Here is a 72,089-nt window from a genome sequence, read left to right on the forward strand (position 1 = left end):
CTGCCTGGATCGTGGCCCTCCCTGGAAGGTGCCAGAATTACCTGACAAGAATTGTGGCCAGAATGGAAATATACTGACCAAAGTCAATCATCTCGCGACCCTATAAATAGCGATCCTAAGTGAGACCCTTTGAGCTCTCCGGGATCACAGCAGGCTGTGACCCAGTATCTCCCCCTGAGTTGGGATGCCTCTCAAGGTAGATTTCACGAGGATTTTGAAGAGTAGATTTCGTGAGGATATCAAAGATCATCTGCTGACAAATGCTGACGAAGGAGAATAGTGAGTAATTCACTACAATTAGATTTCACAAAGTTTCAGAGATCATTTAGTACCAATAATTTACTACAATTGGCAAGGAGAGAAAAATCTTGATCATAGGTTAACCTCTATATCTGTGTGTGTGTGTTTGTGTGTGTGTGATTCGATTTAGGAAACTTTGTAGTGTTGATTATAGCAAATTTTATTAAATCACTCTGATAATTGGCTGATGATTAAGTATTGTTAAAAATCATATGACCTAGTCTTGTGATTTACCGTAATAGTGCTAATAGATCTTAAATTGTTGCTACCTCAAAGTTGTGTAGGATCCATAATCACTCATTCCCCGACAAATTGGCATAGTAACTCAACGGGAGGTTTTCCTTACCCTTTATATTAATTCCATTAGACATAAACCATTGACCAAGTCTGAGACTAAGTCTGGATCCAGCTGCACCTAGACTCCTCTCTGAGAAGGAGTTTAGAAAGCAAGGGGGTCCACTCTGAAGCTTGTGACTCAATGGGAGGGTCTCCCTTACCCTTTTGTGTCTCCGGTCTCTGTGCGAATCATTCTAACTCCATTCTAACTCGATTTTCCTTTGTATATTTCTTCCATGTAGTAAGTAATGGAGTGAACCTTGCCATCGAACCTTGTTAAGTCGCACTTTTACAAATTCACATTAAAATCACCTTTTGCTAATACCTTTGACGGTGATTCTTTAAGTGATCTAAATCACTCCTTCCGCGACACAGCACAGTAAAGGCATCAATGCCAGGGCAAAGCACATAGCCATTGTTTGTACCAGCATGTTCCCAAGCTCAGCAAAATAGATAAGTAGTGCAGCCAGCAAACTCCGTGACCTGCACAGAAGCTTGCCACTTAATAACGACTATAGCTATAGCACGCTCAATTCAAAACTGCCGTTGTCTTGAGCTCCATGTTGGGCACCAAAAAGGACTGTGGTGGGTTGACCTTGGCTGGCCGCCAGGTGCCCACCAAGCCGCTCTATCACTCCCCCTCCTCAGCAGGACGGGGGGAGAAAATAAGATGAAAAAAACTCATGAGTTGAGATAAAGGTAGTTTAATAAAGAAAAGCAAAGGCCACGCATGGAAGCAAAGGAAACAAAAAAAAAGATTTATTCTCTACTTCCCATCAGCAAGCGATGTCCAGCCACTTCCTGGGAAGTAGGGCCTTGGTACGTGTAGCGGTTGCTTCGGGAGACAAATGCCTTAATAACGAATGCCCCCCCTCCTCCTTTCTCTTAGCTTTTATTGCTGAGCATGACGTCATATGGTATGGAATATCCCTTTGGTCACTTTGGGTCAGCTGTCCTGGCTCTGTCCCCTCCCAACCTCTTGCCCACCCCCAGCCTACTGGCCTTTGGGGCAGGGGGGGTTGGAGAGACAGCCTTGATGCTGTGGGAGCACTGCTCAGCAGAAGTCAAAACATTGGTGTGTTATCAACACCTTTCTAGCTACAAATACAAAGCACAGCACTATGAGGGCTGCTATGGGGAAAGTTAACTCCATCCCAGCCAGACCCAATACATAGTGCTAAGCTTAAACTATGACAGCACACCCCTTTCACATTATATTAAAAAGGAACGCTTTATGGGTATGCATAACAAACACTGTCAACAAAAGCCAATAATGACTTCTTATTCTAAGAGCAGGAAAAAATAGCCTATAACTAACTGGACATTGCTATTATAGTATTTGCAAACAGCAACTTTTTAATGGTGTCCAATGTACAGCCTAAATTTAACCTGAGACAAAATTAACATCATTTTGTCAGAGACCTAATTCACTGAGAGCTGGAGCCCACATTGTAACAATGTTGCATTTTCCATTTATTCTACTCAAATTCTTTATGCTTCACAAAATATCTCCCAGAAATACATCACACACTAGCTTCAAACTAGTGTAACGTTACACCCACTGACACAACCCTTGACACTTTTCAGTTTGGTCACAGTTGAACTTGCACAGATTACAAGTGATGTATTCCTCTGGCTTGAGTATCAAAAACTGCAATACAGAAGCATCTGAGCCAAACCACTTATTCTGCAAAGTTATTCGGTTTCACACCACATGCAACCTAAGCAAAAAGAAGGTGCTGGCAAGAGAGTGCTGCAGGAATACAAATACTGAATGGATCTTACTAGTCAATTTAAGCAAAGGAAGAGCCAAACTTTACATTTGCTGCCAAACACTTCACAAACTGGATTTGCACAGTTCAGGTTTCACCTTTTCAGATTTGCTGCTATAGTCTAACAGTTCAAGTTAACCTAATTTTGACCTACTACCTGTGCCCTTTTCATTCTTCACTGCTATAGTCTGATTTCCTTGTGCATTGCTGTCCTTCTGCACCCCATGAGCAAAGGGGAGGCAGAGCTACATGATAAGCTGTCAAGGAAAACAAATGAGGTTTTCTTATGAAGCATAAACACCTGCAACAGAGGGGACAAAATACCTGATGCTCACCTCTAGTTTCAGCCACAGCCACTGCCAAAAAGGCAACCATTTCCAAAAAGCAAACTATGCGTGCATAGCCAGGTCTTGGCTACTGAGCAGTCTACCATGAATCTGTCTATATTTCATGTAACATCTCAATGAGCAACAGTTTGTTGATAGTTTTTTGCTCTTTCAATCATACATTTTCCTGAGAAAATATTTTTAGCAATGAGAAACAAAAATCCTGGAGTCCTTCATGATACATTTTTTTAACTGTTCCATAATCACAGTAAGTTATCCAATCACAGTATTTCAGAGGCTAACTTCTAGTTAGTGTAGCTCTTAGTGTATCTAACTTCTTCTAAGCCCAGTGGGACAGGAATGTCCTTTATTCCATTGCATATGATGTCAAGCACATGGACCAGCAAGCAAATTAAGGATAAACATGGCAAAACTGACTCAAGCATTTTGTCAGGCAGTTTGAAATTTGTGGGCTCTTACCAGCTTTGTGATTGTTTTACTCTTAGACAGTTCTTTTCAGAAAAATACTGTACCATCAGATCTGTTATTTAAAGAGAGAGACAGTAGGTACCTCACTTCAAGTACTGCATGTTAACTGTAGGACAAATATTCCCTTCCGTAGGTAGGTACAAGCAGTTAGAGATTGTGTGACTCAAAACAGGCAAAGGATTTCAAAATGCAAAGGGATACTTTGTAGTTCCTTCCCTTTTGGAATACAGCCAAGACTGATAGTTATAAATATAACCCACTACTGGCTTTGCTACTGCTGATGAGCATCAGTGCATGATGCAAGCCCACGTAGTTCCTGTCACTTTGCCTTGTTGCAGTGGCCTACTCAGATCTTGTATTCAGGCTCTGAACTGACATTTACAAGCATCCAGTTCTCTGAGGGACTCACAGTATAGGAGGCTTATATATGTCATGTTACCCACTGTGCAGGAGAACAGAGAAGACAGAAGAGGGGGGAAAACACTACAGCTATGTGCAATTATGTACCTGATGCGTTCCAGTCTGCTTTTTTTTTTATTATTTTATTCCTCCAAAGAATCATGACTTTCAAAACAAAACAACATTATCTTACATAAGATGAACTTGCTTCTTTACAATTTAACCTGGACAATGGAAACTCTGAGAAAAGGGGTGATCACTGCAGGATAGTAACTTCAATGGAAGACAAAGGAACTCCTTTGCAGAGAAAGCTGAGTTTACTGCTCCTGCTGCAAAGGCTCCTCTGTCATGCTCTCACAGTAGCTGCTATACCTTGTCCACCCCCTCAGTTAGAAGCACCAGCAGCCAGTCTGGTTCTCCAGAGCTTTGGCACAGGCAATATAGGCAAGGGGGGTTTTGTCCATTTTACTCCCAGCTGTCTGCTGCCAGAGGCCATCTATTTTGCTTGTGGCTGAATTTAGCCCTGCTCTGTTCACTCCCTAATGGAACTAAGTAGAAAGTGGCTGATTAGACTGAAGAAAGGAGTATTTTTTCCCCGTTGTTAAATGAAAACAGCAGCAAAAGAGGAGAGATCAGAATTAAATAAATGACAATTTAAAGAGGATGATCACAAAGTTGACTTTAGACATTAAAGCCAGTTTTATATCCACATCAATTCTTGGAAAAAAGATATTACATAAAGATGCAAACCTGCTTGCAAAGCTAGTTGCCAAAATCCGTGTGCTTTCAGCTTGACAAGCTCTACAGTGAAGGGAGGGGGGAAATAATCAAAATCCCTGTTAATTTTTCAGCAAGAGAAACAACAAGGAATGTGTTTATTGTGTCTAAATTTACAGCTGAGAAAACAGGAGTTTCTACCAGCTGCTCTCTTGTATACCCCTTTCCAATTTTAACAACAAACCCAAAAAAACATTCATTGTTGTCTGTTCAAATGCTCCCTGAACTAGATTCTGGGCCCAATCCTCACCTGGTTCAAAGAGACAATGCATGGTTCCCCCAGCTACCAGGGACCTGCCTCAGTCCGCTGAGAACCTTGCACACCACACATGCACACGGATCATTAGACTAAAGCTGGGAGGCAAGGGCTACAATTCCGGCACATTTCAAAGATGTGCAGCCCAGTGTCCCACAAAATATGTCAGGGTGGTGAAGATGGAAACCAACTGCTGAGAAGACAGATGCTGCAGCATTATTCCTGAAACGACCAACCCCACATTTAACAGAGCCCCTCAGGCTTTCGAACTGGCATAGCAAAGGGGAGACAGTGAGGCAGCTGAAAAGCCTGGGGGCATTCTCCTTCAGGGACAGGGGACACACCAGGATTTTAGCAAATAGGTAAGGGGTATGATGATGAGGAGATATTATCAGCTGATAGGAGGGGCTCGGGTTTCTATCTAAGCTCCCCCTGTCCCATCCTGTCCTGTCCTGTCCATCCCGTCATCCCTCCCTCCTCCCCCTCCACCCTCCAAAGGAGTAAGGGATTATTCTGCCTGGGAATCAAAGATTTACCAAGTAAAGGACAGAAGGACAGAAATAGAAAAAGAGGTAACTGGGACTCTGCCAGAAGGCACAGTCACAGGTAGCTGAGCAGAGTGACTGGAGTGCTTGGTACAGAGAAGCATTGAAAAATGCAACTGGCCTCATTCCAGCAGACAGTATAGGTATTTTATCTGGAGCACGCAGCTTTAAAAATAGCTCACTATTAAAGTAGCACTAAAACATCAAAAAAAAGTAGACACCCTGAATTCACTGTTTTTTCACTTTGCTACTGGGCATCTTACATTCACAAGTTTGCACCTTAGTTTCCCATTTCTGGAAAAGAGAGAGAGAGTAATAACCTCAGAAATCACCTCCGGAAAATGTTAAGCTATGACCTTTGCTTATCAGTACCTCTATTCAATTACAGCAAAGCATTGTTTTGTAGGTCTGTTTGCAACACAAGCTTCTTCTCCCCTTAGGGAGTAGATCACTTTTTCACAGGCAGGAATGTATATGCTACAGAAATAAGTAGCCATACAAGTTGGATAAATGTACCTGCTTATTTTCATTTTTGTTCTGCACTTTAATGCTTTTGGACATTTCTGAATAAAATGAAAGTATTCAGAAAAAATGAACCATCGGAATGAAGCAACATAAGTTGGCTTTTCAAATTTCTTTATTACTGGGACCAAAAAGAAATCTATGGCCTGATGGATATAATCGGATAATTTTCTAAATATCTTAATAATTGATTGTTGACCAAACATTTTCAGTCCTACAAAAGCATGAACATTCATTTCTGTAAATAAAAACAGCCAGCTATTTGAAAATGAACATTCCCAATAATTTGTATGCTAAAGACAGACGTAGGCTAAAGTGGGTCTCTCTCCTCCCTGTCAGAGTAATTTTGATTTTGTTATAACCATTTTGTCTATAATAGTGTATAATAGAACAAAAGAAGATCAGATCTATACCTGTGGTGCATTATTTCATCCCTTATCAAGGTCATCTTAATGTTCTTTCCATTTCCAAAAGCTTTCACCTTCTGGAACCTGCATCACATCTGCTATCTGTTACTACATACTATGCAGCAACATACATCAAAACCACAGAAATTCTCAGAGCACAACACAACAGATACTCTATTGGATCACATTACTAAACCAAATGTCTTCACCATTACCAACAAAGCTTAAAATTTAAAATTAAGGTCATATGGGTTTTTCCTTGTATACAGAAAAAGAAGGGAAGTTCTCACTGAAAAGTGCACGTGAGTCTTATATTTCATATGTTGACTGAGGTAACACAGGAAAAAAGATTCTAGTGCCTTTGTCCTTCTCTCCATCAGTCTACACTATAAAACCAGCACATGGCTTGCCATCATTCAACCATACTGACAATCTTCTTACGAAAGGTGGTGCAGAACAGGAATTCTCATGCAGTGGAACATCAGAGTTCCACTTTGGTTCCAGCTCAGCTTCTGTGCATCCCGCAAGAGCTGATACTGTTTCCACAGTAGGAAACCAACAGTGTCACGAAACTGCTTGTATAGGTATTATTAGCACTCACATTAGTCTCCTGGAGAAATTTTTTTTCAAACATTGTAAAGACAAAAAAAACCCCCAAAACCCAAAAAATCCCACCAAAATCAATAGAAAGACAGATAGACAGAAAGAAATCCCTTTCCATGCTAACCTACACTGTAATATGGCCTGGAATGCTTCAAAACATTTCACATTCTTAATGGATCTCCAGTCCCACCTTCTTATAAGCATTACTTTCATTTACAAATAAGAGGAAAACAATTAAAACAAAATCCTGAGTAAACCCAGGGAAGTGGATCAGCTTTACAAAATGTACACTCAACCCAACATGTATTTTCAACTTAACAGCTGCGGCAGGCTACACAACTCCTATACCCAACATCGGGACACTAGAGAGCCAATGCTACTTTCTGCATATCTCCAGCTCCTAACTTAAATTTTTCCAGAATAAAATTGACAAAGTGAAAAACCATGTCCAAGCTCTAAATATTCATCCTGTTCTTAAAAATCCATTTTCAATAAAATACTTGTTTCTCATCTTATGAGAAGCTCATCCACAGTTGCTTGTATATTCCACCTAAGCCATGAACACCCTGATTCACCCCATAGAAAACCATCGCTAATGGCAATGAATCAACACCATAACTTATCTCATAAATTGCCTTCACTCTCTCTTTTATTACTGAATACAGTAAGATATTCACAACCACTGACATTCCCAGCAAATTTTCTGCCTGATCTGGAAACCTTTTGACTTTGTACTTATTTCTGTGTTTTGAACTTGTGACATTTAAACTGTTCAGCATTTTGAGTACTCACTGGTTGCAATGGCACATAAATATTTTTTTTTAAAGTAAAGGATAAATCCTCTCTCATTTTTAATCTATTTTGTTATTTTATACATGATGTGTGAAAATAAAGTTAAAATGGCCTAACCTTTTCATTTGAATGGCTACCCCCACTTTTGCTCACATCACAATCCTGTGCTACTGAGTAGTGTGACTCAGTAAGTTAAAGCTAATAAAAAAATAACAGAATTTCTATTTGAAATAAATTGCTCACCAAAAAAATTGAATTCAACAACTTGTATTAAATATCTTATTTCCTCAAGAAACATGTATTTTACAGCTAATTTTACCAGCAGGATACCATAGACTAAAGAAAGTTACTAGCTAAGCAACTGAAACCAGAATTTTTAATGACTGTTGCCCCTTCTACAGCTGCAATGATAATATATTCCTTATTCTCCTATGTTATGTTTAGTTCAGCTCAATAATGAGTAACTCGTGACTGAAAACAGCAGGAATGCATGCTTACCTCTTCTAAATAAAAGAGGAATAAAAAATGGCACCTACAAATACTAAAATCCTGAAACCGAGAATCTGTTAATTTCACCAAATACAAACAAGTTTTCCTGTAGTTGATAAGTTTTAAATGCAAAACATGTTCTGATAAATGCTTTCTATATTGTATCTAATATAATTAACATTTACATAATCATTAAAATGTGTACATTTGCAGAAAAGTAATACTTTCATTCAAGTGTCTTTCTCAAGAGAGTTGTCTACAATGAAAAATAGTACTCTGGTAAACATTTCTCTCTTTTTTTAAAAGATAATCAAATATATAAATTAAACCTGTAAATAAATACCTGTTAACCTTATAAGTACATACACGATGGTTTTCTTGGTCAGCAAAAAAATGATTCCAAATTCAGTATAATCATTCCAAAGAAAATCAAAATGGCTTAAAGGGTTACCAGAAAACAACAATAAGGCTTTCTTTAGAAAGATAAATAAAATTATAAACATGAAACATGATTAGAATCTTTTATTTGAATTAAGGTTTCTTGCTTGCTGATTTAAACTGAGATCAAATTCAATGATTCAAATAATTCTAATTATAATCAACCTATCTGTAGTAAAACAGCTATGGTCTACAGCATGTCAAGATTATTCCTTAAAGATGTAGTTCATAATTATTTTTTCTGCTGTATTTATTTTGATTCAAAAAGGAATAAATACTTGCACCATAAAGGAATGATTCAGATTGATGGATACAATAACCACAGTTAGCAGTTCCCAAAGAAGGGATCATGGTAGCTCTGGGTATGGTTGTAAGCCTAATAAAAAAAATCAGTTTTTTTTCCTAGTAGTTGCAATCTTCAACATTACTTAATGGGAAAAGATTGCTGTACTGGTTAACACTACTTAGGAAAGCTATAACAGAGAGAACTCAACAGAAATGATAACTTTATATGCTTTTTTCTTCTGTTTACATGGGTTTGGAGCTGCTGCCTGGCTCTGGCTGCTATTACTGCTCAGGGGCCGTAATGGAACCTGAAGTTCCTGAAGCTGAATGGGGTTAATTCACAATATCTGCATGTGTTTGTGTTTTAAATTCTAAAACTTATAAAAGGCTTTACTCTGTCCTGCTCATTTGTATTCATATGAACTGCTCACTCTTTACATTTTTGGCTGCAACTTAACCTCTGTCTAGACTTTCAATATTTCTAAAATATAATGCACGATCTGTCTCCAGCCGGGCTTTTTGCTGGTGCAGGAACTTATGAAACAACCTTCAGAATGCCACTGGATATAGCGAAATTTAGCTTTAAGGTGAGTATGAGTCAAATCCTGAGACAAAACTGCCTTTTCTCCTTCAACATATAACAAGTACAACATTCTGTCGAGATCTGGTCCTAAATACTTACTGCTCACATTGTACTTCAGTCTATTTCCAATACTATCTACTATATAGAATGCTTTGAGCTGTTGGCAAGAAAGATGCTGGTTGAAAGATATGAAAATTCTGCTAATATTCTTTTGTTGCAAGAATGGTAATGAAAGCCTTTCTCCCAATACTAAATGAAAAATGCATCTACACGGGGTGTGGACTGAGTCAGTTCTTTCCATTTCTGAATCTGTGTGGCTTTATCTTTCTATCTACTCCAGAAATATTGTGGGTTTTTTCCCCCCTAAGGCTGATATATGTGTTCTGTTTGTAGAAGAATCTTTCTTTTTCCCTTGTTTTAAACATGAAAGGTTTTAAAAATCCAAATGCTTATCCCTTTAGTGTTGCCAACATGAAAAAAAGATTAGTGTTGAAGGAAAGTCTTCCAACTTTTTCTGCTTTTATATGCAGTGCCTAGAAAATTCTTTTCCAGTGTCTGCCAAGCTTAAAGGAAAGCTTATAGAAAAGGACAGATGAACTATGAAAAGCAGATGACTGAAAAGATCTGTGTTACAGGAAGAGATCCTTCTGAATGCTTTTCAGTGTTATATTTTTATTGATGGTTCTCCCCCACTTTACAGAGCAGTTCCACTGACTGAGTACACCTACTTGAATGAGAGATAGTTACAGGATTAGACTTGCTGAAATTTGGCTCTGGGTTCTGAAGTGTAGTTGCTAGTTATTTTCTCCAAAGATTCCTATAGCTCAGACTCTGACAAACCATGGACAGACAATGACAGTGGACAAACCATGAAAGATGATGGGGAGAGTAAGCATGTGTGCCCCTCTGTGCAGAAATGAGTGAATGCTGGAGCCAGAAGGGCAGTGGAGTCTGTAAGACCAGAACCCTTACATCTGACAGCACTGGCTTGGATAGTGACCAACAGTTCTTCCCATGAAGCAGCATCACACACTGGCCACCATAATGCAATGGCATTAAAAACAGGTATTTGTGTCATTCACTTGCAAATCACTTGAACATTCTAATGAGGTAAACCTCTCTGATGCTTCCCTTCCTTGTGTCTCCCAACCTGCCAAAGAGCAGCTCAGATCTTTTACAAATGAAGTTATTTTGGATTGCTCAGCTGAGGCTGGTATCCAGACTGGTAAAACATATCATTCTGGCTACAAAGTGTATTTTTCCCTCAGATGCTTCCACCACTTCTCAATATCATTTCAAAACATAAAACTGCTGCATAACTTGAATAATAGGCAGATATTTCTGACTTATTTATTTTTATATATCTATTTTTTTACCCACCTATTTCTGTGGAGGGAGCAAAAGCCAAGACCTGATGAACTAATGAAGTCTATGTCAGCTACAGCCTTAGGACAATGAAAACACCTCAAAGGAAGAATTAAATATCTTGTAGGATTGTGTCTATGTCTCTTCTCCTTTTTCTATTTGTGCTGGAACAGGTTAATGGCATTCATTACATCCTGTAGATGTATATATAGAAACAAGGTATCATATTAGTGGGAATGAATGACATGCATAGTATATTTCAGGAGTCAAATTTTTTTTTGGTCCATTGTGATAATTTATTATAAGCAATACTTTAGAGTAACTGAACGTTTTCAGACAATGTTAAACTGCTTGATTGGCATGAAAATATCAAAACCTGAAACTTCTGCACCTGAAAAACAGACATACAGATATACAGTGCAGGTGAAACTTATTTTGTATGTGATGGACTAACTACTGATACACTGGCATTGCAAGGAATAAGCATTATTTCATATATATGGAGACCGCTATAGTCCCAAAATGATTTAATGGCTGAAATCAGGCTTCAAAAATGTAACTTACTACCATGAAAGATATAACAGTATATCTAAGAACTTCTAATAGTTTGATATTGTACCATTTTGTGATTACAATCAAGTACTGACCCCAGGCAATAAATACTGAAATCTGCAGAAATAACTCCATTTCCAACAATTATCAATGAAGGAAAGGCAATGAAAAATTCCAGGTAGATTGTGCAAGAATTTGGAGAGCACATCCACAGACAAACATTTACATTTTACAGACAGTGTGTATACTTTTTTCTACACTGTGGTCATGGGTTTAATGCAATTAAAAAAATTTCCCGAGGAATCTCAACATAAAACTTCCACAATAGCATTCAAACACATTGAAAATCTTTATTGGCATAAAATCTACACACAGAATCAGCAGTTACCTCACCACAAAACCTCTCTCCATTATGCTAATGTTTCTATCATCCAAAAACCACCCTGATGTGAGAAATAGCGACATCTGAGTGAGACAGGACAAAGTAAGGCAAACTACAGGTCTTTGATCTGGTTGAAAGTGCTCTGCATTCTGATTAGAATTTCTGCTGGGATCCTAGGAGATGAAAGGATTTCTAAGTCTGACAGTTAATGGGGGTGGAGGGGAGGTATTCAGAAGAGAACAAAAAGAGGAGCACTGAAAGCAGATGACATCATGCCTCAAAATGGCCTTTACCATCTTACTGACATGTTCTACAATGTAGCGTAGCAGTTTCCACACAGCTGTTCTTGAGAGCTCAAGATCCTCTGTGGAGACAGTATGGCTGGAGATCCACTGCTTTAAAAGCATGGAAAGTTGAAACAGGTCTAAATATAATATGTATATTGTATTTTGGGGCCCTAAATACATTATGGTAATGCTCCAGAATACTGCTTTTCAAAACTATGTTCTGCCTGACACAATACAAGGAAAGTCTTCAGTCTACAAAGCTTACAATTACAAGTTCTGGCACTCCCATCTTCAGGAAAAACCCACACAGCGAGCATGGAAATACCATTTATTTCCCTCCAATTCTTCCCACAGGCACAGTTCGCCCTTTTCTATCAGGAACATCTTCCAACCTTGTAGGGGCCTTGGAACTGACTACCCTTCACCTCAGATTGCCAGAGGCACCCAACATTGGGGAGAGACATCAAAATCTCCCCCTTATATTCTACAGGCAGTTAAGGAGAAAAACACAGGACTTCGGGAGCGTTCTGCTTATTTATGTTCAGGCAAATGCATATACAGCCAACTTACCAGGCAATGCACATGCCATTTGCTCACAATGGATACCTTAGAAGATATAAAAAAGCTTTTCACTGATACTGCCTTTCTCTTTTTTAAAAGCTTACTCTCCTTACATAAAGTAAAAAAATTGTGCTTTGAACAGTTTCTCATTAAGCCAGAAAAAGAGATTTCTTGTCAAAACTTCTCTATTTCTTAACTCTCCCTCTTTACCACCTCCTTTACATCTCACAGTGCGGCCACTTTTGCAGGACTCTTTGTGTCAAACACCCTCCCAGCTGCAAAGAGATATCTTTATAAACATGTCCTTCATTTGAACTCCAGCCTAAGTGCAAAATGTAAAGAACAATAAAAGGGGCCTTACAGATACCAATCGCATCTCCTATTTCCTGAAGCTAGCACAATTATTTTAATTTGAAAGGGAAGCTGATACAATTGGGATTTTTACATTTTCACATGAATTACAGAACTCTCTACACTGTTTCACTACCTGCGTATTAATGCATTTTGAGAATAGTTTCACGGATCATGCTGGAATGAAGTCTCCTGGAAAACTGATGCTAACATCACCAAAAGACTAAGCATTTTGCAACACCAAAACCAAGCAGCATTACAGGGACACATACAAGACAAATTCCAACCAAAGCATGTCTGACAAGCCACGTGATGCATCAGTACCTCTCTGTTCTCTCCACACAGGCTACTAAAATCTGTATCAATTACAGCTGATCATATTTGATGTGCACATAACTATACTCTCACCAGCCGCAGAAGAATTATTTCTTAGAGAAGTGGTAAATAACTGTAATTATTTTTGAAATGCAAAGCTCTCCTTTAGAACGTGTTTTTAAGGATAAAACCCCTGTATTTTAAACTGATTCACTAACCAGGCACAGATGAAGAGTGGGGAGGATATTTACATGTTCGAGATTCCCATTCTATTCTCTCCCTCTTACTATGGAAGCTTTTCTATGCTTCTAATTTTTTGTCACTCTTTCTGAACCTCTTGTTTTCAAGAAGGAAGAAAGCCTGTAAGATACATTACATACGAACAGCTCACTCTGACTATCTGGATTTTGTCTGTACTGTTTTGAGACTCAGCAATTAAACTTCCACACTTTCCTCTTGGTGTCAGGGCATTCAAAGTTCTCTTAGCATCCCTTACCCTACAGGGCCCAACTAGATCAGCGAGAACTGGAGTCTATGTATGTGGCACAATGTACATTACAATCTTCAAGAATGTTAACAAAAGGTACTAACAGCACACCTGTAAAACAAAAACAAGGGTTTGCCTTAAACAGGCTTTACTTTCTCCTGTTTTCGTCTTACCAGAACCTCTTGCAGAATGGAAAACTGATTTCTGACCACAGATTCTGACAGGACTAAAGAAATCTTGATCAGAAGGAACGAAAGCTCCACTAATCTGCACTCTGTGAGATAGTCTTCCTCCTTTTCTTTTTTCATTATAGGATATTGCTAGTATTAGCAAACTGGGTTTCTTTTGTTTCCATCTTGAAGCTCTGAGGTTCAGATACTGCCCCAGTAGTACCAGAAGATCACAGAGATCTGAAGTCTAATGCAGTCATGCACTTACAACTATGCATATACTTAAAGCAGCCATCCAGTAAACTTCTTCATTAAAATAACAATCATTATTATTTACAAATAACAACCTGACATTATTTGCAAACAAGATGCTTTCTCATGCACTTTGACAGAATGAGTTACTTTCTCCATCAGGAAACCTAGCTCTCAAAATGTGTGTGTAACCATCCATAAAAGTACTAATTTATTTTAGTGACCAGCAAGATTTATTGCCCTCTCAAAGTCAATATTGAGATGTATTGACCTGAAGCAAGCAAGCATTCAACCTGACACTAGCAGAAAAGCTACCCAATATACTTCACTCAACAGAAAAATAGTTGCAGAAAACCCTAACAACCCATGCATAAAGTGAACTACACAGCTTATCCGGGACACAAACTACAAAGGGGATAAAAAAGCCCCTATACTTCATTTAGCCTTACTGACTTGATCATTACCACAGCAACCCTGTTCTCATTTATGTTCATTCTGAGGAAACAAGCTTCCCTGAGTCCTACACTTACACATGCAAATACGCATATAGCCAATTTAGTTAAATTATGTCTTAGAGGACAAAAAAGCATCAGAAGGAAAAACTGTAAACATAATTCCTTATAATTTCAGCATCCCTAATTTAAATCATAGCTGAAGGTTGTATTAGTGGCTCAGACTAACATGCTTGACAGGAGTCAATGCCAGAGGTCTGGAAGGAGGGTAGCCATAACAAAGTAGAAGTTATCAAAAAGGCCCTTAGCTGTGAGTTGTAAGACAAGTAGATGCACATATTTTGTAACAGAGAAATCAAAGCCAATAAGCTGGAAAGGGTCAGTCTTAAAAGGGCAAGACTTCATGGTATTTACTTTGAGACATACAAGTTCATGTTCGGGAGGAAAAGATGCTTACTTGTAAAGGTAATATTCAGCTTGAAACACTTCCTCTCGTGAAAGAAATGTTGTCAAAAAATTGATTAAAAAATAAGAAATAAAAGCTTCAGAGGGAGCACTCACAAAGCATATTAGAAGAAAATGCCATTTGAATAAACAAAAGACATTTGTTTGGCATATTTAGGTGTCTGACAATAATGGAGGTCTTCAAGTCTTTGCTTGCTCCTAGTCAGGTTTCTTCTAGACTGCTAAAATTAAAATATTTTTAAACTGAGACAACTCCCCCCTCACCTCTAAGAAATGCTATGCACCTTGAAAACATGGAGACCATCTGAGAATTATGTCCATATAGCTCAGTACCCAGTATTTTTGTTGCTCCTCTCTGAATTTTTTCCCCTTTAATCATGTCCTTTAATTTGATAATACATTCGGTTCCTAACTCTTTTTTCTGATTTTGAGTGAATCTCAACATGCCTTAGTTCCCTTTCTAAAAAGCATTCTTTTCCCTAACACTTGCCTGTTGCGTCTATTCATACTATAAATTCTGAAGGACAGGGGCAACAGCATTTTGTATTTCACCATACAAACAAACAACAGTAAGAAAAAATCACCCCCCCAAGCTGTAAAGCATAACTTTCCTCTCATTTAAAACCTTATCTATTCCAGGCAATCTTACAAAATTCCCAGTGCTATCAACTATTTAAATAAAAGCAAAGTTTTCAACCAGACTTTGTCTTATGGTAATAGTGAATCCTGTTTTCCTCTAGGTTTAACTAACATGAGCATAAAGATGCTGGAACACTCCAGAGTCTTCCCTATATACTTTTAACTCAGAATATATAAACAACATGTTCTCAAGGTCAGTACTTCTCTTTACCCTAAGAGTAAGCTAAAAATAATAGTTTCAGCTGACTGGTACTTGCTCTCCAGTTTCTTAACTCTCCTTGCACGCTGTATACATGTATATCTCATCGTTGAGTGTGGCAAATAGCATGCCTGTGCACTTTATTTACATTTTAGAAAATTAGAATCTGATGTGAGCTCCAGGTATTGGAAAATGGGGCTGTTTGATAACCTGGAAATGCCACTTCTCCAGGGAAGAGGTCAGCCCAAAGCAGGAACATGAGGAGGGAAAGGAATAAAGCTGATTAAGTAATAAAAGGGAGAGGGAACACCCATTTCTCCCATGGACACTGTCTCAGAAGCAATCATAGAATCATAGAATCATTTAGGTTGGATCAAGAATGTTCAGTAACTGTACAAAATGTTCTGTGACTCTTCAGTTAGTGGTGCCAACGATCCTAATTAGTGTTAGTGGTGTTACTGAGGTACCAGGGTGGTGACTCAGCTTTTTTGGATAATTTTGAAGATTGAAATTTGATTTTAAAAATCAAGTGATATATTTATTCTCCTTCTTCAGTACAAATGCTCAGTTACACAGAGAACTTAAAAGCACATCTCACATCTCTGCCTTTACTTCCCCTCCCCAGAGTAACCCATCCAGAGGATGGAACTGGTTACTAATTCTAGTAAAAATAATGGCTTTACTTACCCCACATCAGCATTTGTCCTGCCTCAGTCTGCTGAGGTGAGGAAAGAAAACTATAGAGGCAAAATGTAGCCACCTCTGCCTCACTCTGAAAGGAGCCTGGAAGTGGAGGAAAATGCACGCAGACAGGCAGTGTGCTAACTCATTGCATTCCCTTAGCAGCCTGGGTTCTTATAAAGTGCCCAAGGGGGTGTTAAAGCTCTCACTAACAAAGACAGAAACCACAGGAAGGCAGGGAACATATATTATGGAAATACATAGCCCAGTAACAGAGTGAGGCCCGATTTTGCTGAGGAAAAAACTATTTCTGTTTTGAAGACCCTACAGTCCAGATACTAACTAATGAGCACAAAGTAACAATAAAAGTTTTACACAGCAATTTAACAGTATAACAAGACATTTACGATCCCACAACTCCCAACAGGTGATATCATTTATTCCCTCTGAACTCACTTGATTGCATAAGCATTCCACTGTCATTTCCATCCATTTACAATTGGAATTTATTTCCTTACTCAGGCTATTGTCAAAGAGTTGACAGGCAGCTTTCTTTCATAGGTGCTGTCCATTAAGTTGGCTAAGTCAGCTGGAGAAAACAGAAAAAGAGTATGTTTAATCAACTGATATTACAGGAAAATCTACAGAGCCATCATATAACTTAGAATAGAACCTCCATCCATGAAATCAAATTCTGGTTCCTTATTAATGTCTCACTTTGAGGTTGCATGAAAACAATACTTTCAATTATTGTTAAATATTTCAACAGAAAATAATACATGGAAAGGTTCTCAACACGATGATTTCAACTTATTAGTATACCTAATATAACTTATCTAAAAAACCTGAGCAAATGTCCTGAAAATTCACACTTGCTTTCAAGCTTAGCATATGCTGGACAGTGCTTTTAGTGTGGGTTTGTCCTTTATTTTACAGTAAAACAATGAGACATAGAAACAAGCAGTACCATACTGATAAACCCTATAGTCACAAGCAGCAATCCAAAGAAATCCTGTTAATCAAACTGGGCACTGTGCCAGTATCTTATTAACTTTATAGTATTCTGCTCCAGCAGTCATATAACAATATTAATTTGACTATACAGGAACTTTAAGCTTCTGACTGTTGAACAGGTAGCCAAACATTGAATTTAATTAATTTAATTGGAAGTTAAATGAATTTAATTTGGAGTTTTAGTTTTGTACTGTTCCTGGAAAATAATGATGACTCAGGAAGAGTAAGCTGTTTATTGTATGTTTAGTGTCAGCTCTTTGATTCTTGCCTGAGACATGAACTGATGATATCCAATCTATAATATTTAGAGAATTCAATCATACTCTTTCTTTCTATTCTCCCACATCTTCCAGGAGCAGGAATACAACATATTCTCTCTGCATCACTAGCACCTCCCTTCATCCTTTGCACCCCAAGACTCCAACTGTTACTAAACCAGCCTCTCCTTTGACATCTCTGGATCAGTCCCATTGGCCATGCTACAAGAGCTGATAGGTTGGCTCGTTTTACAATTAATTTTCAAAAATGGTCATCTGACCTCCACACCTGTCAATGAAATGTGAGGTGAGCACAACTTGCAGCACCACATCAGAATCGACTAAGCCTTCTACTCTGGCAAAGTTGGCAAGGACATGAAGCAGCATTGTACTAGTAACATGCAACGTCTCCAAGGGATGCAGTCCATGTATGTTCTGTCCACAAAACAAGTGATATCACTATTCATCATTTTAAAAACATGCCTGTACCGCCAGTGAATACTGAGGGGTATACAGTTCTAGCAGTACAAATGGCATTCAATGCTACTCTGACCTTAAAGGTACTCTCTCAAATTAAAACACATGTGCAAATATTTTTGCTGCAATAAAATGATAGAGCCTTGATTTGGAATAAAATGGTTGACTCAGTTTGGATAATGCTGCTGTCCATGGCATATCAGTATTTTGTATTTATAGAACGTCTTCCTTCCTGAGGCCCTTTAAGGTGTTCTTCAAAACACAAATAGAGCATCTTTGACATGCAGTTATCTCTGGCTGAGGGAATGCAAGCATTTCATGACCATGAAATCAAAGGGAAATCTGGGGCAAGGATGCTGAGGCAAGTACCAGCTTTTATGAAATACAATACAGGATGCTGAGATGATGTGGGCCACCAAGGCCATGCTATACCACATAACCACTAGAACAGCAGAACAACTTTTTTAATGATAAAGAAATTTCTGTGGAAATATCCTTACAAGAAGTGTCTACATTTCACTCTATATTACCCGTCTCTCCAGCACTCATAAAGGTCATGATGTAGCACATAGGTAAAGACTTTGAGGGCATTCCCAATAGCGCTAGAAGTTAGAGAGAACAGATTGTGCATCCAAGTCAACTTGTCAGGAATCAAGAAATGGCTAGATCCTTGCCTAAACATGCTAAGCCAACTGTCAGCCAACATTCTTCATCTGCATTTTGAGATAGCTGAAAAAAAGTATTCACTCAAAAATCTGCTATGTTTGATGACACAGTAACGTGGACCTGAGACAGACAACTGCACAGGTTGGGAGTTCATTTATCTACTCCAGAACTATTTTTGTTATACATCTCCCTCTGAAAACTGGAAGGTGATACCTAAGACCATTTTGGGCCATACTCAACCCCTGAGCTTGGCACTTCTTTTGTCTAGGTGCTCATGAAGATGAAGAGCCCATTTCAGGAAACAGAGTACTTAAGTAGAATATAAACCAAATAAATACAATGCCATGAGTGCAAGATCTCAAGACTGTTAGCAATTTATACACAGGCCACCTCTGGGAGAGTTCACATGCAGAATTTTAATGATTGACCTTTTATGCTGTCTACAAAGCTGGAATTCTCCATCAAAACTTTAGCATGGAAAGCAACATGAAGCACTTCTCTATCAGCTCCAGTATGAGAGTCACAATAAAATGAAAGCTGATTAAACCTTAAAGAATAGGAGACAAATCAAGTTTATTGGAAATTTAGCTATGTTTCCAGACAAATTGCGGTCTCTGCTGTAGTTTCTAGATATGAATAATTTGCAATGAGTAATTTTTTCCTGGTTTGCTTTTTCTGAAGAGCACTTAAAAGCAGATTTTTTTTCTCAGATTCATGGTTTGAAATAATTCAGCTACCTTTTGTGAACCAAGTTTACTCTGTAAGTTGCTATTCAATAATCAAGATTAAAGCTTGTTCCTAGTTAAAAACATCCTGACAGAAGTACTAGAATGCAAGAGCATGAATGCCCAAGTCTCCTAGCACCGTTGGTAGTAAAACTTGAGTGCTAACATGGGTGTAGAAACCAAACAAATGTTTTAATGGCCAAAGCAAAATTCTATGTACATTCTAACAGATATATGTTGCAAATGCTTTTACACTATTTATCTGCTAGTCATTATCAAAGAGGACACTAGTATATATAATCCCTCATACACATTGCTTAAAAATAAATTTCTACAAGATAAACTTTTATAAACTGTCGTGGTTTAACCCCAGCCGGCAGCTAAGCACCACGCAGCCGCTCGCTCACTGCCCCCCCACCCCTGGGATGGGGGAGAGAATCAGGAAAAAAAAACCTCGTGAGCTGAGATAAAGACAGTTTAATAGGACAGAAAGGAATGAAAAACAATGATAATGATAATAATAATATGACAATAGTAATACTAAAAGAATTAAACTATACAAAGCAAGTGGTGCACAATGCAATTGCTCACCACTCGTTGACCGATGCCCAGTTAGTTCCCAAGCACCGATCCCCCCTCCCAGCCAGCTCCCCCCAGTTTATATACTGGGCATGATGTCATATGGTATGGAATATCCCTTTGGCCAGTTTGGGTCAGCTGTCCTGGCTGTGTCCCCTCCCAGCTTCTTGTGTCCCTCCAGCCTTCTTGCTGGCTGGGCACGAGAAGCTGAAAAATCCTTGACTTAGTATAAACACTACTTAGCAACAACTGAAAACATCAGTGTGTTATCAACATTCTTTTCCTACTAAATCCAAAACACAGCACTATACCAGCTACTAGGAAGAAAATTAACTCTGTCCTAGCTGAAACCAGGACATAAACTTTAATTTATCTACAAACATATTTTCGCATATTGCAGAACCTCATGGATTTAAACAAACTAACTAAACAAACCATAAGTCTGAGCTGAGGTCACTTAACTTTTGGACATGACTTCACAGTTGTCTCTAGAACATTAGTATCTAGGATTTCATGTTCACTTTTTTCTTCATTTGTTCATAGAAACTCAATTTCTTGCTGCCTGCAACAGGATGATTCAGGACAATGACTGGGAAAATATTGTCCCTCACCTTCCAAGTCACTGGTTATGACATCTAATACCTGTTTGGTGGCCTAGGAAATCAATACAGTTTCAGTTTGATTCGCAGTGTGTACCTATCCACAGCATGTAGCCGCTCCAACAAGTGGCATGTTTGGCCACCATGTAAGGTCACAGAATATGAACACTTCTCTTATTCTTAGAAGTGGTCCATCCAGGACAGGGCTGAAATCCAGTGATGGGGCAGCAACGGGAAAGTGGATACAACCGTGACCCAAAGTTTACTTGTCCTGGGAATGGTGGGCAGAGCTAATACCTTAACTCACAAGCTAACATTTAGTTTTCTATTTACAGAAAACCTTGATTTATTTTAAAGACACAATTAAAATATAAAGGAAGGCTGAGGCGAGTACTTTGCCTTACAAATTTATATGTTTCACATTTCTCAGTATTTCCACATCCCTAGCAGCTTCTGGAAAGAACTACAGCTTTGTACCAAAGAACACTTTGAGTGGAAATTATTCAAGTCTGCAAAGGCAGCACTGCCACCTGTTGTGGATGAGCCATTTTGGGTACCATGAGTTTTTCTAACAAAAAAGACATTTCCTATCATCTCACTTGGATTTTGCCATCCCCTGGGAGTTTGGTAATTGCTATTCTTCTCATCAAGATGCTTACTGTCACTTCATTTTACCCTTGTTAGTGACAAACCAACTGAAACATTAGAGAATCTAAGTCCAGCCATGCCTCCCATTTCCTTGATATCTCATTTTTAATAAGTGGAGTCCAAATTACTTCTAAACAAGTATCTTCCTACCAGCAAGCAATTTGTAAATTCCAAATTAGGGCATTTTCTATCCTTACCTTTTTGAACAAATGTGCTTCTGTACACAGAATACATTCTTGTTCTTTCCTACACTTTTTTCAGTACTGAAGTTTGCTAAACTCACTCATGCTTGGAATGCTAAACTGAGACTATGGAGAAGAGAATAAAACATATCTTATATGGACATGGTAAATGAGTTTGAGTCTGGGATGGCACCACATCACTGCAGCAGAGAAATGGAACTGACTTTAAATCAAAAATACTTTCATCTTTAAATAAAAAATACTTTTTTCTGTAAATTTACTCTCATGACATAGTTTTGCAGAATAACAGTTCTGAAACAGTGTTTGAAATACACAAATAAAAGAGCATCTCCTGAACACAAGGAATCCACTCTAGCTGCAATCATCAGTTACTACACACAAGATCATACGTGCAACCATACAACTGACAGCTACAGAGCAGACATCTGTAGTGCTGTCTCCTCTTTGAAAATGCTAATACAGCTGACACTGTGTTAACTTGTTTTCTCTTTTCTGTGAACACAAAATGAAAATGCAAAGCAGTTCTTTGAAAAGCATGGAGCAGGCATCTGCTTTGGATCAAGATCTTCAGCAGGGCAGCAGCAGCAAGAACTGTGCTTGCCAAAGAGTCACAAAAGGTCTTGCCAGGCCTGGGGAAAGCCAAACATGGACTGTACAAGCACTTGCACAACAATGTTTTCTTCTACAATGGATTTCTGTTGCCTGTGACGTTTGTCAAAATAAGAATCCTTTTTCATCTGGAGGTGACTGGTTCAAATGCATCCCAGGGCACTAGTCTGTGGCTCCAATCCAAAAAACACTGCATGAGCAGTCCTGTTGACAGTAAAGGGTTACAAGGTATAACAGTCTCTGCAGGATCCAAGCTGCAGTCATGAGCACCCACCAGCTATTTCTGGCCCATGTACAGTAAAACATGTTGACAATACCAACCTAGCTGTTTATAGGCAAATAACAGAAACAAATTAGTGCATAAAAAACATTACTCTGATCATTTTGTCTGTCTTCCTGCCTGACAAAAGCCCTTGAATTTCACCTGCTGATTCTTCTTTCTGCCTCATAATCTGTGTTAAAATTAACAAATACAGTTCAGGGGCCCAGGAATGAAAAATGGAAGACAAATATTATGCATTAAGGGGTCTCCAAAACAGTTTCACTCATGGTACAAAATAATGCATATGTATCTTTAGCATAGAAAAAAGTTTTCCATGATGCTTTCCATTCAACATAGTCACCAAAAAGATGGTGGCATATCATTTGTAATGTAATCTAGCCAAAGAATTTAGCTATGAAATTCCCATGAGAGATCTCAGTAACACATGCAGATATAGTTTAATGTACAACTTCTCTGAAATAAAATGTTTAGTTTCATTTTTCCCCAAAATAAAAATCTAAAATTTCAACAAGACATGTAAGTTTCCCTCCTGCAAAATTCTGAAGAAAATGTTCTTTTAAAAAAACATTTTTAAACAGGAATGCTCTGTAATATTTATATAATAGGTCTTCTTTCGCACTGCATTACAATTGAAAAAAATGTCAATGAAGAGAACACTCGGAGACAGTCTTAACTTTCAGACACAAAAATATGACATTCATAAAAGCTTTGGATTTTGTGAAAGAAAAAAATCAGCTTGTAGAAACCAAACATTAATTAAATGGACAAATCCTGACTTGTTTCTGCATTATAGCTTTGAATATACATGACAGATTTTTAAAATGTTGGGCAGATTTTGACATAGTACCTCAGAAGCATTTTGCTCCACGCATTTTTTTATTTTGAATTATTTATAGATGATGAGCTAGTCTAAAATGATTTCAGGTTGCAATTAATTAGTCAAAGTGGAGAAAATAAAGAAACTTTTCTCACCCAGGTTATGCTCCTTTTTTTGTATCTGGATAAGCTGTTACCTTGTCATTTTTAAAACAGAAGTTTTCCCCTAAAAGTTTTTTTCAGCGTGAAACAAATTTTTCCAAAACTGAACTCTGTAGTTAAGAAAATGATAAATTTGTAAAGGTAGAAAAAAACCCAAACAACAGTAAAGGATAGCTTCTTTGTGCACACAGACCTTTTTTATCAAATGTTAGCATTTAGTTAAATGTAAGCATAAAAGAAGAATATGCACAAAAAGTCTTTTTTTGTTGTTGTCAGGTTGTCTTTTCCACCTCTACAGATTTGTCTCACTGGAAATGAAAGGTGAATGCTCATTTGGAAATATTTCATGTTTGATCATCTCTTTTGTTTGCAGCTCCTGTGAACTGCAGAATTCACTCAAAAGTTTGTGAAAGTTTTTTCCAAATACTCTTTGAAATCTGCTCAAGACTCTGTTCTAGCTTTTGAAACAAAATGGAAAATGCTTCAGTTGGAAGAACATGGGCCATGTTCGTGCATCACTGACAGACGATGAAGCCTTGAAGATGCATGAGGAACATCTGGATAAAATTTGTTGAAGGAAGATATAGAAATACATGCAGAAGGTTGCAGAAATTAATGTTAAGAAATGTGAAATATTTTTAAAATAAACATTACCGTGCTACACAGAATTCTTAGCAACTACCTTAAAGCCTTTACCTGAAAATCTATCTGCTACCACTAAAACTTTGTTTTTCTCAGGCATGAAACAATTTTCCTCTTTATCATCCTTCTGACATACATTTATACATACATGTCCAGCTCTGAACATCTTTGCCAATTTTTGTCAAAAAGACCTGGTACACAGAATTCCACAGTCAGAATATGAGAATATGTACATAGCTTTACGAAACAGTTAGAAAATGAGAAAAAGGGGCATTTTTGTTTGGTGGTGGTTTTTTTTAAAGCCATTTTTCATTATGCTGATAAACGATGCACACAGAAGATCTGTAGGATTTTTGTTGATTTTTTTTTTAGGATAAATTTCTGTATGCTCATTCACAGGTAAGGATGCCACTAGAAAGCATGATGGTTTAAAGAACTATTTTCTATACTACAAGCAACTGTCTGTATGACAGTGCCTTGCTCAGGTAAGCTGGAAGTCAGGTTTGAGCTCTTCACTCTGGTTCAATTTTGAGCAGCTACAGTGCTAGAGGAAAAGGTGGCATTTCTGAGATATGGGCATCTAGCTACCAGGAAGCAGTATAGAGAAATTTCTGCTCTGGTAAGTTGAAAAGGCACAATAAAGTTACCCGTCATCACCACACTTCAAGTAAACATTGCTGAGTTCAGTTCTTCCCAAAGGTCATTTTTTTTGCAAAGGCAGCTTTTCAAAAACATCAGTCTTGGTTGTGCTTTTGTCACCTGAGTTATTAGACAGATTTTGCTAAACATTTACTGCCTCAGGTCTGGCAGCCTCAATACAACTTTGTGTTAATTGACCCAAAAAGTCAGGTCCTAAGATATTAAGCTGTGGTGGGTTGATCCTGGCTAGATGCCAGGTGCCCACCAAAGCCGATCTATCACTCCCCCTCCTCAACTGGACAGGGGAGAGAAAATATAATGAAAGGCTCATGGGTCGAGATAAGGACAGGGAGATCACTCACCAATTACTGTCACGGGCAAAACAGACTCAACTCGGGGAAAAACTAATTTAATTTATTACTAGTCAAATCAGAGCAGGATAATGAGAAATAAAACCAAATCTTAAAAACACCTTCCCCCCACCCCTCCCTTCTTCCCGGGCTCAACTTTACTCCCAATTTTCTCTACCTCCTCCCCCAGAGTGGCGCAGGGGGGTTGCAGTCAGTTCATCACACGTTGTTTCTGCCGCTCCTTCCTCCTCAGGGGGAGGACTCTTCACACTCTTCCCCTGCTCCAGCGTGGGGTCCCTCCCACGGGAGACAGTTCTTCACGAACTTCTCCAATGTGAGTCCTTCCCACGGGCTGCAGTTCTTCACGAACTGCTCCAGCGTGGGTCCCCCATGGGGTCACAAGTCCTGCCAGCAAACCTGCTTCAGCGTGGGCTCCTCTCTCTCCATGGAGCCACAGGTCCTGCCAGGAGCCTGCTCCAGGGTGGGCTCTCCATGGGGTCACAGCCTCCTTCAGGCATCCACCTGCTCCGACATGGGGTCCTCCACAGGCTGCAGGTGGATATCTGCTCCACCATTAACCTCCATGGGCTGCAGGGGGACAGCCTGCCTCACCATGGTCTTCACCACAGGCTGCAGGGGAATCTCTGCTCCGGCGCCTGGAGCACCTCCTCCCCCTCCTTCTTCCCTGACCTTGGTGCCTGCAGAGTTGTTTCTCTCACATATTCTTACTCCCCTCTCTTCTGACTGCTGCTGGTGTCGCACCAGGGTTTTTTTTCCCCCTTCTTAAATATGTTATCACAGAGGCACTACCACCGTCGTTGATGGGCTCGGCCTTGGCCAACGGTGGGTCCAACTTGGAGCCGGCTGGCATTGGCTCTATCGGACATAGGGGAAGCTTCTTCTAGCAGCTTCTCCCAGAAGCCACCCCTGTAGCCCCCCATGCAGCCCCCCCTGCTACCAAAACCTTGCCACGCAAACCCAATAAAAGGAAGGTGGAAGATCTATAAAAAGAAATGAAGAATAGTTTTCCACACTGCATGTCATTGATATGCCATTCTCAGCGTTCTCTCCAATTTTATATATCTGCATAAAGGTGAAGTGAAAGTCTCTGCACTGCGCCCTGTCCCTGCGCACACTCCCCGCCGTGGCGGCCACCACAGCCAGCGGCAACCACGGCGACTCGAGAGCTCATCTCGCCAGAGCCTGTCCCCTGCCGCCACTGCCGTCCCGAGCCGCGCCATCCCCATGGCCCGGCCACCACCGTCCCTCAGCACGCTTCCACTGCCCCACCGCCGTATTGAGCCCCACTGCTGCCTGGCAACGGGCCACCGACCTGCTGCATGGCTGAGGGCCCTGCGAGGGAGAGGCCTGCGAGTGCCCCGCCCTCAGCCCCCACCGGCAGGCCTGGGCGCAAGATGGCGGCGGTGCTCACTGGCGGCTCCCAGCGGGTGGTGTGGGAGGCAGTACAGCACTCCGCGGTTCGCTCGCTCCGCGCAGTTGGGGCTGTGCACCTGGAGGTACCGCGCCCTGCGCAGCGGGGCTGGGGCCCTGGGCTGCCTGCCGGCTGGGGGGCTGACCAGAGTACTACAATTTCTGGTAGGCCTGGCGACCGCCGCCAGTCTTGTGCCTGCCGGGAGTTGTAGTTCTTGTGGGGATGCTCCTCTCGGCGCGGGGGGGATGTGCGCGCATCTCGGCGCAGGAAGTTACCCCATGGGGAGGGTTGGCAGCAGTGTTACTCGATTTATCCTATGCTTGCTGGTGGCTGGATATGAGCTGCTAAAAAAAAATAACGCTGCTTCGTAAATGCGTATTTATTCTGGGAGGACGACAATGTTATCCAGACCCTGGACTGTGCCTGCTCGTTGTCACCACCTCCCACTGCGCCTGAGTTTCGAAGGCCTTTTGAAGGCACTCCCTTGCCCAGGGAACAAAATGAGGGGCACATGGAAAGGAGGTGTTTGGCAGAGGGCTCCCCCAGCATAGGCTCTGGCATAGCTCCCTGTCTGTTCTTGCTGAGATTCTGGCCTGCCGTCCCAATGCCTGTGAAGGTTTTGCTCCCTTTACTGCTCTGTTAGACCCTTCTGAGACATGAAGATCCCCCTGCATGGTGGTTTGCCACCACTTTTCACTGGCCTTCCTTTCTAGAGAGTTGTGGCATGTCTGAGGTAAAGTGGGTTGGTTGGTTGGTTAAGTTCTTCAACAACAACACTGTAAGGTATGAATTTAAAGAAGGTATGAATTTAAGGAAGCGGTAGAATTCAGCAACTTGAATTCAAGAAGGGTAAAACTCTGCTGCCCCAAGCTCTCGGCTGACACTGCCTGTGACTGCTGAGTGTCCGTGCGGTGTGGTGCACCTGTCCCACCCCAGGTGTTGGAGATATGTGAGAAACAAAAACAAAGGATGCTATTTAGTTAACGAGGCGTGACCTTGAGAAGAGAAACAAGATGACACCATAAGTCAGTGGGTAAAGACATACCAAGATAAGCACAGGGGCAACCAAAGAGCTACTTGAACTGTGAGTGAACTATCCTAATTAACATACTAGAAAACCCACCCTTGAGTAGGGAGAGCCCCCTACCAACAGAAGCCCCTTCCTCACAGAACATGCGCAGTAAAAAAGGAGGACACTGCGACTTTAAGTGGAGATGAGACTTGCGAGAACCAATAGGAACGAGAGTAACTAAGTGAAACTGTAAAAATACTGATAACTGTTGCTCGAAAGGTATAAAATGCTTTACCGTGTGTTAACCAGGTGTGCTAGCTTTGTGGAGTTACCACCTAGCACCCATCTCTGTGCAGACATGAAATAAACAAATATCTCGACTCTGTGTGTTAATCGGCTTTTTTTGCACACCGGGTGAAAGAATCCTGATTTTTGGGACAACATTTTGGCACCCCAGATGGGACGGCCATAAGGCCTTGCCCAGATCGTCTTGCCGTCCCCGACAGCGGACCGGACCGGACTGAGCTCCAGCGCGCACCGACCTATTGATCGGGGACTCCTCCGGATTCCCTCCAAAGCCGGGGTGACAAGCGACTCAAAGGTGCAACGCCGACCAGAGATATTTGTGTCAGGGTGAAAGGGGAATGAATCCTTGGATTGGTGAGTATAAAATTTAATTACAAATTCAATGACTCCTGCAGAAGGTTAAAGGGTAAAGTCGCATGTAGACACTTGGCAAAGGGTGCCGTAATTGACCAGGGGGGTCAGAGCCGAGTGCGCATCAAGTCACCAGGGGGGCGCATAAAGTCATACGTAGATGCTTGGCAAGGGTTGCCTTAATTGACCAGGGGGGGCAGAACTGAGTGCGCATACTGACCAAGGGGGGTCAGAGTGGTACTGACCAAGGGGGGTCAGAGTGGAAATTACTGACCAAGGGGGGTCAGAGTGGTAATTACTGACCACAGAGGGGTCAGAAGGGTAATTACCGACCAAGGGAGTCAAAGCCGGCAAATAGGTAAATTTGGCTAAAATGGGATCAAGCCAATCCACGATTCCTCCCTGTAGCCCTTTGGGGTGTATTTTGAAAAACTGGAATAAGTTTGGGGGAGATCCGATGACTAAAGATAAAAAGAAAAGATATTGTAATCAATGGTGGCTGAATTATAAAATTGGGTGATGATGAGGTCTGGCCAGAAAATGGATCGGTAAACTATAATACTATATTACAACTGATGTTGTTTTGCCATCGGACGGGGAAATGGGATGAAATGCCTTATGTTGATGCTTTTATGACTTTGTACAGAAACCCTGATATTCAGAAAAAATGTAAGCTAAAGACTGACCTAGTGACGTATACAGCTTCTGAGAAAAAGGAGAGTGGTTGTTGCATAGGCTGTGATGACAGAAAGATTGCAGGGGGAGAAGAGCAGGAGGATGTGCAACTGTTAGTCCCGACAGCCCCACCTCCATACAAAAATAGTGCCGGACAATCGATAATTGATCCTAATTTACAATCGGGCAATGAGAATTTTAGCCCCATTTCCAGCCGGACTAGGGGGCACACTCAACCAGTTGTACAGGCTCCCCTGAGACAAGCAGTGGGACCGGAAGGACTGCCAGTTTTTATACATGTTCCATTCACTACCTCCGACCTGTTAAATTGGAAATAATCTGTTGGATCCTATAAGGGAAACCCTGAGGGAGTACATCAACTATTAGAAGCTATAATGTTAACACATAATCCCAACTGGGGAGATATACAGGCTCTGCTAAATACATTCTTTGTGGCAGAGGAAAAGAGAATGGTGATTGAAAGGGCCAGGGAAGAAGGGGGAAGGAGAAACAGGCAAGAAGATTCTGAGGAGTTTCTACCTACTAAAAGGGACCCAGAATGGGATCCTAATAGGGGGGAATGAGGGCTCAACTGAAGCAGTATCAGCAGCTGATACTATATGGGGTTCAGCATGGAGAGCCTAAACTGAAGAATGTGTCTAAGCTTTATGAGGTAAGGCAGGGTCCGGAGGAAAATCCATCTGCCTTTTACGAAAGGCTATGTGAGGTAGCTAGAAAATGGACAGACTTGAATCCGGATGATGAGGCAAATCAGAGGATGTTCAATATATGTTGTTTATTGGGTAGTCGACTCAGGATATAAGGAGAAAGTTGCAGAAAGTTGATGGAGCTGGGGGAATGTCGATCTCACAATTGATAGAGATAGCATATAAGGTTTATAACAATCGAGATGAGAGGGAAAGAAAGGAAAAACAGAACAAAATAAAGTTGCAAGCATCTTTGCTGTCAGCAGCAATAAATGGAAATGATGTCGAAGGGAAGGGTAGAGAAAAAAGTAAAGGAAGAGGAGGATGCAGTGGAATAATGCAGGGAAGAGGTCCGCAAAACTGAACCCCTTTAGGGCTAAATCAGTGTGCAGTCTGTAAACAGGAAGGACACTGGAAAAATGAATGCCTGAAACGAAAGGGGCCAAAGGAACGGGATCATGCAGAAAATGCTAATCTTATTATGTTAGAAGATTCAGACAATGAATGAAGGGGACCAGGGGAGAACATTAAAGTCTCCCCAGCTGATCCCCTGGTTCCAGTTAAGCTGGGGAACGAGACCATAGATTTTTTAATTGACAATGGGGCTACTCATTCAGTGGTCACCAGTTGTAAAGGACCTCTAAGTAAAGTAACTACACCTATTGTTGGGGCAAAGGGAAAAAGAACATTAAGGCCATTTTTACAACCAATGGAATGCACAATTGGGGGAGCTAAATCAATTCATGAGTTTCTATACATGCCAGAATGCCCCCTACCTTTACTGGGACGAGATATATTATGCAAACTAAATGCACAAGTAACCTTTTCTAAGAATGCTGTACAGCTCCATATCCTGCCTGAAACCACCTGGAGAGCTCAGATCTGCTCGCTGACAGATGAAACATCAGAAGAAATTGAAGAGAATATTCCAGATGCTGTATTAAAGGCAGTAATTCCCCTGGTATGGGCTTCAAAAAACCCAGGTAAAGCAAAAAATGTGAGTCCGATTAAAAGTAGAACTAAAAGAGGGGGCAAAACCAGTAAGGGTGCATCAATATCCTATTAGGCTGGAAGCTCGCAAGGGCCTCGAAGCCCTGATAAATACCTTTATTCAATATGGACTGCTCAGAGAATGTCAATCTGAATACAATACACCGATTTTACCAGTGAGAAAGCCTCACTCACAGGATTACCGATTAGTGCAGGACTTGAGGGCTATAAATCAGATAACGAAAGACATACATCCTACGGTGTCCAACCCTTATACTTTGTTAGCGTCTGTACCCGAAAACAATGCCTGTTTTACAGTGTTGGACCTAAAAGATGCCACCTTCTGCATTCCAGTGGATGAACAGAGTCAAACACTCTTTGCTTTTGAATGGGAGAATCCGACTACTGGAAGGAAAGGACAACTGTGTTGGACCATTCTTCCCCAGGGATTTAAAAATAGTCCCACTTTGTTCGGTGAAGTACCGGCCAAAGAATTAGAACAATGGCGAACTAATAATGATAATGTTACTCTCTTACAGTATGTGGATGATATCTTAATTGGAGCAGATATGGAAGAGACTTGTACTGAAGCTACAGTAAGCCTACTAAACTTTCTGGGACTGGCTGGATACAGGGTCTCGAAGAAGAAGGCCCAAATTGCTAAGGAGCAAGTCCGGTATCTTGGTTTTAATATATCAAAAGGACAACGAGCACTAGGGGAAGAAAGGAAGGAGGCTATATGCCGAATAGCAGTACCAAAACCAAAAAAGCAGTTAAGGGGGTTTCTGGGAATGGACGGATTCTGCCGGATGTGGATCCCCAATTTTGGACTCATAGCCAAACCCTTATATGCAGCCACAAAGGGCCCGGGGGAGTTGTTAGAATGGACTCCAGAGTGTCGGAGTAGTTTTGATGAAATTAAAAGAAAATTGATGGAAGCCCCAGCCTTGGGCCTCCCTGATCTGACAAAACCTTTTCAGTTATATGTGCATGAGAGACAGCAAGTGGCCTCTGGGGTCATGACTCAGACGCTTGGAAGTTGGAAAAGGCCAGTAGCCTATTTTTCGAAACAATTAGATGAAGTGAGTAAAGGATGGCTGGCTTGCCTTCGAGCTGTAGCCGCCACTGCTTTGCTAATCCAGGAAGCCCGGAAGCTCACTTTGGGACAACCAATAACAGTATTAGTCCCACATGCAGTGGTGGCTATTTTAAACCAAAAAGGACACCATTGGATTTCTCCAAACAGACTGGCCAAATACCAAGCTATGCTAATTGATCATGAAGACGTTACTCTAAGTGTAGTATCAACTTTAAACCCTGCCACCTTGTTGCCAATAGCAGAACAAGAACCTTTACAACATGATTGTCTGGCAACTATTGAACAGGTCTATGCCAGCAGGCCCGATCTGAGAGACGAGCCACTAAAAAATGCGGATTTGGAACTGTTTACAGATGGCAGCAGCTTTACACAGAATGGAGAAAGAAAAGCTGGATATGCAGTGGTTACCTTATGGGAAGAAATAGAGGCCAAACCTTTACCCCCGAATACCTCGGCACAGAAAGCCGAAATAGTTGCTCTTACAAGAGCACTTAAAATTGGAAAAGATCGAAAGATCAATATATATACAGACTCCAGGTACGCCTTTGGAGTTGCACACGCTCATGGAGCTATTTGGAAGGAACGCGGGCTATTGAATTCCCAGGGAAGCAGTATTAAATATGGACAAGAGATTCTAAATTTGCTTCAGGCAGTACTAGAACCAAAGGAGGTGGCAATAATCCACTGCAGAGCCCATCAAAAGGGACAGGGAGAAATAACTCAAGGTAACAGGTTGGCTGACCAGGCTGCAAAAAGAGCTGCTTTGCATGAACCGATAATAGGAGCACTCATACCTAATAGGAAACCTGATATGAAACCTCCACAATATTCGCAAAAAGAAGTTCAGTTGGCAGAAAAATTGAAGTGTACGAAAAGTGAAGAAGGATGGTGGGTAACTCCTAATCAGCAAGTTCTCACCACAGCCAAAATGATGGAAGCTCTCCTCAAGAAAATACATGAAGAAACTCACATGGGAGCTGATGCTATGATAAGCAGCGTTAAGAGATACGCTGTAGGGCCAAAAATGCAGACAAATGCAGATATAATAGTAAAAAGATGTCAAATTTGTTGTGCAAATAATCCTAAAACACAAAGAAAGCCGCCCACAGGTGATGTAAAAAGAGGAATAACCCCTGGGGAATACTGGCAAATAGATTTCTCTGAATTACCAAAGTGCAGACAGTATAAGTATCTACTTGTTTTAGTGGATACATTTTCTGGATGGCCTGAGGCTTTCCCTTGTTGCAACAATAGGGCTAGGGAAGTAATTAGGATACTACTAAAAGAAATAATCCCCAGATTTGGAGTACCTGAGGGTGTATCCTCAGACAAAGGACCTCACTTTATTTCGGAAATAATCCAGGGGGTATCTAAATTCCTTGGGATGAAGTGGGATCTGCATACCCCTTGGAGACCACAGTCCAGTGGGAAGGTAGAAAGGATGAATCAGACCCTTAAAAGACAAATCTCTAAATTATGTCAAGAAACCTAACTGAAATGGGTAGACATTCTACCGATTGCCTTGATGAGAATTAGGATTACTCCTCGAGTGAGGGAAGGGATAAGCCCCTTTGAAATATTGTATGGAAAACTGTATCCCGTCACTGAGGTGGGTAACCGGAGTGATCAGATACACATTAAAGGTGAAGAAATTTTAAAAGATTATTTGCTATCTCTCTCGCGGGTATTATCCTCTTTACACAGATATCTCAACCAGCGGGCTCCGCTTCCTTTGGACTCTCCGGTACATAACTTTAAGCCCGGAGATCTGGTTTACATCCAGACCTGGAAAGATGAACCACTAAAAGAAAAATGGAAGGGACCTTACCTCGTGCTCTTGACCACATACACCGCAGTAAAAGTAGAAGGGATTAGCTCCTGGATCCACTATACGAGGGTGAAGGAAGCTCCCCCAGAGGAATCGTGGACATCGGTATCAACAGGAGCACTGAAGCTAAGATTTTCTAAAAACTCTACGGGCTAATGAACTATCTATAGTTATAATATTGATCATAGTAACACGGATTGTTTCACTAATAAAGTTGCATGAAAGGAACACTGAATATAACACTCATATGCAAAATGGATTAATAATGACTATGGAGTGTCTGACAAAAATTAACCTGAAATTACTAGTGTTGGTGCTCTTGGGTACCTGTGTGAACACAACACGATGGCCATGGACACAAGCACATATTGGATACACTGGTAGTATGGGGCAGAAATCAAAGATAAATGGCTTAAACTTATCCACGGTAGTTATGCACGGTAACGAAATATTTTTGGAAAACGAGTGGAGTTGGGACCAGGAGGGAGCCCCTCATAGGACCCCCCAACTTAGGGCAAAACAAGGGAAAGAGAATAAGGTAGGATGCCGAATGATTAACGGAACGAGTTATAAAAAAGCCTCTCAAATTACTGTAAGAGATATCTATAATGGCCCAAGTCGAATGAGTGTGATATGTTCAAATCAGAACCAAGAGAGAGAATGTTGGCACAATTTCACCTTGACCCAACCAATGTTTGTAATATGTCTGTGGGCTGATAAAAGGGCAGGAAAAAACCAAACTGCACTGTCGTTTAAGTTTAAGTTAGAAATTACAACTACAAAACAGAACCCCACCCCCACAAGAGAAGAAGGTCCGTTGGCTAATTCAGAAAAAGAGATAACTCTAACACCCCAGATAGATAACTAGAATTGGACCATATATCATTAAAAGGGTTGGACAACAACGACTCTTGTTTAATCCATCATGGTCCCTCAAATGGGTAGAACTATCAATGCAGATTAATATCTCTGCAGTTAAACCAGCCTGTTCACCATTCATAAGTACATCCTATACAGGATGGTTAGCATGGTTACATGGGCGGTCTCTTACCCTTCCAAATCGAGTAAAAAGAGATGTAACTGGTATCCTAGGGACAGGATTGGGAGTCTTAAACAGCATAGATGCTGAAGTACTTGCAGACAAACTCAGTACAGCCACACATGATCTAAAAAAACTAGAACATCCATTGCAATCCTCCCTGTCAGCTTTAGGAACTCATCAATGGCTGTTATCTGATATATTGCCTCAATGGGAAAGGGTTAATGAAAAGGACCACCAATTAATCATAGATGCACTTGGTATAGCCCAAAATAATATTTCTCTAGCTCTTAGTTGTATCCAAGCTCAACCATGGGTGCAATATACAACAGCAGCAATTGTAAGAGAAGGTGAAGATGGCACCTTACCTACTGAAATTCAGGAAATAATCTGGGAAAAGGCAACTGCATTTGAAAGAGAATTCCAATCATGGTGGTATCTGGTCAATTTCACTCACAATCCTATCGATAACAAAGCCACGGCCTTTGTTGTAACCATACAGAATGCATCGGTAAAAACCATCTACCCGATCATTGTGTTAGGCTTAAATCACAATGGGACTGTACTTTATCCACTAGAGCATAGAGTATGGGCCCAACGAGACAATAACAAATGGCAGACTGTTGAAGTTGATGCATGTATGGTACGGGAACAACAGGGATTTATTTGCGAAAGTAATACCATCAAAGCTCAAGACATTTGTCTTGACACTGAGCAAAATGTTTGTCACTTTGAGATACATCCAAAAGAAATCCCTGGAACTGTACTCATATATATTGGGAAAGGATGTGTGTGTATAAGAACTTGTCCTGGTTTCAGCTGGGACAGAGTTAACTCTCTTCTTAGTAGCTGGTACAGTGCTGGGTTTTGGATTTAGTGTGAGAATGATGTTGATAACACTCCGATGTTTTAGTTGTTGCTAAGTAGCACTTATCTTAAGCCAAGGACTTTTCAGTTTCCCATGCTGTGCCAGCAAGCAGGTGTGCAAGAAGCTGGGAGGGAGCAGAGCCAGGGCAGCTGACCTGAACTAGCCAAAGGGGTATTCCATACCATGGAACATCATGCCCAGTATATAAACAGGGGGGAGTTGGCCGGGAGGCGCGCATCGCGGCTCGGGAACTAACTGGGCATCGGTCAGCGGGTGGTGAGCAATTGCATTGTGCATCACTGTTTTTTTTTTCCTTCCCCCCCCCTTTCCTTTTTTTTTTGTTGCACTCCTTTTCATTACTATTATTATTATATTTCATTATTACTATTGTTAGTATTATATTTTACTTTAGTTATTAAACTGTTCTTATCTCAACCCATGAGTTTTACTTTTTTTTTCCTTTGCTTTCCTCCTCCTCACCCCACTGGGAGGGGGAGGGGGAAATGGCTGCGTGGTGCTGAGTTGGTGACTGGGGTTAAACCACGACAGAACTCTATGTAATTTTATAGTTGTAGATAATATTACAGTCGGGATAAATAATCACTCAAATACTTGCATTTGTAACTTTACTAACATTATAGGATGTGATTTCAACTATTCAGCTCCGGTTACGACTTATCAGCTAATACAATCCAATTATACTTTAGTTAAGGATCTATTGCTTACTCCCATTGGGATGGATCTCACACTGGTGAAAAAATTTTTACAACATAATGATCTACGCCAGTTGCTGGAACGTGCCCGAGAAGAGGGACAAAGGACTTTAATCACCGTTCACCATGACACAGAAGAGATACATCGTGTTTTGGACCAGGTGAAGAAAGATGGAGAACATAGGTGGTGGGAAGCCTTCCTTGGATGGTCACCCAAGACAACAGGCATTCTTAATCTCATGCTACACCCTGTTGTGATCTTGTTATTGCTAACATGTTTATGTTTACTGCTTATAATCATACTGTATTTTAAGGTTTGGCACATGATGAAGCAAATTGCTCTAATGCAATCACCCAGGGTATGCACGCTCATGACAGAGGGAGATAAATCCCTCAAACTTGAAAACTTCCCTATAAAGGATAGGAAAAAATTCCAGCAAGACATATGTCAATGGGAAGGAACCTATGAGCAGTTTTGGAAAATTTTGAAATCTCCCAGAGACTGAAGTTTTAGAATGAAAATATCTAAGTGAGACTTATTTTAAATAAGAACTATTTATCTAAGTCTCAAAGGGGGGAATTGTTGGAGATATGCGAGAAACAAAACCAAAGGATGCTACTTAGTTAACGAGGCGTGACCTTGAGAAGAGAAACAAGATGACACCATAAGTCAGTGGGTAAAGACATACCAAGGGGTATCAAAGAGCACAGGGGCAACCAAAGAGCTACTTGAACTGTGAGTGAACTATCCTAATTAACATACTAGAAAACCCACCCTTGAGTAGGGAGAGCCCCCTACCAACAGAAGCCCCTTCCTCACAGAACATGCGCAGTAAAAAAGGAGGACACTGCGACTTTAAGTGGAGATGAGACTTGCGAGAACCAATAGGAACGAGAGTAACTAAGCAAAACTGTAAAAATACTGATAACTGTTGCTCGAAAGGTATAAAATGCTTTACCGTGTGTTAACCAGGTGTGCTAGCTTTGTGGAGTTACCACCTAGCACCCATCTCTGTGCAGACATGAAATAAACAAATATCTCGACTCTGTGTGTTAATCGGCTTTTTTGCACACCGGGTGAAAGAATCCTGATTTTTGGGACAACACAGGCACCGGCACGATTCCTGCATCAGCCCTGGAGAGGCCCAGGACAGAGATGGTCTTTTGGTGTTAGACCAGCTGAGGTCTGTGGGAAGTAAATGGCAGGGTAATCCAGGCCAATTTCATGCTGGATAAAGTGTGTTTGTTTACCCATTGGAACTGTTTCCATTAAATTTAATGGGTAAAGGTGCCACTTTATGGATTTTTTCTTTTCTTCAGATTTTATGAAGTGTATTATTAGCATGCTTCACTTGCATAGAAAACAAGCATTTTTATTTGCATAATTCAACCTTCCTTTTTTTTTCCATATGGTAGGAAAGTGGTATCTGCTAACAGAAGATGATGTAAAGTTGCAAGAATTTCAGTAGATGAAAGTGGCAATTAGAAATTAAGGTCATGGCAATAAAGGTATTTGTATTTATTTCATAATCACCATTCTCAATTTTAGCATGAGTACTAGGAAACAAGAAGACAGTCAAAGCTATTATAATATGACACAAAATTGACCCCATTTAAAGCAACAACTTGTGTCTTCCTCTTGCAAAGTGTTTGTAGCTAAAATTATCGGAAGACCTGAGGCTTTGTAGAATGAAACAATATTAGTTATGCTGTATTGGAAAATGTGGAGAAACTTTCAAGTATGCAAGGTATTTACATAAGACCTGAAATGTTTGTGTCCTTGCTTTTCCAGCTTCGTCCAATAGTCTAATAGAAAATACTGTTTCTGTCTACAAAACTTGCTTCAAATATATCTTCAGCAGAGGAAGTTAATACAAAGCCTAATAGATACTTAACTGTCCAGAGAAGGCCTATGCCAGTAATTCTCTTTTAATCTGCTCTGTAAATTTAGTTAGCTTATTCTCTTAGCTTTTTTTTCCTTTTACCTAATAAAACTTCTCAGTTGTACACCCAATTCCAGATGACATCTGTAAACTCAGAAGATGAAAAACAAGTTCAGGTTTTCCAAACTGATGAAAGAGCAAGATCGGTGGATTTTCCCTGATGGGGATTTTGTCATGCTGGTTTAAAGTGTATACAAATTCTTTTCTTTAAGGAACATAAATATAAACATAAATCTGCCCTTAAAATTTAAGTAAGGTTAGGTAAAACTTGACTTCCTGCACTTGTTTAATCATGTGCAGATGTTCTAGTGATACAAAACCTTTTACTTTAACAATTTTTCCAAAGGATGTAGTTAATTTTTTTTAATTTTTTTTTTAGTAGCAAGGAAGAGACAAATATCAAATTTTGTTTTATATAAACCAGTCTTCTAAGACAGAGAGGGAGGTAAAGTCAAAATGGCAGTTTTTCTATATTAAGTAATAGCAGAATTTAAATCTGGCAGTGGCAAGTCATAATGTTATATTTTTCTGTGATGATGACGTACTCATATTGGTGACAATTCATCCTGTACTTCAGATATATTGAATTTATTGCTATGGGTCAATCACTCTTGCTAAAACAGGTTTGTAGAAGCCAAATATTTGGCTTTACAGGTCACAGTTGACCTTTTTGTTGTACAAATAGTAGCCTCTGAGAACTGATGAAAACAATGTTCTAACCACCTATTTGTGTGTATGTGTGCATGGTTTCTGTACTCAGTATTTAGCCTAACACTTGAAAGATGGAAAACAGTAATTAAGGCTAGTGATAAACTTTGGTTTATGTCCTGGTTTCTGCTGGGACAGAGTTAACTCTCTTCTTAGTAGCTGGTACAGCGCTGTGTTTTGGATTTAGTGTGAGAATACTGTTGATAACACTCTGATGTTTTAGTTGTTGCTAAGTAGGGCTTATCTTAAGCCAAGGACTTTTCAGTTTCCCATGCTCTGCCAGCAAGCAGGTGTGCAAGAAGCTGGGAGGGAGCAGAGCCGGGGCAGCTGACCTGAACTAGCCAAAGGGGTATTCCATACCATGGAACGTCATGCCCAGTATATAAACAGGGGGGAGTTGGCCAGGAGGTGTGGATTGCGGCTCTGGCATCGGTCAGCGGGTGGTGAGCAATTGCATTGTGCATCACCGGGTTTTTTTTCCTCCTCCCCCTCCTTTTTTTTGTTATATTCCTTTTCATTACTATTATTATTATTGTTATTATTATATTTCATTATTATTATTGTTAGTATTATATTTTACTTTAGTTATTAAACTGTTCTTATCTCAACCCACGAGTTCTGCCTTCTTTCCCAATTCTCCTCCCCATCCCACCGGGAGCAGGGGGACGGGGAGTGAGGGAGCAGCTGTGTGGTGCTTGGCTGCTGACTGGGGTTAAACCACGACAGTTTAGAAATTGAAAAAGCAGTAATAACTACTCTGTTATACAGAATATATAATAGCTATTATTTATTATAGTTATAATTAAACTATACTATTAACTGTAACAGTTGTACTATTAAATACAATGGATAAACAGTTAACTACAGTAGTTATAGTTATAACTATTATGTGTTCTTTACAAATACAGTTTATATCCCAGGTGTTTTTAAACTTCTCTGCATCTTTGAACACACCACAAACATTAAATATACATACTTATATACATACATTCTTCTGACTTCACAGTATTCAGCCCTGCATCTCAGTCTTGAGTAAGGACTCATATTTGCATGTAGCAACAGATATGCATCCAATAGCTGAATATGTTGTTCTCTGGGGTGCTTGCTTTGCCCCTCTTGTGGAGGTTACTAGCTTGGAAACAGCAGTGACCCAGGAGCTGCTACATAAAAGTTCACTTCCCTGTCCAAGAGAGGGGGCAGCACCATTAGAGGAAGGGGACTGCCAGGTGGTACATGTGATTTTAATCTTGTGTATGTCTGAATCAGAGCCTTGAGATTACCAACTGAAGGACTGGTCTTTGTGCTTGCTTTGTCATAGGAAAATGTGCTGGATAGAGAAACCTCTTTTTTAGGGGGAAAGGGAAGCAACTCTAAATTTATGGCTATGTATAGAAATACATAGATTATGTATGAGACTCTCTGTGTTTGCATCAGTTATGAAGAAGTTTAAATCTTTTGTACTAACAGTGTTGAGTAGAAGTTCTTATGCTAGTTTGAATGCCGAGTGGGATTGTGTGTGTGTGTGTGTGTGTGTGTGTGTGTGTGTGTTTGTTTTTCCAAAAAAAAGAGCATAAGGCAGAAAATGTCACTTTTACAAAAGCTTCCTTCCTCTTTAAAATTTGTGTATTACCTGATATATTCCATCACATACACAATGGAATTAAGTTCACAATAAGCATCTTCTCAGTTTTCCAAGTCTGCTGTGACTTCATGGGGACACCTAGATATGCTTGTTTGTGGGAAACTTTATGCCTTTTTATTGGTGAAAAAACCAAGCTTTCTGCTGCATTGAATCTCCATGTTTCAGGTACCGAGTATACAACACAGATAATGGAATTGTCTATAGACTGCTTCTATAATGTGTTTTATTTTCAGATCCATATTTTAAAAGTATTAAAGAAAAATGGAATGATTCTCAAAAGTGAATTAAAAATTTTACTGCATTTATGTCAGACTTCATCTGATGTGGAACTAGCCAGAAAAGTTATTTACAGGTTCTTTTAACAATCCAGGTAACACTGTTTTCTGTCTTTATTTTTTTGCTTTTATCAGATCATCTCAGGTTATGTCTGCAATTGAGGGTTTGCCCTAATTCAGTGGCTATCTGCATAGTTAATCTCTTAAACTAAGGATGTATTTTCATTTACTTTGGATCTTCCAACCCTTCAGAGACTCAGATCAAAGGAGAGTCAAGCTACAGGAGCAAACTGGTGTCCTACTGTATGCAGAATGAATGGTGAGCCATATAGAAACTTTAGCTGTCAGCTGAGAGGTAGTGGTGTGTTCAGTTGTTTGGGTTTTTTTAGTGTAAGAGAGAAAAAGTTGATGTATTTTAGCAGGTACTGCTGCTAAAATAGACCACTGCAACTTCCTGTGCTATTGCTCTGTGAATAGAAGATAAAGTAGCTGGGAATTTTGGTGACAGAGACCCATTCTATTACTAATCCAATGCAGGTTACTTTACTGGAAATAGAAGAGATTACATATTGCTAGTTAATTTTTTTTATTAGTTCAATCAAAACAATATTTTTCCATAAAATTAATCTACTGTTATCTAAATGTCATTGACTGGTGCAGATAGAGAAGCATGCCTCTATCATCACACATACAGATCTTACTGTCTATTTAAAGCTGTTTTCCCTTGATGAATTCCATGACTTGTGATTAACTTTTTTGAATGGGCAGAATGGAATCACAGCCTTACGTAATTTTAAATTTGGGCCCCTCTTTATGAGGCTATGTTATGAGCTGGACCTTGAAACACCTGCAGTAGAACTTATCAAAGACCAGGTAACTTCCCCTATATATTTTGAAAATATCATTGTTACTATTAGTCTAATATGAGTAATTGGTATGCTACACATGAGCCTTGTATGAGCTCAGAGACTTGAAGTATATCTGTTGCAGTAGCAAGGATGTCTATAATATTAATGTAAGGATGCAGATTACATTTTTTTTATTTTAATAATAGTGAAACAGCAATTAAAAGAAAATGAAATGCTAGTTTGACTGACGACTTTATTATTGTATTTCTGTATAATTGCATCATTTGAATAAAAAGTATTGATTAAAAAATTATTCCTCAAATGAACACAGCTGATGCATGTTTTCCTGCATCCTGTGTTGCATTAGATCATTATTGGAAATGAACACTTCTGAGTTTTTATGTAGCAGTCCTCTGAAATCCATTGGATTATTTGCACCAACAGATTTATCATGTTACTCTGTACTTCAGACTCCCTCTGAACCCTGTAGAGGTGGTGTGATATTCATCAGCTCTGGAACTTGGCCGATTTAGTGTTGAAGAAACTTAAGGACTTGTTTTTGAACATCTGTAAAATGTTGTGTGTGCTGTTATCTCAAGATATTAATCATGCCCAGTGTATAATAAGTAAAAAAGATTCTGTGCAATAATGTTGTGTCTTCAAAACTCTCTGTGGGCCAGTGGAAAGTCATTTCTATGATGTTAATTCATTAAGGCATGGGATATGCCTAGCCAAAAATGGGAGAAATATCACTTGGGCTACTATTCTTAAATTAGGCATGTGTAAGAGTGTGTGTGGTTTTTGTTTTGTTTTTTTGATTGAGATCTGTGTCATTGAGACAGGACCTGTAGTACTTGCAGGACTTAGTAACTGATGGATAGTAATGTACAGTACTGCTTCTTCAGACTCTGCTGCAGAAATTCAGACTCAACACCTCTGGCATTTTATTTGGCTATTCCCAACACACAATGTGACTGAAGTGGAATGTAAAATATACTTGTTCTTTGTTCTGCTACTCTGTTTGTCATAACTCAAGCCCTTGTGCTGAGCTGTTCATTGTTTGATATTGTGATTAGCAGAAAATTCTTTCAGTTTCATGGTGGTGAGACTTTACCCCAAAGATATTTTTAATATCTTTTATTGTTAATAAAGCTGCAAGCTGTATTTCTGCTAAGCTTTTGGAGTTGCCATTAGTCAGTGACTTCTGCTTGCATTAACTTAGAGGTCACAATCATTTAAAAATAAATAAATAGTAGGAATCTCTGGGAAATTTCTGTTTAATTTTTAAGTGAGCTTTTGACCATACTGAGTCACTGGTATTTTAGAGGTTACTTGACAGAGGGACAGTCAGGGAACCCAGAGAGTTAAATGTTGAACTTGTGAAGATGGAGCTTATTCCAGTAGGAAGACCTGCTAAATGCTGCACACAGTAAGAATGCTCACTGTCCTAACTTTCTTTAAACTTGCTCTGTTTGTATGTTTCTTCTCCAGAATTTACGTGTGTTTTTCTGAGTACATTGTTCTATATTTTGATGACTACGTTGTTTAGAAAGGGCCATTATGAAAGCAAGTACTGTGTTTGCTAAGGCAAATGCATTTTGAGGAGGATGCTTCCCACTGTGTGTGTGTGTGTATAAATATATATATTTTAATGAATGTTGCTGATTGATTGGTTTATGGTTTTAGAGAGCCAAACATGATATAAATCAGTGTAGATGTGAATGAGCTGCACTGTAGTGTGTAATAAAAATGGAAGGCTTTATCTATTTCATATTTGCAATGGTATTCTTACCATCCTCAGTTGCACAGAATTGTGATTATACAGGGGGGCTTTTTTCCTAAACCCTCTTCTCTGAAGGCTTAACTTCTCTTTGGTTTGTAATTTCCCATAGCTTTTTGTTTTACATATTCAAAGTTTGTTTTACATGTTTTTTGGAACAGGAAGTTCTTCAACGAATTTGTTTGGCAGTTCTGCATTTGTGTCAGAGCAGGAAAGAGTACCCTTTTTCCTTTGATAAGAAAGCAGGCCGGAGTCTTCTCTTGGTTTGTCTTACTAGTGTGCACACACAGAGCGGCTACTGCAATATTAAGTCAAATGCTTCAAATCAGTTTGGCCCTTTGTGAGGATAAGGGAGAATCATCTGACCTGACTGAAAAGACTTTCTATGAGAAAATCTAAAATTTAGTATGGAATAAGCTTTTCAAGCAAATCCCTTTATTTGAAATTTGTTGAACGTGCAGCACTTGGTCTCTTGATGTTTGACAAATCTAAGTCCAGTGGTTGTCCTAAAAGTTGAGACTGAGACATTGTAAAAATAATTAGATCAGAGCCTGGATGCAGTGTTGTGGTGTAGTGGAGCATGTGCATTAGTGAGGAGCTTTTAGATAGTTTGCCTAAAATGGTGGAAGGTTTGGTCATGTGTTTAAAAAGACTTGCCTGCTTTCTGGGCAGTTAGAAAGAATGAGAGTGGCTTTGTCAAGTATCCAGAATTTAGTTTTAAACTTGTATGAAAATAATACAACAGTAAGACCAGATACTAATGTAGATTGAAAGCCTTCTTGCTGGGAAGCAATATATACATCCAACTGACTCTAAGTTAAAGTTTTTGAAATGTATTAATTTTTTAAAAAATTAACAGGTTTCGGTTTGCATTCTTATTTTGAAATAGGCTTACTGGGCTCATACCACATTGAATTTTTAATTTTTTTTTCAGTCACTAAATGTACAGCCTTAAATTTTTGAAGTGAGTAACACTACTGTATTTTTAGTAGGTGCTTTGGAAGTTCTGGTAGAAATGAAAAAACAAGGTATACCTTTCAACAAAGAAACCTATCTACTTGCATTTGCAATATGCTACAAGCTGGTAAGTGTTTTCAATTTACATGATGAAGAAGTACTTGAAATGCCTTTTCTATGTCTTCCCTTTTTGGGACTGTAAAATTTCCATATAATCCCAGTCGTGATTTCTTACCTAATGCAAATACTTTAGACATATTTAAGTCATAAATTGCTTAATTGTACATGATATGGTGCACATATATAGCTTCCCGTACAAACTAATGTCACAAAGCAAATCTCTAAAAATATTACATGGACATAAATACTAAGGAACAAATTTGATACAGCCTTTGTTTAGCTGATAGCATTCTTTCTCTGGGATCTGTGCATCTCTTCAGAGTATACTCTGTGCTTGGGCCACAATATTGGTTTTATGGTCTGGCTTCCTTAAGAGACAGGGCATATATGCTATTTTCTGTTTGTCAGACATCTCCCATCCATTTCTCCCCTCCCCCTCCAAGTAACTCTTGAACCCAAAAAATTGCACCCAAATTTGACAAGGGTTAGAATTCTCAAAGGTAATCTGTTCCTACATGCCTGATGAAAATGGGCAGCTGAGTGGAGAAAAGAAACCTAAATGAATGCCTTCAGTGAGAGGCAGGCTGCCCCTTGAGCTTAACTGTATTTTTAGCTCAGAGAAAAAGAGCATGAACACAGTAAGAAACTAGGCTATGTAGGTTCTACAACTGTTTCCCTAGAACAGTTTACCTTTTGTAGGAAAGTGAGATCCCCAAACTTTTTTATTTTGATCTTCCTCTCCAGATTTGAATCGGTTCTGCAATTTGAAATATTAACATAGGCCCTTCCCAAACACAGTAGGAAGCTCTTCTTCCTACATGGTGAAGACCATGGTGAGGCAGGCTGTCCCCCTGCAGCCCATGTAGGTTAATGGTGGAGCAGATGTCCACCTGCAGCCTGTGGAGGACCCCATGCGGGAGCAGGTGGACACGCCCGAAGGAGGCTGTGGCCCCATGGGAAGCCCACCCTGGAGCAGGCTCCTGGCAGGACCTGTGGCTCCATGGAGAGAGGAGCCCATGCTGAAGCAGATTTGCTGGCAGGACTTGTGACCCCGTGGAAGGGACCCATGCTGGAGCAGTTTGTGAAGAACTGCAGCCCGTGGGAAGGACTCACATTGGAGAAGTTCGTGGAGGACTGTCTCCCGTGAGAGGGACCCCATGCTGGAGCAGGGGAAGAGTGTGAGGAGTCCTCTCCCTGAGGAGGAAGGAGCAGCAGAAACAACATGTGATGAAGTGACCGCAACCCCCATTCCCTATCCCCCTGTGCCGCTCGGGGGGGGAGGAGGTAGAGAATTTGGGAGTAAAGTTAAGCCCGGGAAGAATGGAGGGGTGGGGGGAAGGTGTTTTTAAGATTTGGTTTTATTTCTCATTATCCTACTCTGATTTGACTGGTAATAAATTAATTTTTTTCCCCAAGTCGAGTCTGTTTTGCCTGTGACAGTAATTGGTGAGTGATCTCCCTATCCTTATCTCAACCCATGAGCCTTTCATTTTATATTCTCTCCCCTGTCCAGCTGAGGAGGGGGAGTTATAGATCGGCTTTGGTGGGCACCTGGCATCTAGCCAGGGTCAACTCACCACATCTTTGTACAGAAGTTATTTTGAGGTCAATCGTTGGGATGTTTTAAACCATTGTAAGGCACTGCTATCCTCTAAGCAAACAGATGGTCCTTCTTTTAGTGCAGGAAAGGGCTATAGGCCTTTTGATGACAACAAAATGTTTATGTAAGTAATCAATCTTCTGGTGGTCAGAATGTTTCTAAATTTTTAAAGAACGTGTGAGGTTTCTCATGTGGTTTAAAAGGTGTTTTCACAAGCTGTGCAGACCATTCAGCAGAGGAATGGAAAAGCATCCCTTAAACACTCAAAGGATGACCCTATCCCTTAAATCATGGCTGTTATTTTGCAGGAATGGCACTTTGAACAGTAGGAACAGAAATCAACACCAGATACTAGGAAGGAATATAAAGGCTGTTATCGAGATTGGTGGTACCAGTTGTTACAAAACCTTCCTGCTGACAGCTTTTAAGTTTGGCAGGTATTATTTTGTTTGGGGTCCAATCAGCTCTACTCATCGTTTCCAGTGTGAGGAGCATTGTTTTTGAGATTAGTGGTTTGTGAGTTAATACACAAGTAAACTCATTGCCTTTTACTATAGACTCTTATTGAAAATAGTGACATTAGTGTTATTACCATATGTCATTCACTACAATAAGATGCAGATTACTTATGCCCATAATGTTAAGTGTGAAGGTAATTCTTGACCTTTGGAGTACTTAATTGCTAACTGCAATTTTTTTCATCCCAGCAATAATGCAATCTTTCTGTGTTGGAAAACAGGCAAATATCTAAGCTATCATATTAGAATATCTACTTTGGAAACATCTTGCAAAATTTAATCCCTAAGAGAGAGGTCAAAATTGCTGAATATTCAAATTTTCACATACATGGATTTCTTTAATATAATGGTGCTGAATAGTTCAACGCTTAGAAAACATTGATTTTCATTAACTACCTAATGTAGCTTTTAGAATAAATTAAGGACAAAAAGTCAACTTTCTTCCTGATTTGGGAATGATAGGAAAGTGGAAAGGAAAGTGTCTGTTGGTTTTAGCAGACTGCCAGGGGTTGTTTTATCTCTTGTAGAAGCCAAAACAGTCAGGGCAAGGCACAGTTGTTAAAAATAATGGAAGTTATTTTTACCCTCTTCTGAACTCTATAGCTCTGAATATCATATTTTGGTGTTGTGTTTCTCAAGAAGTGCTGGACAGAATCTGCTTGGTTGGGTTCAGATATAGATTGCCTTGCTGGTCCTACAGTACGTTGACTTCTGAATGCCTTCTGAATGTGACTGCAATTGCCTACAGTCCTTTCAGATCACAAGATTAACAAGTGCAACTTAGGTTTGAAATTTCTACACAGGACATCCTGGAGTCTTGCAAAATCTCTGCAAAACTGCTTGAAGAAGCACAGCTAAAAGGCGACACATTACCACTGTGAGTGTTCTTTGCTGTGTCATCTGCTCTGAAGCAGGTACGGTACCTTTTGTTTTGATTTGTGCCTGAATCTCTATAGTTTTCTTGTAATATGATAGTCAGCGGGAGGAAGCATAAGTGATTTATGCAGTAACTTCAAGTACTGGAACTCTTAGGCCCCAGAAAGAGTAGGATTATAGACAACTCCCACGCAAAGTGAATGTGGAAATTCTGAAATCTAAACCTATGTCTTGAGTCTAACACACAGATGTTTTGTGCCACTGACAATGCCACATAGAATATTTTTACAAAATGAAAGAGAGTTGGGACAGCAGGTTAGATGTACCCATGGACCCAGTCCTGCAGATGCTGCTATTTAGTGATGGTTTCCTTTAAATAGAATAAAAATGATAACTTAAAATATTTGCAAATCAGCTCTTCAAATGTTTATCTGGAGAGGCAAACTCAAAGGCTACGATGTGTATTGCCCTACTGCTTGGGAGATGGCCTATCTTTCTCCACAACATGTTTCTTCAGGGTGAGTTTTTTCATATACCTCATGTGCCTAAGCACTGCCATGAAGAGGCTCTGAGGCAGTACAGGGTGAAATATTGAGCAGGAAAATAATAATTAGGAATTTCTGCAATCTTAATATTTCCTCTGCTGTTAATTTGTGTATACAGCTTGAAGAAATTCTGAACCTTCTCTGTTTCATGTCTAAACAGAGGTCAGATTGTTTTCAGTCTCTCCAGAGGCACTATAAGAGCTAGCAATTTGATGTTGTTCAGATTTCAATGCATGAAGTAGAATTGTTAAAATTTTGTTATGCATTCTGTGATCTTTTTGCACTGTCTCTGTGAACAGCAGACACTGAACAATAGCATAATTGAAATTAATTTATTCGTGTGCATGGTGGCATGATGGGGCTTCTCATTGGCATTGAGGTTAAAAACCAAAATCTCTATCTCTGAAACAACATGAAATATCCTTGATGCTGTTGTTTTATATAAAAGTTAGTTAAAATTCTTGTTTTGCATAACAGAATAATGCTCCACATTACACATAACTATTCCTAAAGCTGTGTGATCTTTGGCAGTACATCTTGCTGTAAGATGTATCTTGATCCCAAGTAACTGTGGTTGGTCTAGTAAATGTCAGTGTAACATTTACCATCTATACAAATCAGTTGATGTCATAGATACTGTACTGTAAATGTGTATGTCCAAAAGGTTAAAAGTGCTGAACAGGATAAATACCCACATTAACATATGCTGCACTTCATTTAAGTACTCTGACATGTGCCAAACTGAGCATGTGTGTAGTTCTTTTAGCTTTTAGGTGCTCTCATGCTCAGTGTTGGTTACATGCTTCATTTCCCTGCTGATATGAGGCCTGAGATCTGAAAATAGTCTGATGTGCTAGAGCGCCAGACTACATGGGAAATCCAGCATGGGGTGTTCCTTTCACAGGCTGGATGCTGTTTGGAGTCTGTGGGTCTTGGTGAAGGGGTTCTAGATGCTGGTTTGTGATTCATTGAAAAGTTGTAAGAGACTGTTGTTTTTCTTGAACTTTTATTGTGAAAGTATGTATGTCACATGTTTAACTGTTTGGGTTTGGTTTATTTTTAAATATTATTATTTCTAATTCCTTCCTAGAATGATGTAGCACAAGCCCAATTTTATTGTTCCCAGATAATGAAAACAGAGAACAAACTATACAATAATCTTAAAGTATGCTTGCTTTGTCTTAGAGTCTTACAGAGAAGTATGCTATACTGGACAAACAGCTCCCACATGCAAAGTAACAGAAGGCCAGATTCTTAGTAGCACAGGTGTATATCAGTAATGTTGCTGAGCTTGTTTTTGAGCCAACAGACAATTTCTGTCAATTGGATGAGTTACATTCTGAATTGTTAACACCCTCCCACCAGTTTTTTTAAAATTGCTTCTTACCATAGATGGGAATGGGAAGTAGACCAGTCCTACATCTGTGAGTATAGAGCTGGGAACAATTTCTAGTTATGACATTGTGACTTTTTGCTTTCTTGCTACAAGAGATTTAAGAAAAAACAGCTCCAAGTAAATGTCTTCCTTAGCTCTGCTCTGCCTACTTCAGGCCTCCTTCAGCCCTATGAACCTTAACCACATCTGTACATACAACAGTTTTTTCTTTAGTTTCATGGTCTACAACTGAGAGAGTCTGCTGCGTGTGCCCTGTAAGTGACCTCTCTAAGCTATGGAAAAAACCACTTTATTCCAGAACAACTAATGCAGCTCCATCAGAGGAGCTCTGCCTCCAGGCTCACCCTTCCTTTCCAGGTCCCAGCTGCAAAAAAACCCACAACAAAACTCTGTGGAAATTGATCATTCCCTCTGCTTTCTTCATGATTAATGGATTTTATCAGTGCAGCATCTAGAAATGTATTTTGTCCCGCTTTGCTTCATGTCTTCCTCAAACATTTTTTTTTAAAGTTTGCATTCTGTTAAGTACTATTTGTGTGGTGTGGATTTATTTTATTTTTAAGGTTCTTGGCCAGCTCAGATCTGGTTCACTAGAAGAAGTAATAAAGACATTAGAGGCAGCGGTGGAAGTAGATACTCTTCCCTTTGGGGGGGGAGAAAAAGTTTTCTGAGCAGGTGGTAAGTATACCGTAATGAACTGAATCAGCCAGAAATCATGGCATCACTGTTTGCTGGTCAGGGGTACAGGTCTGGGGTGATGAGGCAAGCCTGAGAGGAGGTCCATGGTGCTTTGCTAAGCCATGATGGCAATGGTTCAGCTACAGAACTTCAGGTGCCTGAGTTCATCCTACTAAAGTTATTTGGGTTCTGATGCATTCAGATGCCAAAGCAGCTGGCTGGCTTACTGTACTGTTGGACAAAGCACTTAGCTGTCTGCTTCCCTTTTTTATTGTGGATCTTGCTCTTAGAAGGTCAAATTTCATCTGAATGTAGATGAAGAGTTCCCTAGTGGCATTAAATAATTTAATCCCTTGCCTTCTATGCTAGTTTCATTTGATGCAAAAATGAGAATAAAATTCTGATCACAGTGTATTGGGTTTGCATGGCAAGGTTTTGGTAGCGGCTACAGGGGTGGCTTCTGCGAGAAGATGCCAGAAGCTTCCCCCATGTTTGATAGAGCCAATGCCAGCCAGCCACAAGACGGACCCGCCACTGGCCAAAGCTGAGCCAATCGGCAATGGTGGTAGTGCCTCTGTGATAACATATTTAAGAAGGGGGGGAAACTGCTGCACAACAGCTGTGAGAGAGGAATGGGAATATGTGAGAGAAACAACTCTGCAGACACCAAGGTCAGGGAAGAAGGAGAGGGAGGCGGTGCCCCAGGCGCCGGAGCAGAGATTCCCCTGCAGCCTGTGGTGAAGACCATGGTGAAGCAGGCTGTCCCCCTGCAGCCCATGGAGATCCACGGTGGAGCAGATATCCACCTGCAGCCCATAAAGGACCCCCATGCCAGAGCAGGTGGATGTGCCCTGAAGGAAGCTGTGACCCTGTGGGAAGCCTGTGCTGGAGCAGGCTCCTGGCAGGACCTGTGGCCCCATGGAGAGAGGAGCCCACGCTGAAGCAGGTTTGCTGGCAGGACTTGTGACCCTGCAAGGGACCCATGCTGGAGCAGTTTGTGAAGAACTGCAGCCCGTGGGAAGGACTCACATTGGAGAAGTTCGTGGAGGACTGTCTCCCGTGGGAGGGACTCCACGCTGGAGCAGGGGAAGAGTGTGAGGAGTCCTCTCCCTGAGGAGGAAGGAGCAGCAGAGACAACATGTGATGAACTGACTGCAACCCCCATTCCCCATCCCCCTGCACCGCTCGGGGGGAGGAGGTAGAGAAATCAGGAGTGAAGTTGAGACAGGGAAGAAGGGAGGGGTGGGGGAAAGGTGTTTTTAAGATTTGGTTTTATTTCTCATTATCCTACTCTGATTTGATTGGTAATAAATTAAATTAATTTCCCCAAGTTGAGTCTGTTTTGCCTGTGACAGTAATTGCTGATTGATCTCCCTGTCCTTATCTTGACCCATGCGCCTTTCGTTATATTTTCTCTCCCCTTGTCCAGCTGAGGATGGGGAGTGATAGAGAGGCTTGGTGGGCACCTGGCATCCAGCCAGGATCAACCCACCACACACAGTGATATTGTTAGCTTGGTAATATTTGCAAAGACTTATGATACTATACAGGGAAGTGTGATATGGAAAATAATAGCTTTTACTGTTACAATATTGATTACCGAGAAGGCTTCCTTCAGAGCACACATGTATCCCTATCAGCTTGGCAGAATTGCTGCTTCTTTTCCTGAAACTTATTAGTATATTCATTTTGAACATGTCTGTGGAACAAGATATTTTAAGACTGTGTTAATAATTAAATACTTACCCTTTCACTGCTGCCTATTAAACACAATGAATAACTGATTAATAAAATAATAAATACTAGGTAGAAGGGGGGCATGCCTTTCAAAACACAGCCCATGTATATTAGTTGCTTTGTTGAAAAGAATTTTTTTAAAACAACATTTGGGTTTGTAAATTCATTGCAATAAATGTTGCATGTGTCAATGTTATATTTTTATTTTGTTTGGCAAATTTGTAACTCCCTAAGACCAAACATTAGTCCTAACCCATTCCTTCCACAATAGGTTATTGATCAATAACAATTTTTAACAGATTTACTTATATTTGAGCTCATACTCTGTGTATGGCATAGTTTACTGAACTTTTCAGTGTTCTTTAGTCTGACTTTTATTGATTTGTACTGTACATTTAGTGTGATACATAATAATAATTAGAATTGTGCTGATCTGGAAAATAGATTCCAGGAAGCAATTATGTTGCCTGGATTTAAATAGAAAATAATTGTGTTAGTCTGTACTAGGACTGAAAATAGGACTGTATGACTTTGAGGAAGTTTTTAATCTAATAAACTCTCTCTAATAGGTATTCCGTGTATTTCCACCATTACCTGGTGATGTATAATGTGTGCTGCTTAAAATCCTCTTCTTATGAGTCATTGCATTAGCCATGTATCTTATGTTGTGTACTTTTTTTTCCTGAGTGATTGCTTGTCTTCAATATGGTGATTGATTGAGACCTTCACTTGCTGAACTGTAACAGCATGTCATTTTCCTCTCCTTAGCTGGCTACAGTCAGAGAAAAGATGGAAGAAAACCCTGACCTTTCTGCCAAATTAGGAGACATTTATACCGAACTACAAGCATCAGGACGGATAACTGCATGCATGCTCGAAGACATGCTTTTCCAGATTCCTAGTTCAAAGATGACACCTGCAAAGCTTTTAAATCAAAAGCAATTGGGCTATCAGGCTGCTAAACTGCTTCAGTCAAATCTGCTGTTGGAATAGTTCAATATTTGATGGTAAATTGAACTGCTGTTAGCATCTCTTAGAAGCAGGTTTGAATAAAATGTCTTCTCCCCTCCTCCATGATGGACAATTGTTTAAGTTGTTTGTGTGAAACTGCATTTTAAATATAGATCGTGTGAGACAGACACGACATACGAGAAGATCAAGCAGCATTCTCTAGCATTCTCAGCATCCTCAGCAAAATCTCTTTATTGTTTTACACAGCCGGCTTTTATATATTTTCTACATATACGCGTTTCAATATCATTGGCACTTATTGCATATACACAATCAACCATTGGCCACAGTTGTATGCGTTAATCTCTATCTCGTCCAAGTTCCTTATCTAACGGCTCATGAATTCTTTCAATTCCTGCAAGTTGTTTACTTTTCTTCTTTCTGGGGTTCTCACGGGAACATGACGATCTGGTCTAGGTCAACTCCTTCTTCTGTCAAGGAATCTGCGGACCTGCCACAGTTTCCCACAATTCCCCCTTTTTGTATTTGTGCTACAAAGATGGCACTGACAGTCCATTGCAGGGCCCTTTGCAACAGGCTGACCAAACAAGGCATCATTAGTAACACAACTACAACAATTACTAAGATTACCATCCCCGTCTTCACAAGAGACAATAGTCAATCTGACCGTCCCCATCCGTTCAGCAGATTATTTAACCAGTTCCACCCATCATCAACTTATAATTTGCGAACTCCTTCTTTCAAAAGTTGAATACTTTTGTGTATGGATTCACTATGATCAGACAAATTCATACAACACATCCCTTCAAAACTCTTCACATCCATGACCTTGTGCCAATAATAAAAAATCAATTGCAGCTCTATTTTGCAAAGTAGCATGCCTAACGCTATCAACATCAGTTAACAGATCACTCAAAGCAATGGACACAGAAAAAGATCGCAAAATGTTAGGAGAGGTATAATTACACCAAGCAGTAGCATTTCTATATACAAGCAGTGTCGCATTAACATAAGGGGTTGTCAGGATTTGCAATAGAAAGGTACAAGGTATCCTGGTGGGTCACATTTGCCAAGGTCATCCACACATTTTTCTTGGGTTGTGGGACCATCCATCCTTCAGCGGCCAGAATCACCAAGCACAGGGCGGACACAACGAGCAGGCACCCACCGAGGGCCATTACCTGTTGAAGCACAAGCATATCCTCGCCCCCAAGTTAGTAAGTCACAGGGGTCTGACCACTGACCTGTCTGCAGATCTCGAACCTTGACTTTAACCCCAGGGGAAACCCCACTGGTGTTAGTCAAGGATCCGAAATGTCGTGCTATTGGAGGCTCCTGAGCATCATCAGAAATCTGTAAAAAATTTAAGACATATGTTACTTTGTTCAATCGTGCTTCTGGAGATTCTCCTGTCATTCCCCCTTTTTGTTTTTGCAAGAGTTGTTTCAGGACACCATGCATACGCTCGACAATGGCCTGTCCAGTGGGAGAATGAGGGATGCCTGTCACATGAGTGACACCCCAGGATTGAAGGAATGAGGATACTTTTGCAGACACATAAGCTGGGCCATTGTCTGTCTTAACTCGCTGGGGGACACCTGCAACGGAAAATGCTCGTTGCCAATGGCGAATAGCATCCCGTGCAGTTTCTCCTGCGTGAGCAGTAGCAATAACAACCGAAGAAAAAGTATCAACAGAGACATGAACATATTTTAGTCGGCCAAATTCTGGCACGTGGGTAACATCTGTTTGCCATATTTGGAGAGCTCGTAACCCTCTAGGGTTGGTCCCATAAAAGTGAGGGACATGTTGGCCTTGGCAATCAGGACACGCAGCAACGATGGCGCGGGCCTCGGAGTTTGACAAGTGAAATTGCCGCTTCAGGGCTCGATACCCCTGGTGAAAAAAAGAATGAGACAACACAGCCTGCTGTTTAACATCCGGGGTAGGCCCCATGGCCACACTGGAAACTAAAGCGTCTGCTCACGCATTCCCCTCTGTCAAAAAGCCTGGGAGAGTCGTATGACTCTTAATATGGAGAACATAATAAGGGGAATGTCGCTTCTGAATTGTTGTCCATAAAAATTTCAAAATTCCAAACAGTGCTTCGTTGTTAACTTGACCTAAAACAGCTTTGTCTAAATGCTGCACTAATCCAGCTACATAAGCAGAATCTGTAACCACATTAACAGGACAAGAAAAATGTTGAAATACCATGACCATAGCTCTCAGTTCAACAATTTGAGGTGAGCCTTCCTGATGCTCGATTTTGTTCCGCCATTGGTGTCCATCATACCACACCATGGCAGCTTTCCCTGTTTTTCCTGAGCCATCAGTGAACACAGTGGGACCAGGCACAGGCTCGGACTGGTTTAAATGCTTTTGCGCAAACGGAATTTGACTGCACATTTTGACTAATGGGTGCGAGGGTAGGTGATACCGAATTTGTCCTGTGAAATTTGTCATTGCTGCTTGGAGTGCCGAATTGTTGGCAAGACACCATTCAAAGTATTCACTTTGTACTGGTACAACGATAGTTTCTGGGTCTCGCGCCAACAATTCCATACAACGAGTTCTAGTTTTTATCACAATCTGAGCCAGTAGTTCAAACAGGCCAGGAGCAGTTTTCTTGGGTCTGAAAGGGAGGAAGACCCATTCCAATACATGGAGAGGGTCTTGCCAGTCAGGGTTCCATTGTGCCAACATGGCAAAAGGTATCAAATTATCGATCAAGATAAACACTTGAACTGGTATAGACAAATCAATTCTCCACACATATTTTTGCATAATTGCTTGTTCAACCTCACTAATTAACTGTTTTGCTTCTGGGGTCAAAATTCGTGGCGCTGAAATGTCTGAGTCTCCTTTTAACAGGTCTAACAAGGGTTGCAATTTAGAGGATGTCAGACCTAAGTAGGGCCGGACCCAATTAATTACTCCAGCCAGTTTCTGTACATCATTGAGTGTTTTGACATTTAATAGCAATTGAACTGGCTGCGGCATTACTGTACGTTCTAGCACTTTCATGCCCAAATACAGCCATGGTTGTTGACGTTGTACCTTTTCTGGGGCAATCACTAGCCCTTGGTGCTGCAATGATTTTTGTGTTTCTGTTTCCATTTCTGCTAGCATCTTTGGCGATGGCGCTGCTAGCAGAATGTCATCCATGTAGTGATAACAGTATCCCGTTGGAAACCGCTCTCTAACAGGGCTCAAAGCTCTTGCTACAAACCATTGACAAATAGTAGGTGAATTTTTCATACCTTGCGGTAACACTTTCCAATGATACCTTTTGGCAGGTTCGCTGTTGTTCACTGAAGGCACTGTAAATGCAAATTTTTCCATATCTTGTTTGGCTAAAGGAATGGTAAAAAAACAATCTTTTAAATCCATTACTACAATTTCCCATTGCATTGGAATCATGGTCGGTGAGGGCAACCCAGGCTGCAAGGCCCCCATAGTTGCCATCACCTCATTGATTTTTCTCAAATCATGTAACAAACGCCATTTCCCTGATTTCTTTTTAATCACAAACACTGGGGTATTCCAAGGACTGTGGGAGGTTTCTATGTGTCCTGCATCAATTTGTTCTTTAACTAACAGGTGCAGGGCTGCGAGTTTTTCATGACTAAGGGGCCACTGATCTACCCAGATAGGCTTCTCTGTTAACCACGTCAGTGCCAGTGTGGGTCGTGCCACGCCCTGCAACACAGTGACCCCTACTAAAAATCCGTTGTTATTTTTACTCCCCACTGCCCAAGACAATCTCTCCCCCACAGATTCAACGGTGCTGATGTCACATAGGGTCGGACAGTTGCTTTTTGGCCCTCAGGATTGCTGACAAGGACAGGCTTGGCAGCCATAAAGCTAACGGCAACACCCCCAAGGCCCATCACTCCCATATTATTTGACACCAGAGGCCAAGCAGGAGGCCAATCACGTTGAGCAATAATGGTAACATCAGCCCCTGTATCCAGTAATCCCGAAAGACTTATCCGAGAGGGGACTGCATGGTCCATGGCGAGCGAGCAGGTCATCTGCGGCCTCTTGTCTGTGACAGTCTGGGACCAAAAAACAGATGGCTTCCCCGTCGATCCGAAGCCACCGTCTCCACGAACAATTTGCTCTGTCCTAGGAACACAACTCATAAAAGGCACAAGTTGAGCAAGTCTAGTTCCCTGAGGAATCGTGACTGGTGGTGTTGCTGTGGACACCATAGCACAAATCTGACCCGTGTAATCAGCATCAATCACTCCCACATGTAGCATCAATCCTTGTAGTGTGCTACTTGAGCGTCCTATCAATAAGGCACTTAGTCCATTACCAATTGGTCCCCAGGCATCCAAAGGCACTCAATGAATTTGGCAATCAGAAATTGTTACTGCATTGGCAGTGGATACATCCATCCCGGCTGATCCAGCGGTCTTCCCTGACAGTTGGTCACATAAGGTTGAGGGTTGCATTGCTGCTGCATTACCCCCGCAAAGGGGTTGCCAGGGCTGTAGGGCATTTGTATCTGCGCGCGCCCTTTCAGGCTCTTCCTGCCGTTTCCCTGCAGTGGCTGCCCATTAACATGATACTTTGACCTACATTGTTTAGCAAAATGGCCTTTCTTCCCACAATTGTTACATGTAACCTCACCGAGCCCTTTTTTGTTTGGACTTCCCATTTTCCCTTTCTGTCCCGAACTATCAGGGCATTCGGACTTAATGTGTCCTGTCTTTCCGCACCCAAAGCATTTCTGATCTTTCACACGGAGGGCAGCCAGAGCAGTAGCTAGCGCAGCCATTTTGTGTTCAACAGAGCCAACCTTAGCACATGCCGTAACCATATCCTCTAGGGATGGATCACCGGGCAATGCCTCAATAATTTTTTGACAATCCAGGTTGGCATTATCTCTAGCCAGTTGTTTAGTCAGCATGGCTCGGAGACCCACATCAAACACTTGTTTCTCTATCGCGCCTTGCAACTTTTCCACAAACTGTAAAAACGGCTCTCGGGATCCCTGCTTAATTGTTGTATACCTCGCTTTTGGTTCTGCTAACTCCGCTGTGCGATACAAAGCCTGCATGCCTATGCCCTTTACTTGCTCAAGAACCTGAGGGTGCCACTGCGCCTGTATGGTTGGGTTGCTAAAAACTGCCCCAGTTCCCATTAATGCATCTGTGCCTACACCACGACAGGGATGACCATCAGGCAACTGCATATTCTGCAGTGCGTGATGATCAGCTAGCTGCCGCCAGATGTTCATAAACACCGAATGTTGTACTGGCTGAAACATAATTTGAGCTAAATGCTGAAAATCATAGGGCACCAACATATCCAAATTCAGCAACCGTAACAACTGCGTCACCGCCGGAGAATTCGACCCATATTCAGCCACAGCACTCTGCATATCTTGTATAACTTTCCATGACCAACCTATATGTTGATTAGGCTGATTAGACCCAGGAAGAGCGAGTTCCACAGGGAAAGCACTCGGCCCCCCCGCTATCTCTGATACAGCTCCTTCTTTTTCTATCGGCAGTCCTAAGGCTTCAGTCAACTCCCAGTTTCCCAATTCCAGGGCTTTTTTTCTTACTTGATCCCAAAAACGTACTGCATTACGCGGTTGGAATATAACAGTAGCAGGTGGCAACTCCCACGACCGGGGCAAGGGGGGTCGACACTGCGGTCCTCCTTGCCCCTCCCCCTGCCTTAAAGAGACAGTAGAGGGCTCAACAACACCCCTCAGGGGACCATCGTCCTCGTCACTGTCTGGTAAAGGGGGGAACAACTGGTCCTGCGCTTCCTCGTCCGCAGTTTCATTACTATCAGGGGGATTTACCGGAGAAGGGAAAGGACCTGCATCAACTTGAGGATTTGTATATTTTTCTCTCGCCTCCTGCAGCTGTTGCCACGGCAATTTGTAAGGTGAAGAGTGCTCTGCCGCTTTTAACTGTTCAGAGGGCAGCTTATAAAGTGGAAGAGAATGCTCTGCAGCTTTCAGTTGATCAGAAGGCAATTGATCAAGTGGAGGGTTTTTCTCTGCAGCTTTCAGCTGCTCAGAGGGTGATTGATATGTCCCTGTAAAATTTGACCCTAACAGGGCAGCATGTTGCGGAGACTTTTTCTTAGGTCGCATTGCAAGCAGTTTATCTGGACCACCTAGTTTACAGGTCTCCCGGGGAACCTCGGTCGGCCCAGTAGAGGCTACAGGAGCACAGTCCTCCTTGTTAGTGTCCCTTCTCTTATCCTCCTCCTTATCACGCTCAGCTTTCAAGTCTTTAAGAGTTTCTAAAAGTACTCACCACGTTGTTAGTAAATCTGTTGCATCTTTTTCACCTTTAGACGCGGCATCAAACAATGCTTTCCCAAGGGACCGCCACGTAGTAACACTAAATGCTACAGCCGAACTTGCCTCAAACCCCCGCTGTCGTCCCCAAATTAGCATTTTTTGAAGGTTATTACCAGTCAGTTTTAGTCCCTTTCTTTTTAATATAAGTGTCCACATTGAAAGGACGGCTTCCTCCTCTTTTGAGAGGTTATTCCCCATTGTCCCGTTCCCAGCGGCTCACCTTCACAGGTGTCTTAACGATCCGGATCACTCTGCAGCTCCTCCGCCGCTCTCAGCTACGCTGGGCTCCGTCTCCACCGCACCTCGTCCTGCGGTCGCAAGTCCTTGTTCGCCGACTGTTCCAATCACGCCGCGTCGGGGTCACCAGATGTCGCTGTTGAGACGGACACGACATACGAGAAGATCAAGCAGCATTCTCTAGCATTCTCAGCCAAATCCCTTTATTGTTTTACACAGCCGGCTTTTATATATTTTCTACATATACGCGTTTCAATATCATTGGCACTTATTGCATATACACAATCAACCATTGGCCACAGTTGTATGCGTTAATCTCTATCTCGTCCAAGTTCCTTATCTAACGGCTCATGAATTCTTTCAATTCCTGCAAGTTGTTTACTTTTCTTCTTTCTGGGGTTCTCACGGGAACACGACGATCTGGTCTAGGTCAACTCCTTCTTCTGTCAAGGAATCTGCGGACCTGCCACAGTTTCCCACAATCGTGTAGCTTCCATGTTTGAATTTTGATGCTAAAAATAAGTCATGATGGTGGGTATTTGTGTTTTGTTCAGAAATGGAGTGATCAGAACGGTTTGAAGTTTTTCCTCAAGCACTTAAATCAAGATTTTCCTATACTAAATGTCCTGATGGAAGTAAACAAAATAGTATGCGTATTTCACCTGACTTCTGTGGTTCATGAGAAGAAAATTCAGTGTTTATCAGATGTGATGTTGTGGTGGGTTGACCCTGGCTGGATGCCAGGTGCCGACCAAAGCCGATCTATCACTCCCCTCCTCAACTGGACAGGGGAGAGAAAATATAATGACAGGCTCATGGGTCGAGATAAGGACAGGGAGATCACTCACCAATTACCGTCATGGGCAAAATAGACTCGACTTGGGGAAAAATTAATTTAATTTATTACCAATCAAATCAGAGTAAGATAATGAGAAATAAAACCAAATCTTAAAAACACCTTCCCCCCACCCCTCCCTTCTTCCCGGGCTTAACTTTACTCCTTATTTTCTCTACCTCCTCCCCCCGAGCGGCACAGGGGGACGGGGAATGGGGGTTGCAGTCAGTTCATCACATGTTGTTTCTGCTGCTCCTTCCTCCTCAGGGGGAGGACTCCTCACACTCTTCCCCTGCTCCAGCGTGAAGTCCCTCCCACAGGAGACAGTCCTCCACGAACTTCTCCAATGTGAGTCCTTCCCACGGGCTACAGTTCTTCACAAACTGCTCCAGCATGGGTCCCTTCCATGGGGTGCAGTCCTTCAGGAACAGACTGCTCCAGCGTGGGTCCCCCACAGGGCCACAGGTCCTGCCAGCAAACCTGCTTCATCGTGGGCTCCTCTCTCCACGGGTCCACAGGTCCTGCCAGGAGCCTGCTCCAGCATGGGCTTCCCATGGGGTCACAGCATCCTTCAGGGCATATCCACCTGCTCCGACGTGGGGTCCTCTCTCCACAGGCTGCAGGTGGATATCTGCTCCACCGTGGATCTCCATGGGCTGCAGGGGGACAGCCTGCCTCACCATGGTCTTCCCCACAGGTTGCAGGGGAATCTCCATTCCGGCGCCTGGAGCACCTCCTCCCCCTCCTTCTTCCCTGACCTTGGTGTCTGCAGAGTTGCTCCTCTCACATATTCCCACTCTTCTCTCTCTGGCTGCAACTGCAACTCCCCTGTAACTTCTTTTCCCTTTCTTAAATATGTTATCCCAGAGGCGCTACCACTGTTGCTGATTGGCTCAGCCTTGGCCAGCAGCGGGTCCGTCTTGGAACCCGCTGGCATTAACTTTATCGGACATAGGGGAAGCTTCTGGCATCTTCTCACAGAAGCCACCCCTGTAGCCCCCCCGCTAGCAAAACCTTGCCATGCAAACCCAATACAATGGTTTATGCCTCATCATTGGCAAGGTTATTTTGATATCCCCTGATCTGTAAGCAAGCCATTTTCCTTGTATTGATCTTTATCCATGCAGATAGTTTTCTCTTTCTCTGGTAGGGCAGTATTACCACTGGGCAGCTGAGCATGCACTTCACGCTCTGCCAGGTAAGACGGGAGGCAGAGACCCTTACCTTTGTTATAGACGGATCTTTCTTTGTGTGTCACCACTGCTGCTGCCGCCTATAGCTGCAGCCATTCTTTACTATTGCTGTTCCTTTACACTTCTGGAATAAACTGAGACTCTGAATTCACCATTTCTACAGCAAAATGGTGGCAAAGATGTCTTGTTAAATCTGGACCCACCTATGTCATGTTTGTGAAGCTAGAGTGAGACTGCAATTATTTTTACTGATGGATTCAAACGTTTGAAAACTATGAACTTGTAAGTAAGGCCAAAGGGCTTTCTGTGGAAAGAAAATGTTCTACTTGCATACTCCACTGAAAGCCAGCTGGTGCTTTGTGTACTTCCTCTCACTAATGATAAATGTGATACTGCACTTCAGGCATAGAACAACTTTTTGTGTGCATAAACCTATATATAGTAATTGTATGCTAGAAATTTCAGCAGCATGGACAGAAACTGGGCAAATACACAGAACGGTATTTTGCTGTTTCATGGGACCAGATAGTCATACGTGCACTTTGAAGCATGGTAGATGAAATAATGTGAGATTGGCTTACAGTATTGCAAAGCATTTACTGCTGGAATCAGACCTGATATTACAGATATCATCATGCTGAATCAGCAATAGCAGAAGGCAAATGAAGGCAGGATAAAGCAAGAACTGTTCAAGCATTGCAAAAAGAGCTGTATCTCAAAATCCCATGTCAAATATACAGCAACAAGTTCAAGCAAACTCTATGTACATAGGAGAAATCATCTGCAGCTGGGGATCTAGACAGCAAGTGCTAGTTATGCTGGCTATTCTACAAAAGACAATCTATGAATATACTGCAGAAAAAAAGAATGTATTGCTAGGAGATAATGTTTCACCTAGGCAACAGTTACTTAAAATTTACTGAGTCCATTGTACTTGTGACACATAAATAAAATAAATTCTTTACATACTGTGGATGTAATGAAGTATATAGTTAATGTTTCTGATGTATCAGGAGGACAGCTGCAAGTTTGTCATTGATCCCATAAGCACTGTTAACCTAAGTCTAACTAGAATCATAGAATCATAGAATCATTTAGATTGGAAAAGACCCTTAAGATCATCGAGACCAACTGTTAACCTAACACTGCCAAGTCCACCACTAAACCATGTCCCTAAGAGCCACATCTACACATCTTTTAAATACCTCCAAGGGATGGTGACTCAACCACTTCCCTGGGCAGCCTGTTCCAATGCTTGACAACCCTTTCGGTGAAGAAATTCTTCCTAATATCTAATCTAAACCTCCCCTGGTGCAACTTGAGGCCATTTCCTTTCGTCCTATCACTTGTTACTTGGGAGAAGAGACCAACACCCACCTCGCTACAACCTCCTTTCAGGTAGTTGTAGATAAGAGCAATAAGGTCTCCCCTGAGCCTCCTTTTCTCCAGACTAAACAACCCCAGTTCCCTCAGCCGCTCCTCATGGGACTTGTTCTCTAGACCCTTCACCAGCTTCATTGCCCTTCTTTGGACATGCTCCAGCACCTCAATGTCTTTCTTGTAGTGAGGGGCCCAAAACTGAACACAGTATTCGAGGTGCAGCCTCACCAGTGCCGAGTACAGGGGGACAATCACTTCCCTAGTCCTGCTGGCCACACTATTTCTGATACAAGCCAGGATGCCATTGGCCTTCTTGGCCACCTGGGCACACTGCCGGCTCATATTCAGCTGGCTGTCGTCCATCACCCCCAGGGCCTTTTCTGCCAGGCAGCTTTCCAGCCACTCTTCCCCAAGCCTGTAGCGTTGCATGGGGTTGTTGTGACCCAAGTGCAGGACCTGGCACTTAGCCTTGTTGAATCTCATACAATCAGCCTCGGCCCATTGATCCAGCCTGTCCAGATCCCTCTGTAGAACCTTCCTACCCTCCAGCAGATCAACACTCCCGCCCAACTTGGTGTCGTCTGCAAACTTACTGAGGGTGCACTCGATCCCCTCATCCAGATCATTGATAAAGATATTAAACAGAAGTTGCCCCAATACTGAGCCCTGGGGAACACCACTTGTGACCGGCCACCAACTGGATTTAACTCCATTCACCAGAACTCTTTGGGCCCGGCCATCCAGCCAGTTTTTTACCCAGCAAAGAGTACACCCATCCAAGCCATGAGCAGCCAGTTTCTCCAGGAGAATGCTGTGGGAAATGGTGTCAAAGGCTTTACTAAAGTCCCGGTAAACAACATCCACAGCCTTTCCCTCATCCACTAAGCGGGTCACCTTGTCATAGAAGGAGATCAGGTTAGTCAAGCAGGACCTGCCTTTCATAAACCCATGCTGACTGGGCCTGATCACCTGGGTGTCCTGTACATGCCGTGTGATGGCACTCAAGATGAGCTGCTCCATAACCCTCCCCGGCACTGAGGTCAGGCTGACAGGCCTGTAGTCCTGGTAGGTAGGAAGGGACCTTTAAAGATAATCAAGTCCAACCCCCCTGCCATGGGCAGGGACATCTTTCACTAGATCAGGTTGCTCAAAGCCCCATCCAACCTGACCTTGAACACATCCAATGATGGGGCATCCACAACTTCTCTGGGCAACCTAGCTACAAAAGAACTGAAATCGTTCTTAATGATCTTTACTAAATTTTATAATAGATAAACAGCCAACAGCATGCCTGGAAGCTAGAAAATATGAGGAAAGGCAAAATTTGGGAGTATAATGAGAAATACTTAAAGTTTTTTTATGGTATAATGACAAATTTCATGATTTGCTGTTGTGGAGGCAAGTAGAAACACTCAGTCAACATGTCTTTGTGTCTATTTGCCTCTTAATTGGAAAAGGATGCCTATTTATTTTGCATAGCTGCTTATTTTCAGGGAAACCACCTTCCATGCAATCACATACTCCAGAGGAACAATTTTAAGAGGACAAGTTTCAAAAACTTTATTTCCAAAGTTTTGGTAGAAAGTGATTGGAATGGCTAAGCTTGTTGTTCTGAAGTCTAAAGCATCTCTAGTCACCACTGTAGGAAATGCATGGGAGGACACCAGTACCTGTCTAGGACAAGCTGCAGATTCCACACAACACCACTCTTCATGGTTGAGCATCTGAAGCATGTTGGAAATAACCTTTTCATACCATGATGTAAGATCTCAGAGAGAGTACAAGGAGCATCATTCTTTCAGTGATGAAACTTTCATAACTATATTGACATATGAAGGTCTATTTTCAGTCCTGCTGCAGAGACAAGGTGTAAGAACAGGTAATTGACTTTCTGATTTAACATTTAGTGAAGTTAAGTTTCAGTTGTGTTCCACTGATATGGTCTGGTGCAGCATTGTGGGCATTTTTCAGACGTTTCAGGAGTTTTTCTAAATATAGTGTTATTCAGGTAATACTAGACTTTTGGCTACTGAGAGTCAGGGATACCAAACTTGGAAAAGTACTGGGTACCAATGCAAAACAAAATAACACATATTCAGAATAGAAAAGTCAATTATGTTAAGTAAGTATGATGGGATATTTGTTTTTTATTTAGCAATTTGGTAATATGTGAACTGTGAGTCAAGAGTAGAAAATATCTTTTACCACAAATGTCTTCTAATTGTTCTTTTATGTGTAGAGGTGGATGGATGAAGGTCACTATGACCTCTGGGGCTTCTTTAAAACCATACATAAATAACTTCAGCATTATTCTGTATTTCCATTACTCTCTGAAACCATTCCAAAGATGCAATCACTTTGATAGAATTATAGTTTGTGAAGCTCTTGAGAGTTAGCATCTCATGCTAAAAATGATAGAGGGCATATTTTTTATTGTACCAGCATCATGGTAAGACAAATTTTAATTCTGTGAACAAAACCTTTTACACAACAAGGTGTTTCCTCAACATTATCTCTTCTGATAGCTGAAACTATCAATATGTGTGTATTATTTAAACTGAGGAAAGGACAGGTGCAAAATTAAGTGTCTTCTAGTTTAATAGCACAAAATGTTTACACAAATTCAAATGGAAACCACTAAGATAAATGCTAGGAAGATATTTGCAAGAACTGATGTCATGCAAGAATAATGATACATGAGCTACTATTACTGCAAGGTACAAGGAAGTAGCTACAATATCCTGAGAAAGAATGTAATGGAGATTTGTTAGAGCATGTCAGGTATTTATGAGGTCACATGGATGTTGGGGACAGGGCAAACAACTCTGAGGTCTGATGAATCAGAAATATTGGGCAATTATTTTACTTGGTTCCCCTAACATCACACGATTATTGTTAACATTTGTAAATCTGTGTGGCTTTCCTTCATTATAGGAATGTTGTAAGGAAAAGAACTATCCACACTATCCTACTTGTTTTGTATGAATAATAAATTATGTTACCAACGTTGGTGGTGGTGTGTGCACAGTTTGGGTTTTCAAACATATATTAGAAATGTTCATTCAAATAATTTCAACAAATGTTTCAATAGAGGCTTGCAAGCAGGCATTTTATTATTAGAGTGATTTTTTGGATTTTACGAAGTGTACATAAGGGTCATTAGTTCTATCTTTACATTTAAATGACAGGACTTAATTGTCAGCTAGGTTCCATTGACTCACTACACCAAGCCTTAGCTGACAGATTGGAAATATTTTCTAGCTAAACTGCTCTTCAGCAGAAAACTAAATTTTTGATGAATTTTTTCCCCAAGATTTTCTGTTTTCCATGAAGAAGAACAAACTTTTTTTTTTTTTTTTTGCCAAATCATGGAATTCCTCAAAATCAGTAAAGGTTTTCTTTGTGGTTGAAGTTTAATATATTTCAGCTGAAATTAAAGACTTCTTTTCTGAACGGTGCCTTTGCAAAGTGTTGTCTATCAATCAGCAATGACTAAACTACATCTTCTATCATACGTCTTGGCTATGCAAGCACAATACATAATCTTTCTTTTCAGAGGAGGAGAGGACATAGTGCCTTCCCAGAGACTTCAGCCAGCTAGGGATCCTGGCAAGTAGAGACAAATAGCATTCTGACTGAAAAATCTGTGTCAAATGTGATTGTGTTGTACCACCTATCAGGAGCCATAAGATGGTGCAGGTCTCCCTTCACGGGCTCCTGTTCCTCCCTTCGCTCATTCGACACAATCTCCAAGTTGTCAAACAGTACCAGGTCAACTGAATAACAGAAACCAGAAGCTTTAACTGAGTATAAATAGCAGGGTCAAAACTACTGGATGAAAAGAAACAGGCAAAAATCAATAAATCAATATGTATCTTTAGCAGCTCAAAGGCCACTGACATTAAAACGACTGACTCCTATGATGAGATGACTGCACTGCACTTTGCAAGGTCTTTTTGACATGGTCGCCCACAGTATCCTAATACCGAAATTGGTGAGATATGGACAGGATAATCAGATGGTCAATTAGGTGGAAAATTGACAGGATTGCTGGGCTCAAGGGGTTGTGTGATCAGGGATACAAAGTCCAACTGTTGGCTGGTTAATCACTGTGTCCCTCAGGGACAGATACTGAGACCCATACTGTTTAACATCTTTGTTAATGACCTGGACGATAGGAAGTTCACCCTCAGCAAGCCTGCAGATGATACCAAGACAGAGGAGTGGTTGATATGCTGGAGGGCATGCTGAGAGGGACCTGAAATTCTCAACAGACTGGAGAAATGAGGTAACAGGAACCTCAGAACATTTAACAAGGACAAGTCCAAAGTCCTGGTATGGAATAACCTCATGCAACACTACAGAGAGGAGGATGAGTGGTTGGAAATTAACTTTGCAGAGAATATTTAAGTGCTGTCTATAACTGCCTCATGGGAAGATATAGAGAAGACAGAACCAGACTCTTCCTGGAAGTGCACAGTGACAGGACAGGACGCAACAAGCACAAGTCGAAACACGGGAATAAGAAACAATTTTAATTGGTGGTCAAGCACTGGAACAAATTGCCCAAAAGAGACTGGAGTCTCCATCCTTGGGAGATACTCAAAACTGAACTGGTCAATATCCTGAGCAATCTGATCTAGTTGGACCCATTTTGAACAGGAGGTTGGACTAGATGACCTCCAGAGGTCCCTTCCAACCTTAATTATTCTGTGATTCTCTGATTCTATAAATATGGTGTCCTCTTCAGCTGCTGAAGTTATTAATACAACAAATCTATTTTCCTTTGTCAGTCAGCCAAGTTGCAATTTCCATGGTAACAAGGGGAATTCTTCTTTCTCAGTTTTCCCTACTTGTTAGATTAATTACCATATTTTAAGAAGGAAGACCTAACTGAAGGTGGAGGAATTCCCGATTACTACAGGATTATCTTTTTTTTCCCCATGCTGTTACTCTATCAGATGGGGATTTTGGAAGACAATGTTCAGCAAGTTGTCTGCATAGTGGCTGTTGGTGCCAGTAAAAAATGTGGAGAGATATTTAATCTTCTGCATGTTGCTTAGAGCACAGAAGTAGCCAAAGAAAAGGAAACTACTCTCATCTGCTTTACCGAAGTCTGATTAGCAACCTCTCACATGAGAACAACCCAACTTCAAATGAGTTATTCCTGGTTTACACCATATCAATCAAGTTATATTCCTGGGTTTAAAAACCACTAATAAGAACCAACAAATAGTTAAACGTTTAAAATGTCTTGCTGTGGAGAGGAGCAATTAGGTTTTAGATATCTACTGAAATCTCTTACCCCGTTGCTCTGACTTTGTGTCGCTTTTTAACTGATTTAGAAAGATACCTGATTTCAGCAGTATCTGCTGTGCTGTAAAATGAAGGCTTCACTAACTGCTATTTACCTTAATAGTTTTCAGATTGCATCCCACATGGCTATAAAAAGGGAAACATCAGCTATATTTACAATGTCAAGAATGACAACATTTTTTCCCTTAAGCTTTCATCTTGTTTGCTCCCTTAAAAACACTAAAAAGTAATAGAAAAGAATTTCCTGGGGAAAACTCTGAAACACTTAGATAAAATAGAAGGAAATGACAATGAAAGAGAATGACAGGCCTCTGTGTCATGGATGGGAGTGGGATACTTCAAATTATGAAGCAGAGGGTAAGAAGCAAAGTGTTTCTTCATAGTCAGTGGCTAAAAAGTCATGACATTAATCATTTGTATAGGACAAGAAATGTGCATGACTCTGTACTGTGAAAGATAAACAAATAGATGTATCTGTCATGGGTTTACATTTTAAAGGAAGGGGAAAAGTCAAAGGAACAGAGTACTGCACATATAACCATCACAGCTTTCAAGTTTTAGAGAATAATTGAAGTTTTTATAAGGTCAGGAGTGCCTACAGCTGAGAAACACTTTCTGAATAACTTATGTCAGAAAAAGCTGTTTCAAATCAACCTATTTCTTTCCTGCAAAGCTGTATTGATTTCAATGAAATTTCCTGCAATCAGAAAGGGTTTTACTTCAGAAAAGATTCAGATTTCGTTTTGGAATCTATTCTGAAAAAAAATTTATTATTTGATGTTATTAGATGATATTACATAAGTAACATAAGTTGTGCTTGTAAATGTTTCTGGGCACCTGCTAGCTTGTGTTTCTTCCCATCTCTAGCTCTTCATTTGTCTAGTGTAACACCTGACTTTTAGATTTGGTTTATATTGAAACATTTTGGGGAAAAGTAGTTGGTATTTATGCTACTTACCTTTATCCAGGTAAGTTGGCTTCTCATTAGGAAGCCAGTCTCCTTGCATAGCCAGCAGAGAGATGTAAGCGTATTTGTTTTCTATGATGTCTATGGATGGTGATTCACAAGGACAGGAAGAGTAGATTTGGAGGTTGAGACAATTACTGCCATCCATTTGCTAAAATGGGATCCTACAAAAGCTTGAGCTCACAAAGTGTTTTTATAAGGCAATGTGTCAAATATTACTTTTCAGTGACACAAACAGGACTTGTTACCCTGAAGAAAGAGAAAGTTTCATATCAGTACTGAGCAGACCTCATTGATTTTTAGAATGAAAATAGAATATTTACACTATTGCATTATAAAATAATGTGAAAATATGACAATGGAACCATCCATGAAGGAAAAACATGTAAAAAGATCTTGTAATTGTGAAATCATTTCAGAAAATTCAGAAACTGAAAAACTTGGAAATGTTTTTTTCAGGACCTAGGGTTTCTAATTCTGCAAATATTCATTTAACTTCAAATTAATAATAAAACAAACATCAAACTTCCATTCCCATTAAACTGGATTTCTAAGCTTCAGCCAGCTTTAGGGCCAACCAAGCAGCTTGCTCATGCCACTTTCCCATTGATGAATTAAGTGAACTCCCCTATTTGATTCCCAAACCAGACTAGCTGGAGATATGCTAGATGATGTCCCTGCTCATTGCAGGAGGGGTTGGACTAGATGACCTTTAAAGGTCCCTTCCAACCCAAACTATTCTATGATTCTATGATTCTATGCCACCCTCCCAAGCGGCAAAGCATTTACTAAATCGCAGTGTTCATGAGTCACATCTATCAACCACTGGTACTAAGAGCAAATTTGGCACAGGGATCACATTGTTATACCCTTCTGTTTTGCATATCATCAGCTGGAGTTATTTTTCAGAACAATGCTGAATGCCTATTACATACTGCTTCAAGCATGTCAGTATATATTAATATTACACTGACCAGCCATATTTCATTTTCATGGATGTCATGAAAGGAGTCAGGGAGGTAATATTTATGTTTTAGACATACAAGGTGACCCTCAAGGATGTGAAATCAAATTAATTTTAAAGTAGATTAGGTAAACTGCATTTAATTCCTTTTTGTATACTGTTTTTCAGAATTAAATTTTATGTAGCTTAATTCAAATTCAAAGGGAATTTCATCAAATCAATTTCAGGCTACCTTAGTATCTAACAATCTGAAGCTATAAGAATGCTCCACTTTAAATGCACACCTTAAAATAAATCAGATTCATCTTCTCAATTCTGATCATGTTGTCAACCTGCCAGTTGAATTCCTGTGTATCCTAACTTGTTTTCTTATAATAAATACAACACTTCTAGGCTGGAGGATGCTGGTAGCTGCCAGGGTTCATAACTTTGATATATTGGTGATCTCAAACCTCAGTATAGCTGGCTAGTAGACTTTCATATAACTGCACTGAGAAAATAATTGAATATCCTTTTGTTTAGCAACAAATGAAACAGTAGAAACTGCTACCCAATTCACAGACCAGCAAGGTTCTAAGGAAAGCCTGGACTGTACCAGTCAAAAAACTTTCTCTGGGACATTTTGCAAACGCAGACGATGGGTTCAGACTAGATTGTAAAGGTGCATATGTGTGAATGAGAAGTGAACCTAACAAAAATGCAGTCAAAAAAAGCCAGGGCCAGCCAAGGAAGTACCAGCAGCATGGCTCTGAAAGAAATTCAAAGAGGGAGAGAAAGTTCTAATTTTGGACAGAATGTTGGCTTAAAACAGATTTGATTTTCTGAACAAAGAAACTGCCTCCTGTTGTTTGTCTCTACTGTATTCAAGGAGACAGAATTCTGTGTACATGCTTTGTAAATAGAGAGTAACACACCCCAAAATCCCAAACTCTCCAGATGTAACTTGTTTTACATCAAGAGTCTTGGCTCAACACAGAATTATATGCCTGGGGTACTTGATATTCAGTTCATAGCTACTGTTTTTCTAAAATCTGTTGCCTTCGTTAACTCTACTCCTCAGCTTCTTTTGCACAGATACAAGTATCAATCTTTGGCAGAAAAAATGGTCAATTCAAGAATCTAAATGCTACTTGTTTTTTCTTCTTGCATACTGTGCATTGATGTAAATAGCAGAACAAGTCACCATATTTTCTGTCTCCCCGGTGACATGGAGCACCTCTCCAGAAAGGTGTGATTAGCACAAGGTCCTCATTCCTGGGGGAAGCTCCCCAGGTGCTGGCCTCTGTGACCTGGGCTGTTTTCAGCCAGTGTGAACCGACATACTCCTCTGTGACACAGCAGCTTTGTGAGAACGTTCCTTGTCTGAGTTCACCTCTGAGTCTTCTGAGAAACTAGTGGAAATGATCAGCAAGAGGTGAAAAATGCTCATGGGGACCTGATTTAAAAACATTACGGTCACAATGACGAAGCAGCTTGGAGGGGAAGTTATTCTGTCTGAAGCATGATATTCTTCTATGAATACTTTTACATTATTCCTGCTGTAGATTTCTTATCTCTCTGGCTTAGAAAAATACTCTGTACACCACGGAGGCTACAATTGGGTAGCAATGAAGTTCCAATGCTTTTAATTTCCCTAAGCACTTCTACTAGGTCTTATCACTGACTTTGATTTCCAGTTACTGAACTGAACAGTATGGTAGATCTCCAATGCCTGCCACCTTGCTTTCAGGGTTGGAGTGTAAATCAGTCCCACAGCTACACTCATGATACAATGGTGTAACAAACAGTGAGAATGAGTAAAAATTATGAGAGTGTGAGGGTATGAGGGGTCACAGAACATCCTTGTTTCAGTTAGAAACTAAAATATAGGCTTCCCATTTCTTTCCTCCTGCTACTCCAAACCTCTCCTTCCCCTTCAGATAATGAGCTAAGGAGAGCCTTATACAAACATGTGGCTTGTATTGGTGCCTTGGTGTTTTTAGATGGGACAGATAATTCTTCTAACTTGCTGTCCTCCAGGAAGAATGTTGTGCATCAGCTCAAGTGATCAGACTAATGAAACCCATTGCAGGCTGGTGTAGCCTTTTTTTTTATAGGAT

At 40.8% G+C, this 72,089-nt stretch overlaps 1 pseudogene; it reads left to right on the plus strand.

The window, feature by feature from the left end:
* Positions 1 to 34,897: 34,897 nt before the first annotated feature.
* On the plus strand, positions 34,898 to 52,782 carry LOC127029260 (pentatricopeptide repeat-containing protein 2, mitochondrial-like; annotated as a pseudogene).
* Positions 52,783 to 72,089: the final 19,307 nt, after the last annotated feature.

This window comes from Gymnogyps californianus, unplaced genomic scaffold (genome assembly GCF_018139145.2).
Source record: "Gymnogyps californianus isolate 813 unplaced genomic scaffold, ASM1813914v2 HiC_scaffold_86, whole genome shotgun sequence".
Taxonomy (NCBI): Eukaryota; Metazoa; Chordata; class Aves; order Accipitriformes; family Cathartidae; genus Gymnogyps; species Gymnogyps californianus.